This window comes from Centroberyx gerrardi, chromosome 4, assembly GCF_048128805.1.
Source record: "Centroberyx gerrardi isolate f3 chromosome 4, fCenGer3.hap1.cur.20231027, whole genome shotgun sequence".
Lineage (NCBI taxonomy): Eukaryota > Metazoa > Chordata > Actinopteri > Beryciformes > Berycidae > Centroberyx > Centroberyx gerrardi.
In genome coordinates, this window is record NC_136000.1 from 30,127,963 (window position 1) to 30,199,422 (window position 71,460).

General features: G+C 41.5%; 4 protein-coding genes across 6 annotated transcripts in view; 1 reads left to right on the forward strand and 3 right to left on the reverse strand.

The window, feature by feature from the left end:
- The first annotated feature begins 7,018 nt into the window (after positions 1-7,018).
- On the forward strand, positions 7,019-31,476 carry LOC139916508 (globoside alpha-1,3-N-acetylgalactosaminyltransferase 1-like). The gene is made up of 10 exons (XM_078283267.1): positions 7,019-7,112; positions 8,858-8,941; positions 9,248-9,280; positions 13,649-13,672; positions 14,738-14,767; positions 24,256-24,390; positions 25,483-25,615; positions 26,513-26,708; positions 28,751-28,970; positions 30,275-31,476. Exons 1-10 carry the CDS (start codon positions 7,105-7,107, stop codon positions 30,411-30,413), a joined length of 1,002 nt encoding a protein of 333 aa, XP_078139393.1. The 5' UTR covers positions 7,019-7,104; the 3' UTR covers positions 30,414-31,476.
- Positions 31,477-31,804: 328 nt separating this feature from the next.
- cetp (cholesteryl ester transfer protein, plasma) lies at positions 31,805-41,305 on the reverse strand. Its single transcript, XM_071905416.2, has 17 exons — positions 41,161-41,305; positions 40,720-40,834; positions 40,459-40,590; positions 39,086-39,156; positions 38,828-38,915; positions 38,663-38,732; positions 38,207-38,267; positions 38,013-38,104; positions 37,394-37,493; positions 36,582-36,661; positions 36,094-36,144; positions 35,786-35,935; positions 34,746-34,813; positions 33,798-33,840; positions 33,027-33,099; positions 32,197-32,282; positions 31,805-32,081 (listed from the first exon to the last, which is right to left on the reverse strand). The coding sequence occupies exons 1-17, from the start codon at positions 41,303-41,305 to the stop codon at positions 32,004-32,006; spliced, it is 1,503 nt and encodes a 500-aa protein (XP_071761517.1). The 3' UTR covers positions 31,805-32,003.
- Positions 41,306-43,793: 2,488 nt separating this feature from the next.
- herpud1 (homocysteine-inducible, endoplasmic reticulum stress-inducible, ubiquitin-like domain member 1) lies at positions 43,794-60,105 on the reverse strand. 2 transcript variants are annotated; one of them, XR_013504368.1, is made up of 9 exons: positions 59,781-60,105; positions 57,756-57,833; positions 56,522-56,599; positions 55,159-55,382; positions 54,231-54,341; positions 51,513-51,884; positions 46,818-46,938; positions 44,073-46,713; positions 43,794-44,024 (listed from the first exon to the last, which is right to left on the reverse strand). XR_013504368.1 is itself a non-coding variant. In XM_071905415.2 (8 exons), exons 1-8 carry the CDS (start codon positions 59,931-59,933, stop codon positions 46,519-46,521), a joined length of 1,332 nt encoding a protein of 443 aa, XP_071761516.2. In that variant the 5' UTR covers positions 59,934-60,105; the 3' UTR covers positions 43,794-46,518. The 2 variants fall into 2 exon arrangements, 1 of the variants encoding a protein (XP_071761516.2); XM_071905415.2 differs by having other exon boundaries at positions 43,794-46,713.
- Positions 60,106-63,299: 3,194 nt separating this feature from the next.
- Positions 63,300-71,460, reverse strand: part of slc12a3 (solute carrier family 12 member 3) — a 23,897-nt gene continuing 15,736 nt past the window's right edge. Inside the window, exons 12-26 of one of the 2 annotated variants that reach the window (XM_078283275.1) lie at positions 69,842-69,965; positions 69,510-69,611; positions 69,059-69,214; positions 68,786-68,885; positions 67,427-67,538; positions 66,996-67,133; positions 66,737-66,843; positions 66,471-66,553; positions 66,147-66,214; positions 65,875-65,968; positions 65,636-65,747; positions 64,972-65,058; positions 64,510-64,648; positions 64,246-64,313; positions 63,300-63,441 (exon numbers count right to left, since the gene is read on the reverse strand). In XM_078283275.1, coding sequence (XP_078139401.1) covers positions 63,300-63,441; positions 64,246-64,313; positions 64,510-64,648; positions 64,972-65,058; positions 65,636-65,747; positions 65,875-65,968; positions 66,147-66,214; positions 66,471-66,553; positions 66,737-66,843; positions 66,996-67,133; positions 67,427-67,538; positions 68,786-68,885; positions 69,059-69,214; positions 69,510-69,611; positions 69,842-69,965 — 1,632 coding nt within the window. Of the gene's footprint in view, positions 63,442-64,245; positions 64,314-64,509; positions 64,649-64,971; positions 65,059-65,635; positions 65,748-65,874; positions 65,977-66,136; positions 66,215-66,470; positions 66,554-66,736; positions 66,844-66,995; positions 67,134-67,426; positions 67,539-68,785; positions 68,886-69,058; positions 69,215-69,509; positions 69,612-69,841; positions 69,966-71,460 lie in introns of both variants that reach the window. The other variant, XM_078283274.1, reaches the window with a different exon arrangement.

A 71,460-nucleotide genomic window follows, 5' to 3' on the forward strand; every position in this document is an offset into this window, starting at 1 on the left:
CATCCATCACAAATCCCTTTGATATTGCTTGCAAGTTCAATGAGTTCTTTTTGAATGTGGGAGTCTCCATTTCCAAAAAGATTGGTAATACCAATGATAGTCCAACTGATTATATAAGAGGTTGCATCCCATCTGTTTGTTATTTTGAACCTCCTGACAACAAAGAGATAAGTGATATTATAATGGAGCTAAAAAATTCTGCTCCGGGTCATGATGAAATTAGTGCATCCCTTGTCAAGGAGGTAACAAGCTCAGTTATGAAACCATTAATACATATTTTTGCAGTGTCCATGGAAACTGGTATTGTTCCTTCTGATCTCAAACTTGCAAAGGTCATTCCACTTTTTAAATCAGGTGATCCAGGATCTTTTACAAATTACCGTCCTATTTCAGTTCTTCCATGCTTTTCCAAAATTTTGGAGAAACTAGTATATAAACGCATTCGTAAACATTTGAACATGTATAAAATAATGTATAAACACCAGTATGGATTCCGCAAAAATCATTTGGCCTATATGGCCCTTTTACAACTAGTGGACAAGATTCATACTGCCTTAGAAAAGAAAGAGTTTGCATGTGGTATTTTCCTGGATCTCTCTAAAGCGTTTGATGCTGTTGATCATGACATTTTGCTTGCAAAATTGTATAGATATGGATTTCATGGCCATGTCTTGAAGTGGCTTAGTAATTATGTTTATAATAGAGAGCAATATGTTAACATCAATGGTACAGAGTCTAAGAGAGCTATGATACAGTGTGGGGTACCACAAAGTTCCATTTTAGGACCCTTACTATTCCTTATCTACATAAACGATCTTGCAGCAGTGTCAAACACTATATTTCCAATATTATTCGCAGATGATACTAATCTACTTATCTCGAATAAAAATTTGACAGTACTCATCAATGAAGTAAACAATGGCCATCTCGCATATTCAAAATGGTTTCAGACAAATAAATTGGCATTAAATGTGAAAAAATCTAATTTTATGGTATTTGCAGGGAAGATGAATTATAATTCGGAACTAGTGAAATTGTATATTGACGGTGAAGAAATGATCAAAGTTACATCAACAAGATTTCTAGGGATCTTAATTGATGAGAAACTCATATCAGTTTTGTTTGCAACAAGGTTACAAAATCTCTGGGGATTATTAGAAAAATTAGTGCTTTATTACATTCTTCTTGTCTTCTAACATTATATTACAGCCTAATATACCCATACCTTACTTACTGTAATATTGTATGGGCAAGCACTTTCCCCACATATCTTCATAAAATTCTACTGCTGCAGAAACGTTTTGTCAGAATAGCAACTTTCTCCAAGTCATGTGCTGCAACCTCTCCACTTTTCTTGAAATGTAATGTATTGGCTATTTCTGATATTAACATTCTTCAAATATGTACCTTTATTTTTAAAGTGAAGTACATGGGTACAGACTTGCCAGAAAGCTTTAAAAAGTTTTTTATTTGTAATTCTCAAGTTCATTTTCATACAACTAGACAAATCAATAACCTTTACCTACCAATGTATCGTACATCTCGAGGACAGTACTCGTTAAAATACCGTGGAGTCCAATTATGGAATACGAACTTGTACTTATTGACTGATTCTTTGTCTTTGTCTATATACAAAATGAGACTCAAAAGTGCTTTGATGTCAAAAAGATTTTGTATTGAATAATCTTGATTTTTGTTTTTAACCTTTTTTGCCGTTGTTTATAGCAGCCTATATTAATTTAAATTTTACAATGTGATTAGGCATGTAAAAGATATGCATGTTAATTGATATTTTATTTTGTATCGTTATTTTTTTATTTTATTTATATATATATTTTTTCTCTCTTTTAGGTGAGGTTTTTAGATAAGCCCGTAGTGGGTTTCTACCTCACCTGCACATGTAACTTTATTTCTATTTACTCTCTCTGTCTGACTTTTCTTTTAAAAAAATGTGCAAATAAACTAAAACTAAAACTAAACTAGTCCTCCTCCTCCTCCTTCTGCTCCCACTTCTACTCCTCCAAGTACTCCTCGTCAAGTAATCCTCCTACTCTTTCTACTCCTTCAACTACACTTGCCACAATGCAGTGCACCCTAGTAACCACCTAGCAACCTCTATGGCTTTATAGATGAGTGCATATATGTTGCTGATTTTGGCATGGGAGATCTGAATCTGTGATTTTCCGCATGCTGAATAGTGCTTCATAGATGTACTTTTAACTTCTGCTGCTTTTAAAGATACAGTTCATAGCTAGATCTAGCTAACACTTCTGATAGCAAGGGCTGATTCACACCAGAAGCCGAATTTGATGATCAATCAACCAATGTCTTCATTGTTGGTTATATGTGCAGTGATGTCAGTTTTAAAAGCAACACAGTCATCACTGTGAGATGATGAACGTTATATCTATTTTTCCCACGGCGCAGCCAAGGGCATCACGAGGCAAATTCAGGTCAGGCAGTCAGGTAACGCTTAGTGAAATGATGCACTTCATCAGATGGCCTCTAGAGGGCGACTTTGACTGTGAGATGCAGTGTTTCCCATACAGAGGCACAAATTCAAAAGTTGGTCTCTGCATATAAATGGATCTAAATCGATCTCTGATGCGCCTGATGTCGCATCACGTTATGTCTGCAATTTGGAGATGTACAGACAGCAGACCAGCAGCATTGAACTCAATCCACAGAGTCTCCCGGTGTGAAAATAAAAGTGAAACTTAACATTCCACAGTTAGTAACAGTGATTTGCAGACAGTAACTCGTCTTCACTGCCCTACAAACTTTAACAGTAGGTGACGTTACCTTGTGGTACTAAGTAATGTTAGTGGAATTAGGTAATTTTTTTTTTTTTTGATTTATTTTTGGCATTTTTATGCTTTATTAGACAGAGATAGTGAGAGAGACAGGAAGGTATGGGAGAAAGAGGGGAGGACATGCAGCAAATGACCGCGGGCCGGATTCGAACCCGGGTCGCTACGAGAAAGACTGAGCCTTATGGTACGTGCTCTACACGGTGAGCCACCGGAGCGCCCCCGGAATTAGGTAATTTAACCGTGTCACAGTGCTTCAGTGCATAGAACTGAACACACACGCTGTGGGTCTGTACAGGATCTGTGCTTGTTTATATATCAACCACAGCCTCACAGCCTTCCCTCACTTTCTGGAATTTTGCAGCAAGTACGTGCAAGTTGCAACAGTACTGGAGATGGTGAAGGCACAGTTTTCTTTTTTTATCGAGTTTGGATTTATTTCGAGCATGGACTAGGCTGTATGTGCTCTATGCTGTGAAAGTGTGGTTTCTCGCACATCAAGTGTACAGCATAATTTTGAAACACCTACCAGATGTCACTCGTGGTGAGAAATATCCCAGAACATGAGCTTCAGAGAATGTAATGTGACGGCCTCTGGTCCTGTTGGCTGCTAGGTCAGTCTTTGTGTATGTGTTGTCTTGCAGGTTCCTAGTAGGTGGAGTCGGGTTATTGGCGCAACTGGGAACACCTGGGCTCGGTGTTTCCCAGTAGCCTATATAAGAGTGCGCCACCACCAGTTCCATGTGAAAGACTCCTGGGAGACGGACGTGCTCCAGGAAGACTTTCTCCACGTTCTTTGTTATTATTTGTTTTCCTCACTCCACAACAGCACCACACTACTCTTTCCACGCATGCATACACTCACACCACTGACTTCACTGATTATCGCATCCCATACCATTTTGAGTATTTTCAGTTGGCTTATGTTAGTTTGATAAATAAATAATTTATGTTGCTTTAACTTCTCGTGCCTCTCCCATTATTTGCCATGGCCTCCGAGCCGGTCATGACAAATTGGGGGCTCGTCCAGGTATTTGGATGCAGAAGTCAAATACATGCTAGAGCACAAAATCGCCGAGCCGACATCATCCAGTTGGGCATCGCCGTGTCTTCTTGTCCCTAAATCTGATAACACTCCCAGATTCTGCTCTAATTTTCGCAAGGTCAACAGTTTTATAAAACCAGATGCATTCCCACTTCCGCGGATGGATGATTGCATCAATCAGGTTGGATCTGCGAAATCTGTGAGTAAATTCGATCTGTTAAAGGGATATTGGCAAGTCCCGTTGTTCCAAAGAGCGCGTGAGATTGCTGCGTTCATCACTCCATTTGGTCTCTACTCCTATAAAGTGATGCCTTTTGGCCTGCGGAACGCCGTTCCAATGCCTTATGAATAAAGTGGTTGGTGACCTCGAAGGCTGTGCTGTCTATTTGGACGATGTGGTTATCTATAGTGACAGTTGGGAGAGTCATGTCTTGCACATTCGCTCACTGTTTGAACGCTTGGCGGATGCGCATCTGACTATTAACCTTGCTAAATGTGACTTTGCTGTACTGTACTGGCTGTGGAACAGTATCCTCCACCCACAACAAAAAAAAAAACTCATGTGTGCTGTCACACAGATAAATAATGACAATATATAGGCTACTGGTGGAAAATGTAGGCGTACCATTATTTGATTACATAGCATATTACAGTCACACTGCCGAAAGCACTTGAGTGAGCATAACACTAAAAATAACTAAGCAGTTAAATGATAAACAGCAACAAAGTATAATGTATTTAAAAAACATGGCAGCCCATGACCTTTCTAGTGGTAATAGAAAAAAATGCACCAAAATGCTGACATCTCTATGGTTTAAAAGCCTGTGACTGTAATAGCACAACTAGGGCCTAAACAACTAGGGTCTACACAAAATCACCAAGTGGTGTACGCACTGTCCAGTGGCAGGGGAGAAATAACAGAACACGACCAGTTCCCTTGCTGGGGGGAAATGATAGGACTGTTGGGCCTGTAAAGAACAAGGACACACAGCGTCACAGATGCAAAGCAGTCTACACAGTTCAGCAGTATTGCAGAGTGGAGGCGAGCGAATGATCCTGGTTCAGTGTGTTGTCTGTAGACATTGCTATGCCTCCTAACGGCCACTAGGGGTCAGATAGGCTAACTGTGAGGATGTCAGTGAGTCAGTGAGGTACTTTACAGGTCCATGAGTTGCTGATTCGCATCTAAAAAATTGTTAAAAATAGACTTTATACTGATTAGTTACTTGTGTCTTGCCTCGTTTGAAGTATCCCTACAGTAATCAAACACCTCTTAATAAATAACCCCAGTGTCTGATAGTTAAAGCATAGGATAGTCTCTCTCTCATCTCTCTCTCTCTCATTGGTGGATACATAGGTCAAAGGCACACTCTCTTTCTCTTGCTTGTACACTCAATTTTTCACTTTCGTTTGTTGGAATATTAACTGCAATAAATGTTTTTTTGACCTACTAAGTGAAGCGATGAAGCAAGAGGTACCAGGGCTTACCAGGGTCATTACAGTAAGGTGCCATTATGTTTTAGTAGGTTGTATTTACTGTCCTTTTCAAACAACAGCTTTTTTATTTATTTGTCAGGGAGATATCATCAAATGGAAGCATGTATGGTAATGTGTTTTTTTTAATTTTTGTATTAATAAATGTGAAAGTACACATTTCATACTTATGTCTCTTTTGTCCAAATCCCTATTTATAAGCAAAATAACTCAATATCATTAGATTGCCAAGACTACAAATGTGGACAAATAACAAATTCATGCTTCAATTAGAATAATCACTGAAAAGACAGATAAAGAATTTGATGAAGGTAAGAGGGATAAGACTGTAATTAAAGGACTCCAGCCTCTGTAAATGCAATTTGGGACAATGTACTTTAACAACTCACTGATGTGTTCATGTGTTGCTTTTCATACATCTTTGACACATATATTGAACACAAAACAGAAGTCTAAATAAGCTCAAAGAAGTGCCTGGCTTTCTGCCTCTGTCTATATTACTTTTGCCAATTTTATGTTTTTGCCCCAGTTAGTTTGTCTGTCCTGCCAGCAGAATATGTCAAAATCTTATGATTTCCATGAAATTTGGTGGACAGACAGGCCTAAGGTCAATTTTACCCATCTACAGAATATTGCCTCAAAATGTTGCCTGTGTAGCAAGCTTTGAAGAGAGTCTTATGATCAAGCCCATCTCCCACAAAATGGTTGTATCTGTAATGTTTCTCATTATCCCATTCATCAGAATTGAATATTCAAACATCACAGATGACACTTCTAATTCAGTTTCCATAATTCCTCTACAGATTTGGTATAATTCACAGATTGCTCCATTACTTGGAAGACAAAAATGGGGCTGAGACACCCAGCTTCCACCCACAGCCCTCCAGAATACCCCAGAAATCCACAGGGGGGCTCAATAGTATTTGTCAACGAGGTGAGAATTTTGTCAGGGACAGCCTGAAGATGGCAAAAATCGTACAGTGTGACCCGCGCTTTGCAGTCTTGGAAGAATGTTTGTTATGAATGCAGTTGTTCTTGCGTTGGGTAGGGCTGTGCCAAATCTCTGTGAACTATGATCTTATTATATTTTGCATATGTCAAGTGTTTCTTAACAGCTTGAATGGATAAAGCCTGTTAATAATTAACTGTTACTTAACTATTAACTATCCAACTATTTTGCAACTCAGGGATTCTTAACAATTGGGACAAAAGAGGTTTTAGATTTGTTACATTTTTAAATTCATAGCTTCCAAAACCTAAATCCCTCCTATAGATAGAATCCCTTAGATAGATCAAGCCGTTAGCGATCAAAAACAGTTATGTGTGATCAGGCTGTAGGAGCATTGCATGAGAACACATAAGCCTACCAGCCACTGAATATTTGCATTGTGCCATTCGAGCTTGCCCAGAATATAATGTAAAGAGAATCTTTCCAGTTTTAAGCTTTGTTTTCAGCACAATTGACCAAGCTAGTATTTACCAGTGGCGGCAGTAAATAAATAGCATCGAGGCACATCATATCAAAAGTAAACATTGTAAAACCAGTGAGGCTCAGTTTACCCTGAGAACAGGCAGCCTCACGCTGTAGTAATTTGGACAAAGGTGGGAGGGAGAAGGAGGAGTCAGTTGACGGTTGAGACAGAGAGAAAAAGAAACAGTTGGAGCAAATTTCAAAACCTCTGACGAAAATGAGAGCATCTTATCTGTAAAGGAGGAAATGGGAGTAGGTGGCTAATTTATGAGAATCGGTTGCGTATGGCAAGGTGAGTCCAAATTGTTTCTTATAGTTTTCATTTTTGCCTTCATTTGATAGTTTATAGTAAAGGGAGACACGAAAGATCAAAGGAAAGAGGAGGAAATGACACGCAACAAAGGTCCCAGACCAGATGTGAATCCAGGACGTTACAGGGACAGGGTAAAGGGTACAGACACTATGCACTATCATTTTATAATGTTATATTTATTCATATTACCTGTCCTATTACCTTTCCTGTATTATTTTTATTACCTTTCCTGTACTTTCTTGGCATTGTTCCACCAATTGCTGCTGTGGCACACAAATTTCATCCAGGGGATCAATAAAGTGCATTCTTACCTTATCTTAATATCTTTTCTTCCATCTTGTTGTTCTTATTGTTTTAATGGAAGACAGAGATCAAGAAATTCCAAGGGATTCTAATTTGAAAGCTTGGTGACCTACGTCTAATAATTTACCATACTGACCGAATAATATCTAGTCAGTCACCAGTCATTGCTCTACTTTGTCCCCAGAAATGTATTTGATGTAAGCAGGTTTGGATGTTTTGGAGACAAATGATATTAGATGCAGAGACTTTGCCATAGCTGAGGGTTTAGTGAATCGACTAAACTGGGCTAAAGGTGATTCTAAGGCCATCTGGGCCATCCTGACCGTCGGCACAGATTATCCTGTAGTGTGAACAGGCTCCAGAGACTGGAGACTCTGGCTCTTTTGCATGACAAGATTTGTTTGACAAGACATGTTTCATTTGGTCTGTCCAGTCTGAACATGTTTGATTTGGTCGGTCTTGTCTGGTAGGGCATGTGCAGTGTGAAGCTGTTAATTTCAATAGGATTGATTAATATGCCAGACTCGGGACTGCACTCATGTTACCTGAGTGTTGAGCAGTTTTGCACATCTCAGATTAACAAGGATGTGAGCATGTGAGTTTGGAGCAAATTGTGGATGTTAAAGTTTCACTTTTGTTTTCACAACAGGAGGCTCTGTCAGATTGAATGCAAAACTGGTCTGCTGGTCTGTGCATCACCAAATGACAGACATGACATGATGTGCACATCAGGCGCATTAGAGATCAGTTTAGATCAATTTTTATACGTTGATCAACTTTTGATTTTGTGGTGGTGCGCCACAAATGAGCCTATGTATGGGAAACACTGAACAGTCTGGTAGTGTGAGCTAGGCTTTACTGGCTGGTTGCACGGTGGGGATTACGTGTCCCTGCAGGCTGCTGGTCAGGACAACTTTTACGCAAATTCAAAAAGACTCGCAGCACTGCGGCAGCTCCCAATATTTTGTTTACTTTATTCTACATTTAAAAAAATACAACGTTTCGAGCCCTCACGGGCTCTTCGTCAGGTAGGTTTTGCAATGAATCAGACAGGTTCAGGTGTTCCTCATTTACAGAGTGGATATAGGTCCCACCCATAGGTGTGGTCATGGAAAAACCAATGAAATCTCTATAAAGAAAGAAAAAATATGAAAAAATAACCCGGAAATCCTGATTAACCAGGACAACTATTACCACATCTCCTTTGCATTTTCAAATCTTCTGCCAGCTAACCCATCTCAATTTCTAAGTTTCAGGGTGCAGTGGGACTGTTGCTGTTTTTGCCTTTATTTGACAGTTCAAAATAGAGAGAGACAGGAAAGACTGGGTAAGAGAGAGAGTGAGGGGTTAGACCACTGAGCCACCAGGACACCTTTTGGAAGGACTTTGAACACTGGCATCATTTCTTCCATTTCTTCCAGGGTTGTTGAATGGACAGTGATGATGCAGCTGAACTTCCATAGGAAACCGATTCTACTCCTATTTATTGTAGCCGTCGGCGTGAGGTGAGTAGGGCATGACAAAGACTGGCATCTACAAGAGTTGTGATGGTGTAAGATAAATTGCTGTAGTCATTGTTTGGTGTGGCTCCATTTCGTACATTTACGTACTGACTGATCACACAGCAAAAATATCTCAATTTAGCTATACTTCACCTCTAATAAAGCTCATTATTTGCTATTTTCACCATGGTATTCATGCTATTTCCTTAGTTTAGACTGTAATTACATATAATGCTCTAAATATTCCTCTTTTAAATGGTGTGGATCCTGTTGAATTTTCATTCCTCTCCTCTCCTCTCCTCTCCCTAGGTTTCTGTGGTTTTTGGGCTGCCAGTTAATCAGGTAAACTAGATCAGGGGTTCCCAACCTTTATTGTGCCATGGACTGGCGCATACATAAAACAAACAATCGCTGACCGCATCGTAGCAAAAAAAAAAAGTGCATTTTAAAAAGTAGGCTATTATTATTGTTTTACAACGGTTTTAGTTGCATATATTTACTCACCAGCAGGTGGCAACAAAGGCTAATTTTATGTAAATAACAGCCTATTTCAACGGTTCAGAATTAGACATTTCTTCGTCACTAAAGACATTACTTCAATACGCAACTCACACAGTGATTTCAGCCTATCATTTCTAAAAGTAAATGTAGAGATCAAGCTAGCTTTACAAATATTAATGAGCATCAACTTACTGATATTCGTGTCAGTGAGACCCCTGGGCTTGCTTGCCGGCCACAAGAACATCGGGGCGTGATGGTTGACAATGAGACGCGCAGGGTATTCCTCACATCGAGTCTGCTTCTAAGTCTGTTCTTAGTGGCAGTAATTTCCTACCATGCTAGCTAGTTTTTCCCCAAAAAGTTCACGGCAGATGTCTTTTGCAGCGGGCAGAATTAACTCCTCTCCGATTGTAAAGGGCTTTTTAGCTTTGGCAATTCGGTGAGCAACGAGATATGAAGCCCATGTTGCAGCGACGTTTGTTTGCTGAAATGGTCCATGGAGGTTTGCTGAGGCCCACTCATCTCTGCCTGTACACTGCACTGTGCTGTGCAGTTCGGAACCGGAACTAATGAACATTCAAAACTCCACCGATCACAGGGCTGCCGCTGCTCAAAGAAACTACATAATTTCGATTTTTTTTATGTTTTGGATGAAATAACATGACTGGTGTAGGTGCGAAAATTAAACACTTTTTGAATTTTTTTTTTTATGATAAAGAAAATTATAATTCCGCGGCCTAGGGGTTGGGAACCCCTGAGCTAGACGACATGTTCTGTTGTCACTATATTTTGGTAGAGTATAGATTAGTTAGGCTTATATACGTACATGAGGCATACTCTTTAGTGGCTATTAGTTTATTAGCTACACCAAGCTAGTACAGGGTAGCACAGCCTTTTGCCACCAGAACAGCGTAGATTCCTCAAGGAGCTGGAAAGGTTCCACAGATGTGCCAGTTCCTGCATATTTCTTTAAGGCGGCACATTCATGGTACAAACATCCCGTTCTACCGGATCCCAAAGGCGTTCTATTGAGTTGCGACTGTGTGGGGCACTGCAATAAACAAACCATTTTAGGAGTTCGCTGGAGCGACTGCTTAAAGACGAGATGAAATGAAAAATGCCTTTTTAACCCTTTTAGATCACATCCCCGGTCATACTGTGCACCTATTTAACAATATATGCCAAGGGTTAGGGTTAGGGTTAGGGTTAAATACCAAAAATCAATTTCATTGTATTCTTATATCAAAATTCAATCATGTTTTCTTCCTGTAAAACAAAATATGCCGTGTGCTTACGTAAGCATGCCCGTAACTAATTTCAACCAATAATATCATGACATCCACCCATCAATCAATCTTCAACTTTTAGCGCACAGAGCTAAGAGGCTAAGATTCATTAGTTAGCTAGCTAGCAACAGCATGGTACTTCGGTGTGTCTTCGGGTGTTATGACACACCCACTTTTCAACGTTCAAATCAAATTCCTCCCAACGTTATGTCCCGCCTGTCTTTCCTGTTTCACTCGGAAATACGTCACGATACGGAAGTTAGATACTCTCGAAATGCCGTTTCATCTCGACTTTAATAGTATACTAGTATAGCTTACAGACACAGAGTGGGTCTGAGAAAGTAAGCGACACAGAGTAATGGAACAGGGAACTCATTTATACAGTGCTCAGAGGTGCTTATAGAATACTGGCTGAGCCATCTCATGTCCTCCACTCTGAGCATGAGCTTCTGCCCTCTGGCAGACAATACAGAGTGCCCAAAGGTAGACTCAATTGTTTTAAAAATTCATTTGTCCCGTCCTCAGATAACATCTTAAATAGGAGGGGGATAGTATGAGGCAATCTGGACTGTGCAATATAGCTTCATTCTTAGGTAGAACTGTGCAATAACTGGAACGTGTGGGTGTATGCAATATGTAGATGATGCCTACTGATTACTCGTAGTACTATGCTAATTATAAACAAGTTGTTCCGGCTGGTTAATTTGATTCCTACTCACTGGCTTTATTTCAGGATCAAACACAAGGCAGAGTCCAGTTTATAAAGTTTAGAATATGTATTGAATGTTGAATAAAGGCAGGAGGTTACAACACAGGCAAATTGATGAATTATTGTCCACAGATCACAAAGGTAACAAACAGATGAAGATTGGCGTGTTTGATGACTGATGTGTGGTTTCTGAAAGACGGGCATTAAATGGCACTCTGGCTAACACCACTTGTGTTGGAAACACCACACATACACCGCAAAAGAAAAGAAGTGATCAATTAACACTACAGGAAAGCATGCAATAAGGAGGGAGCCGCTATACTGAACACCACCCCAGAGCGAGTACGGCCGCAACCACTCTAGAAAAAGCAAACACTTACAACTGTTAACAGATAGGAAATCAGAGCCGTGGGATCACTCCGAAACCGTTGTGATCACCACGCTTTACAGGCATGAATATTTAAGACAAATGATAAATATTTAAGACATTTGATAAAAAAAAAAAACAACCAACAAGGCAAAGCAGGAGTGGCAGATGTCCTACAAAATACAAAAAGTTTGTTAGTTGCTCTGTTGAGAGCACATCCACACACTGTACACCAAGTGGGATGAACTAATGTGGAGGTTACTTCAGTGGACACAAACACATTTGCTGTGTCTCCTATCAACCATGGATCTCCCAGCAACCTATTGTGGCGGGTCTATGGTGGAAGGCCAAATGCAGCAGTACTGGAACCTCTGAAACATCAATGTAACAATCACTAAAATTAGCAGTGAAACAGTTGTAGGAAACAAAGGCTACACAGTAAAACATACCTCTCAATAAGGGGCATCAGAGCACAACACCCAGGGCAAAAGGGGAGTTCTTCACACTAATCTTTCATGGTAAAAGACTATGCTAATATGCTAATGTTAATTTTGCCTATTGTTATGATCTATAAGTTCCTCTAACAGTTTAAAGATGCAATTCAGGCCTAACAGATCATTTTTGTCCTCCTATTGTCCCGTTTTCCTCATGACTAAACATATTGCCATATTGCTGCTTGCAGCTACATTTCCTCTTGTAGGCCTACTCATGTGACAGGAGTTGTGTAATGAGTCGTGCCTCTACTATAACTCTCAGCACATTCACCACTGAGGCATTTCTGGAAACTCTAGACTGCAGTTCACTCGCGTATTGATGTTAATGGTTACATGGTACATTAGATTTGCATAGTTAAAGTCCCACTGAAACGGAAGTTAGAGCGTCTTTAGCTTCTGTACTGTGACGTATTTCCCAGTGAAACGAAATATTTGAGCAGTGTACAGTTACAAGAGGGATTTAAATCAAATCCTTCGCATTTGATTGGACCGCTAAACAGTGGGCGGGGCTTAGAGTTTAGCTACAGAGAGAAACCGAGCTACAGAGGACTGTTGGCTCCACACACACCTCCCTCACCTGTTGTTAGATCAGGAGGAGGACAAGGTAGAGATGAATGAATTAGACCTCAGCGACATTGTTTTGGAAATGAAAACAAAGTTTTTGCCCACTGATATCCAAACACACATCTCTTCCTATCTCTCTCCATATTGCTCTGTCAGCTATGACCCTTAAACGGTGAAGTGCGGTTTTATATGACCGGTGTGGCTAGCTAGAGGTTGAAGAATGATTGATGGGTGGATGTCATGATATTATTGGTTGAAATTGGTTGGTTCATGCTTACGTAAGCACACGGCATATTTTGTTTTACAGGAAGAAAACTTGATTGGATTTTGATGTAAGAATACAAAGAAATGTATTTTTTGTATTTTTTTTGGCATATATTGTTAAATAGGTGCACAATATGACCCGGGATGTGATCTAAAAGGGTTAAAAATGCATTTTTCATTTCATCTCGACTTTAAGTCAGGGAGTGCCCCATATAGTACATAAAAGCAGAACTAAACAGGTGGAGCTGGGGGAGGGGGAGGGTGAACAAAAGCTGCAAGACTCATGACAGCATAACAGCAACGGCAGCAGCAGCCTGAACAGTCATTTTAAAGGCTTGACATTAGGGAGTGCGTTTGACGATTGCTTCACTTGTGGATGCTTGCTGAGTTAGTCTGATCAGCTGAAGCCTTCCTGAATTCCTCTGAGTTGCAACAGTTTGGTGAAATGGCTGGAATAGTGTCAATAGTGGAAAGAAACATTGTAAGTCACTGCTACTTATGTTTTTTTCCCTTTCTTTCTACTAGATCCTCCCACTTCACTAATGGAGGGTGAGTATATATGAAAGGACCTTGACCCCACAGGCTGTTGGTTCACTTCCTATACCAAACAGTTGAAATCTGGATTGTGAACTGGCAACAATCCAGATTTCAGTGCTGGCAACCAGAACTGGCAACCAGAGAACTCAGTCAGTCAATCTACTTACCCAACACTTTCTCTTTTGATTGATTTGTTGATTTATTTCGATCATGTAGGCCTACCGTTACACAAACAAACAAATAAACGAAATTTGCATATAAAATGAAATATACAAGTTTGTTAATTTTATACTAGTGATAATAATAATAAAAATAATAATTATAATAATGATACATTATTATAATACAGAAAGAGTAGGTAGACGTGCACAGTTATAAATTCCTACCCCTCTTTTTTTCTGGCTTATATAAAATAGCCTAATTGCCACGATCACCTCTCTAAAAAAAGAAGAAAAAAAAATCAATACATGTGTGAGTGTAAGATACATCTTTACATACATAAATACATTTGTAAATTATTTACACTCGTAAATACAAAACAACCTGAATGTTACTCTTTAAGTTTGTATTGTCTGACTTTTTTTTTATATTTGTTCTTAAACTGAGTTACATTTGAACAACATTTGAATTCATCCTTGAGAGAATTCTACAATCTTACCCCACATACTGAAATACACGCGCATATTGATTTCTGAAGGTATTTTTCTTTCTTTAGTCGTAGGCACCTAATATTGTTGAAAACAACTTCTGTAAATTGTCTGGAAGCAGACCATTTCTTGCTTTATACATAACCAATAATGTTTTAAGTTCTCTTCCTCTGAGAATTTGAATAATTTGATTAAAGTCATGATTAAATACTTCATATAGCCCATACATTGACAAAACTGATATCTCATACCCATACCTTACTCAGATTGACAATGACTCAGTGCTTCATAACAGGGTTCAATGCTCAAACCCCAGAATGGCTTTTGCATTGTAGTGGACATAAAACATAAAAAAATATGAGATTCAAAACTCCTGGGAAGCATAAATTGATGACATTCATAGATTCTCTGATGGTGTTGCCCTATACAGGAGGTTCAAGCAGCCCAGCATCCTGGTGGGGTGAGTCTTTTTCTCTCTGTAGAGTTTTTGTGGTTTTGAAATAATTTTTTAACCTTGTTAAATCATTTTCTGTGTCATAATGTCCACCTATTTAACAATAAATGCTGTAGCAGCCAATAATGTAATAACTACCGTTAATGTAATAACTGCCAATAACGTAATAATTTTTCAGTTCTTAATGTAATAAAAGTCGATAATGTAATAACTTACCAATAATGTAATAAAATTTCTGAACCAATAACGTAATAACTTTTTGCGCATAATGTAATAAGTTATTAGATTATTGACTGGTTACTACATTATTAGCTGGGTTAAAAAGAAAATCATTAAAAATGTAATAATTGTAGCCGATAATGTAATAATATACTTATATCACTATGTTTAAGTTTTATTTATTATCATATCATATAAGTGTCAGACTTCCATAACACTTACCCTTACTGTTGCTTCTTTCAAATAGCTGCTCAAAAACCTGACCAATCCTGACCCCTGAATCTTAGTCCTAACTCTGAGAAAACACACACACACACACACGCGCACACACACACACACACACACACACACACACACACACACACACACACACACACACACACACCTACTCTCTCTCTCTAGGAATTAAGACTATTTATTTGTTTGTGTAACTTGATGGTTAGACTTATCTCCAGCCCTGCCTTCTACTCCTTAACCATTTGAGTACCAATTGAAGTGGGAGCACACATGTTTGCAAACACAGACAATTACTCTTATGTTGTATAATATGAAATCTATACCTCTTTGAAGATGCTGTGTTCTCAAATAAAAAAGACCACCACTTCTTTCCATGAAAAATTTAATCTTTAATCAAGTGTATTTAAATAACTTCAACCAAACTGGCACTATTATCCCTTGTGCTGAACTTTCAACCTCTTAATGCAAAATTGTAAACTGTAAAATATAGTATATAACATGACCTACAAAGATAAGTTTGGTAACACATCTTTCAGTTTTATAATGATAATAAAGGACGGTTTACAGTCCCTTTTTTAAAGAACTAAACATTCTCTTGATACTGTACTGTACATTTGAGAAAATGGAGGTAAGGTGCTGGAGGTAAAGTTCAATCTCAAATGGAAAGTAACTTCCACTCATTTACAAATATAAAAAAGAACTCGAGAGAATCAAAATGAAATTATCTGCTGACCGAAAAAAACAAAAACAAAACACCAACAAAAAAATGGTCATTAATTCTTCCAGTAGATGTCCTTAACTTTGAACTGTCCGAAGGCTATGTAACTGGGCAGAATCCAGGCTTTCATCCATCGTTTGTCCTTACTAAATAACTCTTTTATGTGTGCTGAGACCACTGCTGCGTCCAGCAGCCTTGTGTAGCTTCATAACACTAATGGAACAGTCATTCTCTTTGTCCAGTTTCAAACTCTCTGCAAGTGCCTCTCTTATGTACAGGTTGGGATGATATAGTCTAGATAGTTCACGGAATAAGAGTGAGACTCTATTGAATGTCCCCAGCACTGACATATCTAGATTGAGAGATAACTCAATAATTTTTGATAAGATTTCTGATGGTAGGTATTGAGCTCCAGGCTCATTGCCAGGATCCACTACCATGTCAACCAAAGGGTTAGCCATAGACTGAACTTCAGGGTTAGCCAGAGGCCCAGGTTCAGGGTGAGCCAGAGGGCAATAATGTCGGCCGAGGGCGCAGACGCCCCCGCGGGTCTCTGAGGGTTAATTAGAATGATCTCACAAATTTGTATATCCTCTTGCACTAAATATATAAGAAATGTTAATCTATGTGCATGAATCTCAACTAAATAAACTATATTTACTAAATTAAATAAAATCACTAATTACCTTTCAACATGAGTGATAAGGAAGACAGAAGTTTGCAGACAAAGGAAGAAAGCCTTTTTATTTATTTATTTTTATTTTTTTTATTTTTTATTGGTGAAATAGCATTACAAAAAAAAAAAAGAGTGACATAGAAGATAAACAAGACAGACATAATGGACAGACATACAGACAATAACATAAAGCAGTTATTGTTAGGAATGGTTGTCTTCTTGGACCCAAATGCAGACACAGACAAAATGTAAAAGGAAAAGCGATTTATTGGAGGTTGGAATTAGAAGTGGTGAGATGAAGGCAGGCAGCCGGAGTAGGGAAGATGATCGGAGCTGGGCTGACCGGCGAGCTGACGAGCTGGTGGGTTAGCCGGCGAGCGAGACGGCTGGCTGGAGCTCGGGTTGGAGTGTAACGAGCTGGCGGACAGGCAGAAAAGCTGGGTGGCTGGCAGATGTGGCGTGGGCAGGTGGAGAGACTCATGGAGGAAATCCTGGGCACAGGAGAGACACGATCAACATTAACAGAACTTGATACACAAGGTAAGTCCAGACATAAAGTGCAGAGCGACCGAGAGTGTGTCTACCACGGAGTTGGTGGAACAATCTGGCGACCACTGGTAGGTACGCCGGGGTTGATATACAGGAGGTGATGAGTGATGAGGTTCAGGTGTGTCGGCAACTCAGGAGCCCAGGAGCTGGGAAGGAGAGGGAGCCACGCCCACGCCACACACGACAGACACAGACAAACACAGAAAGACAAACCAGGGAGGCGGAGACACACAGGGGGCAGGGAACAACGAGAAACACAAGGAAAACTAGAGTCATGGCAAGAGCCATGACAGTACCCCCCCCTCAACGGTCGCCTCCAGGCGACCCACCAGGCCTATCCGGATGCTCCCGATAGAAATCACGGATGAGAGAAGGATCCAGAATGTCCCGCTTGGGAACCCAAGAACGCTCCTCAGGACCATATCCCTCCCAGTCCACCAAAAACTGGAACCCCCGGCCACGGCGGCGAACATCCAGGAGTCGATGCACAGTGTAAACTGGATGGTCGTCGATCATCCGGGGAGGTGGAGGGGGAGCGGTGGGAGGCGATAAGGGACTGGAAGAGACAGGCTTCAGAAGGGAGACATGAAACGTGGGATGGACCCTCATGGAGGCAGGCAACTTAAGGCGCACAGCAGATGGATTGACGATCCCTTCAATTTCAAATGGACCCACAAAACGGGGCGCCAATTTGCGAGACTCTGTCAGCAGAGGCAAATCCCGAGAGGAAAGCCATACCTTTTGTCCCGGCTGGTATGCAGGCGCAGGAGTCCGGTGGCGATCGGCAAAGCGCTGGTTACGGGCAGCAGAGCGGAGAAGGGCGGCACGAGTCGCCTTCCAAATGCGACGACACCGCTGGAGATGGGCCTGCACGGACGGCACCGCCACCTCCTCTTCCTGAGCGGGAAAAAGAGGAGGTTGGAAACCCAGAGAGACTTGGAAAGGGGTCATACCTGTGGCGGAGCTGGTGAGGGAATTGTGAGCGTATTCGACCCAGGGTAGGAGTGAACTCCAGCTGGACGGGTTGCGCACTGTGACACACCGAAGAGCTGCTTCCAAATCCTGATTTGCCCGCTCCGTCTGGCCGTTCGTTTGGGGGTGGTAACCAGAGGAAAGACTGCGAGTGGCACCCAGCGCCTGGCAAAAACTTTTCCACACTTGAGAGATGAACTGTGGTCCTCTGTCGGAGACAATGTCTAGTGGAATACCATGAAGCCGGAACACATGATTAACCATAAGATCAGCTGTCTCAGTGGCAGAGGAGAGTTTAGGAAGGGGAACAAAATGGACAGACTTCGAAAACCGATCAACAATGGTAAGTATGGTAGTGTTACCAGATGATGGAGGTAAGCCGGTGACGAAATCCACCGCAATATGGGACCAAGGACGGCTGGGAACGGGTAGAGGTCGCAGTAATCCAGCTGGAGGAAGATGAGAAGATTTACTGCGGGCACAAACAGAGCAGGCTGACACAAAACCCCTGGTATCCTTCTCCATAGAGGGCCACCAAAATCGCCGCTTGATGAAGGACAGCGAGCGATGGAGACCGGGGTGGCAGGAGAGCTTCGAGGCGTGTCCCCACTGGAGAACCTGGGACCTGGCGGATTCAGGCACAAACAGACGGTTAGGAGGACCATTACCTGGATCTGGCTGGGTGCGTTGCGCTTCTCGAACTACATCCTCCACTTCCCACGTAACTGCAGCAACCACACAGGAAGAGGGAAGGATGGGTTCCGGCTCAGAGGTTGATTTCTCGAGTGCAGACTGGCGAGAGAGAGCATCAGGCTTAACGTTCCGAGAACCAGGGCGATAGGTGAGGGTGAAACTGAAACGGCCAAGGAACAATGCCCACCGAGCTTGACGAGAGTTCAGTCGTTTGGCAGAACGGAGATAGGAGAGGTTTTTATGATCAGTCCAAACGATGAAGGGATGTTCGGAGCCCTCCAGCCAGTGTCTCCACTCCTCCAAAGCCAGAACCACAGCCAGTAGCTCTCGATTACCCACATCATAGTTGCTCTCTGCAGGGGAGAGACGTCGGGAGAAAAATGCACAGGGATGTAGTTTCATGTCGTCGGCCGCACGCTGAGAAAGCACAGCCCCCACTCCCGGGTCAGAAGCATCCACCTCTACCACAAACTGCCTAGAGGGATCTGGGTGAATCAGAACCGGGGCGGAGGTAAAGAGTCTCTTGAGGTGGTTAAACGCGGTATCAGCCTCAGGGGTCCAAGAGAAGCTAGAAACAGGAGAGGTTAGCCGGGTTAGGGGAGCTGCAACTCTGCTGTAGTCTTTGATAAAACGCCGGTAGAAGTTAGCAAACCCCAGGAATCGCTGGAGTTGTTTCCGGGTAGTAGGTCTAGCCCACTCCGACACTGCCTGGATCTTGGCCGGGTCCGTCTTCACCTGTCCCCGCTCAATGATGTAACCCAGGAAACTCACAGAAGACTTATGAAACTCACACTTCTCGGCTTTCACAAACAGTTTGTTCTCAAGTAAACGACGGAGCACTAACCGCACATGCTGGGTATGTTCCTCCATGTCCCGAGAAAAGATCAGAATGTCATCCAGGTAAACGAAGATGAAGCGGTTCAACATGTCTCGGAGGACGTCGTTAACGAGAGCCTGGAAGACGGCGGGAGCGTTGGTTAAACCGAAGGGCATCACCAGGTACTCGAAGTGTCCCAGGGGAGTGTTAAACGCCGTCTTCCACTCGTCTCCCTCTCGAATCCGAATAAGGTGGTAAGCGTTCCGGAGATCCAGCTTGGAGAAAACGGTAGCCTGTTGTAGGGGCACAAAAGCAGAGTCAATGAGAGGAAGAGGATACTTGTTCTTTACCGTTATATCATTTAGACCACGGAAATCAATACAAGGACGCAGGGTAAGATCCTTCTTGGCCACGAAGAAAAACCCCGCTCCTACGGGAGAAGAGGAAGGACGAACAAGTCCGGCGGCCAGGGAGTCGTGGATGTACTTCTCCATGGCCTCCCGCTCAGGACGAGACAGGGTGTAGAGACGACTAGAGGGCAGAGGAGCTCCGGGTAGCAGATCGATGGCACAATCATACGGCCGATGAGGAGGTAAGGCGAGGGCTCGCTGTTTACTGAATACCTCTCCCAAATCATGGTACTCAGCAGGCACGGAGGAGAGATCAGGAGGCTCGGGAGAGGGAGAAACGGCGGACTCCCCAGGTGCCAGAGCAGATTGGAGGCAATGAGAATGACAGAAGACACTCCAACTAACCACCGTCCCCGTAGACCAGTCTATATGCGGGTTATGCAACTCTAACCAGGGCCGACCCAGAACCACAGGAGCGAGAGGAGAGGAGATCAGGTGGAGCTGAATGGACTCCCTGTGGTTTCCTGAAATGAGGAGGTTGAGGGGTACGGAACGGTGGGTGACCCGAGCCAGAAGCCTGCCATCCAGTGCATTTGCCTCCAGCGTGGAAGAAAGGGCCTCGGTGGAAATGCCAGCTTGGGAAACCAGATTGGCATCAATGAAATTCGCATCAGCGCCGGAATCAACTAGAGCAAGCACCGGGATGGAATCTTCCTTCCAGAGCAGGGAAGCATGGAACTGCATACGAGTGCGGGGAGTTGAAGAGATGGTGGTATGGCTCATCAGTACCCCCACAGTCACTGACGAGCCTCCTCTTTTGGCCGAAGCGGACATGCTGCCAGAAAGTGACCGTCCTGGCCACAGTAGATGCAGGCGCCGGTCCTCATCCGTCGCTGACGCTCCGCTGGGGAAAGACGGGTTCGACCCACCTGCATGGGCTCGTCCACGGCGACTACAGACGACTGACTGGCAGTAACCCCGAGGGAGACTGACTGGTTAGAGCTGCTACGAGAGGGGATTCTAGGGGTGCAACTAGGAGAGGAAACGGAAAAACGGCTAGCTTTCTCCCTGCGGCGCTCTCTAAGGCGGTTGTCAAGCCTAATCGAGAGGGAAATGAGGGAGTCCAAACTAGTCGTCTCATTCCTAGCCGCTAGCTCATCCTTAAGGCTCTCACTGAGACCGTTGAGAAAAACTCCCTGTAAAGACTCCTCATTCCACCCACTCTCTACCGCTAGAATTCTGAACTCTACTGCATATTCTGCTACTGACAGAGAATTTTGACGGAGAGAAAGGAGCCGTTTTGAGGCTTCCTTGCCTCGAACGGGATGATCGAAAACCTTCTTCATCTCTGTTACAAATCTGTCATATGAACTACAAATCTCAGACTGACTCTCCCAAACAGCTGTGGCCCAAAGAGAAGCTTGACCACTCAAAAGCCCAATGACATAGGCTATACGGGACTTATCTGAGATATACGTGGAGGGTTGTTGTTCAAACACAAGGGAACATTGCAGGAGGAATCGACGGCAAGTTCCCAGATCTCCTGTGTAGCGTTCAGGCGTCGGGACGAAAGGTTCTCTAGGAAGCGGAGCCGGAATGGCTGGCGGCGGAGGAGGTGAAGGACCAGCAGAGGATAGACCTGCAGTCCCGGTCAGGGGAGCCAAAAACTGCGCGGCAACTTGGTCCATTTGTCCAGTCAGCTGGGACACACTGGAGGTAAGTGACCGCAGGGTCTCTATCACGTCCCGGAGGGTCTGGTCGTGTTGGCCCACGAGTGCGCCCTGGTTAGCGATAGCCTGGCGAAGGGTGTCAGTGTCTGCTGGGTCCATTCTTGGCCAGATTGTTCTGTTAGGAATGGTTGTCTTCTTGGACCCAAATGCAGACACAGACAAAATGTAAAAGGAAAAGCGATTTATTGGAGGTTGGAATTAGAAGTGGTGAGATGAAGGCAGGCAGCCGGAGTAGGGAAGATGATCGGAGCTGGGCTGACCGGCGAGCTGACGAGCTGGTGGGTTAGCCGGCGAGCGAGACGGCTGGCTGGAGCTCGGGTTGGAGTGTAACGAGCTGGCGGACAGGCAGAAAAGCTGGGTGGCTGGCAGATGTGGCGTGGGCAGGTGGAGAGACTCATGGAGGAAATCCTGGGCACAGGAGAGACACGATCAACATTAACAGAACTTGATACACAAGGTAAGTCCAGACATAAAGTGCAGAGCGACCGAGAGTGTGTCTACCACGGAGTTGGTGGAACAATCTGGCGACCACTGGTAGGTACGCCGGGGTTGATATACAGGAGGTGATGAGTGATGAGGTTCAGGTGTATCGGCAACTCAGGAGCCCAGGAGCTGGGAAGGAGAGGGAGCCACGCCCACGCCACACACGACAGACACAGACAAACACAGAAAGACAAACCAGGGAGGCGGAGACACACAGGGGGCAGGGAACAACGAGAAACACAAGGAAAACTAGAGTCATGGCAAGAGCCATGACAGTTATGATGATGTATGTGATGATATGATAAGAGTCCGGGGGCGGAGATTACAGGTTGGCATGTGTGGCGGAGAGAGAGAAAAAGAGGTAGTGTTGATGTTATAGTGAAAATAACTATATGATGTAACAGCAATATCATTATAATAACAATAATATAATAATATGATAATAATATAATATTACTATCACTATCATCATTATATACAATACAATATAATATAATATAATAATGACCATTATAATAATTAACATAACAATTATACAGCAATGAGGAGAGAGGCCAGACCGGGGCACCGGAAAGGCGAGCGAGAGGCCCCCCACCCAGCCCTCCAGCAACACAACCGGAAGCCCCAGCGGGAGACAGGCGGCGCGGGTCAGGGAAGGACCCAAACCCCCTCCCTCTTTTTTTTTTCTTTCCTTTTTGTTAGTTTAGTTTAAGTTTTTAGTTTTGGAGAGATCTTGCTTTGAGCCACGCCCAGGCCCAGAGGAGGGCGCTGGCCCAATGCAGGTTTTGTGCCTTGTCCTGCCTTGGACCACTCCCAGACCGTTTGGCAGGGAGTCTGTCCGCTGAGGAGTGACAGGAAAGGAAAGTGAAAGGAAGAAAGCCTAATGTCAGAGTCATATGACTGGATAACTTGTCAATCAACGGCCATCTAGTGGTCAATTATGGGGACTGCCAAAGAAAATACACGTCTTCAAGAATAAACTATAGATATCATTTGCTTCGGTTTTAGACTCTTTGTTGAGCTTGTCATGACTGTATTCAAATAGCCAGGGATGTAAATAGGGCAAGGATTCTGATTTGGTAATTCATTTTCATGTAACCTTTCAGGAGTCAGGTTTGGTATAAATACAGAGAGAGAGTGCTGAATAGCTATAATATTGTGGTTGAAACAGTTTGCTTGAAAAAGTGATTTAAATATGTTTAATTAAAGATGACATTTTTCATGAAAAGAAATGGTGGTCTTTGTATTCGAGGACAAAGCATCTTCAAAGAGGTATAGATTTCATATTATACAACATGAGAGTAATTGTCTGTGTTTGCAAACATGTGTGCTCGCACTTCATTTGGTATTCAAATGGTTAAGGAGTAGAAGGCAGGGCTGGAGATAAGTCTAACCATCAAGTACCACAAACAAATAAATAGTCATAATTCCTAGTGTGTGTGTGTGTGAGTGTGTGTGTGTGTGTGTGTGGGGTCAGGTTTTTGAGCAGCTATTTGAAAGAGGCAACAGTAAGGGTAAGTGTCATGGAAGTATGACACTTTATAGCCAATAAATAAAACTTAAATAAAGTGATATAAGTACATTATTACATTATCGGCTCCAGTTATTACATTTTCATGATTTTTTTTTAACCCAGCTAATAATGTAATAACCAGCCAATAATGTAATAACTTATTACATTATGCGCAAAAAGTTATTACGTTATTGGTTCAGAAAATGTATTACATTATTGGCCAGTTATTACATTATTGACTTTTACTACATTAAGAACGGAAAAATTATTACGTTATTGGCAGTTATTACATTAACGGTAGTTATTACATTATTGGCTGCTACAAATGCCAACATTTTTTACAAAACTTGGGTTTTCTTGTATTTTTATATCAATATCCCATTACTTTTACTTCCTGGAAAATGGTGTATCTTTAGTGGTTACTTCATGGTGTACCAGTAGGTGTAAATAAAAATTCCCACCACAATAGCATCACAGATTTTGGATATTCATTCGTGTGTGTGTGTGTGTGTGTGTGTGTGTGTGTGTGTGTTTTAGACGTACTGATGTGGTGACAGTTACCCCCTGGTTGGCTCCTATTGTTTGGGAAATGACCTTTGATCCCCTGTTGATGGACAGCATCTATCAGCCACTAAATATCACCATAGCCACCACTGTCTTTGCCGTCGGAAAGTACGTATTCTACTTTTTATTTCAAAAACATACAGTTGCAAATGTAGTCAATGCATGAAGTGGACCTAGTACATTTTATTTTTTCAAGTAGGTACCTATATCTGTTCTTTGTAAGATTCTGTTGGAGAGATCTTTGACTTTCAGAAAAATAACAGTTCATCTCAAACAATTGTTTTATGCAAATTATTGGCACATTAATCCTAACATGTCAGCCTTCTTATGGATACATATGCAATAGTTTGAAAGTGATCAAAACAAATTTAAAGAGTAACTAAACCCCAAACCCAAATCTGTGGTGAAGCCTGACATCGAATGGTGAAAAGTAGGGTACTGAACTGGCCATCTGCTATTGGCTGATCTTTGGTGCCAGGTGATGCCACCACCTGTTATACTCCACTGCTGTACAACTGTTATCCAACTGTTATACACCACTCTATAGAAGGTGACATCACCTGGCACCAAAGACCAGCCAATAGCAGATTGTAAGTGCAGTACCCAACTTTTCACCATTAGATGTCAGGCTTAACCACAGATTTGGGTTTGGGGTTTAGTCACTCTTTAATTAAAATTATTAATTAAATTAATTAAAATCTCACAAATGTATTCAATCATACTATTTAAAAAAAAAAATAATTCAATAGATTTTGAAGTATAGTCATTGCATTTTAATTGAGAAGCTCAACATTTTAGCACATCCACTCTTTCAGGACAGAATGTCAGAATAAACTTATGTTGTAAGAAGTCCTTAATCACTTAATAATGTTCACACAAGCTTTCTAAAGTTTGAGATGTTTCTGAATTTCCAAGTGGGCAAAGAGACCTAGTTAGCTTAGCTGCCTGCTGCATACAGCTAACCTATTGTAGCATAAACCGGCTAAGACGTAACCTGAAGTTAAAGCTCGCAGGATGATTATTTTCAGTAGTGTATGACAGTAAACTGACAGTTTTTATAACCCATTAACCCATTCCACACCTGCTAGCAGCAATGTCTGAGACAACATTGGCAACACCTTTCCCTAAAAAGAAGCTGCATCTTAAACTTTCCAGCTCAGGGACATTTTTCCTCTCCACTAACAGTCCACCTCCTGCCAGGTATACTAATTTCCTGCGGAACTTCCTGGTGACAGCAGAGCAGCACTTCTTCGTTGGTCTCAGAGTTCATTACTACGTCTTTACCGACCGGCCAAATGAGGTGCCCTCAGTCAACATGACCCATGGCAGACAGGTAAAATTTGTAACCCTCTAAATCAATATTTGCAGACAGACACATTTTAACCCAAATGCAGTGAAGTTATAAAGTGCTAACCAGACTTGAGCCATATAGTATTTGCAAGAGGAGCAATAAGAGTTTTTGCAAACACTCTTGTCCTTTTTAGACAAATTTGCTGCACAGAAGGTGGGTTTTTTGCGACATAGGACAATAGCCTGCAGTGCATACCCAGAAGGTTTAGACAATCACAGTAAAGTATATTTAAGTTGATTTATTATAATTTTCTTATACTTCTCTGTAATTGAATAGTCCACCTGTTACTAAGTGGTTTTCACACAGCACTTAGCCCTGGGATAAGAAACGATTCACACAGGCAAATTCCAAAGTGGGATAACCCCGACTTTAGCCCAGGGCTAGCTGGCCCTGCTCTGGAGCAGGGTTAACCCCAACTTTTCAGGGTTATCCCCAGAAAGTTGTTTAAAACCAGGGTTATCTGTTGGTTGTGTGAACAGGGTTAAAACACTTTTGCGTCTCCTTCACAACGTTGCTAAGCAACGATGCATGGCATTCCTAGGCTCAAGTGTGTTTTATTACCATAGAATATTCAGACATGTAAGCCCTGGGCTAACAAGAATGCTGTGTGAATCGTTAGCCCTGGGCTAAGAGTTAGCCACCAAAAAAAACATGCTAAGACTTTGCAGCTACTCTTTGACACAGGTCTGACTTGAACTTTATCTCTATCCGGAGATATTTTTTTACAAGAATCTAGTGTTGCATCCAGCTAGTTCGGTTAGAAATGAGGGTAAAAAAAAACATATGTTACAAGGCTCTCTTGTTCTGAAATGACAAATCTGATTTCCTATCTCTTAGACTGGTTACGTTTTTTGGTTAAAATGTTTCTCCTCCTCCTAGTTAACAGTGCTCCCGCTGCCCAGATCTCACCGTTGGGAGCAGATTTCAACCCGCAGGATGGAACTCATCCAGACCATAATAGAAACTGACCTCTGTAACCATGCCGACTACATCTTCTGTTTGGATGTGGACTCCATGTTCCTCGGTCGCTGGGGAACAGAGACTCTAGAGCGACTGGTTGCCGTAATACATCCAGGTTATTACTGACCCATACATGGAGAGAGTTTGGCTATAGGTCAGAACAGAGCCATACATACATACATAGAGTTTGGATATAATGCACTGAGGATATTACAGAGTTTTTACCAAATGATACTATGGCAGTGGCACTAGATTTCTAGACAGGCCCTCATTTGACCAACACGGTGTCATCAAATTTTGTGAAATGAGCATGAAACTCTGAAACCCAGATTACATGTTGTGGACACAAATAATGTGAAGTTCCTCCACCACAAACGGATTATGTGACAACAGCAGGAATTGGACATGACATTTTCACCTGATTGTCACATGAAAAGGTTAGGCAACTGAAACAGTGGTTAAAGTTAAGTGGTTTAAGATTTTGGTCATAGTTCACTTGCAGTTGAAAATTTATTTGCATGAGTTGGAATTTGAATGCGGGTAGCCAGAGTCAAAGGCAAATGTTTACACCCATCCACTGCACTAGTTCAATGTCAGAGTGCTACCTGTTTCTAGTCATGTCTCCTTCATGTTGTCCTTTAGTGATGGGAAAACATATTTCTCTCACTTTTCGTGTACAGACTACATTTATATTTTAAGACATCATGCTCATCTCATGAAATTTCGGGAAACCAGGCTCCCTTAGACCATAGAAAAATGTAATGTGTGGTCCACCCATTTTCCACATGTACATGCATTTTGAATTTTGTTATTCCCACGGATAATTGGCCAAACATAGACAATGTGATGTCACGTCAAGATATTTCCAACAGCTACAATTTTCAGTTATCTAAAACATCAACAGTAATTGTTCAAAGAGAAAGGGCTTCTTTCTAGAGCCGCCATTTTGCACCAACATTCAACAATCATAGAGGGAGAAATCCATCGTAGAAGAGGCAGAGAGACCGGTTTCTCCACCAACAACAGCCTCATTGTTCATGAACTCACAGTCAGCTAGCTAGCTGTATTTATACAGTATATGTACATACTGTATATATACACCCACCTTTGATTGAATGCAACAAGTTCAGGCATGCTCTCTGGGGGTTGTCAAAAGGCATTCTGGGAAAAGTAGGAAACCACTAACCGACGTAGAGAGCCTGTCCTCCCCCAAATAACGATCCCATAGGTCGTTTGTACAAGCAGCTTATTACGACCTATAGTTACGTTTTAAAGTTAAGCGACCTCTAGCGGTCGTGTAAATAACGACAATGTGCTACGTTGGTCTGTGTCCACGTCACGTGACTGTCACGTTTCTCTCAACATTGAAATAACACGGTGGAAAGTAAGGATGTTGTGGTTGGGGATGGCGGATGGGCGTATACGTTTGCCTTCGATGTCGGCGACCCGGATTCGATTCCCAGCATTTCCAAATCTAACCCTAACCAAACCATTTTCCTAACCTTAACCAAGTTGTTTTAGTTGCCTAACCATAACCATAACCCAAGTTGTTTTCATTTCACGTATTTTTGTGAGATCACGTTGGAAACGCTCCTGTGGGTCGTTTTCATTTCACGTAATTTTACGCTCTTGTGGGTCGTTTTCATTTCACGTATTTTTGTGAGATCACGCTGGAAACGCTGATGTGGGTCGTATTAGAGGGTAGGAACAAACGACCTATGTGGTCGTATGGGTTGGAGGACTTGTTGGACGTAGAAGTAGAGGAGGCAAGTTGAGGGAAAGTGCAACACTTGATCACAAAATAACTCCTAGAATGCATTGAACATGACAGATTGCTGATGTCTAGCAATTTGGGGTGCACCGATCGATTGGCCACTGATCATAATACATAAACATAAACGTTGTAAATATATCATTGGTGATTGATTGGCTGATCACTGTTTTAACTGCCCGTTCAAAAAAAAAAAGTAAAAAAATTGGCAATAAGAATTGGCCCCAGAAACCTGTTTGGTAATATAACAGTGTAAGAGTATCCAAGCGTGGAGTTTTCCTTTAAGTCTAGCCTCACTCAGGTAGCAGTCTACTATCATTAAACATGGGTCTAATTGGACGTAGTCATACTTGCACAAAAAACCCTCTGTTTTTCTATGACTCCAGGTTACTACACTGCCAAACGAGCTGCATTTCCCTACGAGCACCATCCTCTATCGAAGGCCTACATGGCCCCAGGACAGGGGGACTTCTACTACAGTGGGGGGGCGTTTGGAGGGCGGCTGAAGGATGTCCATACCCTAGCCAAGACCTGCAGAGAAAACTATGAGGCTGATGCTGCCCAGGGAGTCAAGGCCGTGCGGCAAGAAGAGAGCTATCTAAACAGGTAAGGAGAAGCGTGGAGGGAGATAGAGGGAGGGAAAGATGGAGAGGCAAAGAGGAAGGTTCTTCTCGATTTGAGAAGGGATAAAATTGGATGTATTCAAGTGGGGCAGCAATAGAGAAGAGCGCCCCATCCCAATTCTGGTGTCGGCTATGGTCACTGGCAGGAAATCTTGTCCAAATGTTTGTGGATCAAAAACTGGAAAATGCATGTTTTATGAGCATCTTTAAAAGAAAAGAAAAAATACAAGGTATCAAAGTACCTCAAATGAAGATATTTCCACCTTTTGTCAAAAATGTTAGGTATGTTAGATATTTCTGAGTACTTAAAGTAAGTTAAGTACTTAAAGGATAAGTTTGGTGATTTTGGACCTATATATAATTTGTCTCTTACATACCTGTAGTACTTGGACACGCAGAGAATATTGGCTCTAGAATCAGCTGTCGCCTCTTGCTGCTAACAATGAGTCCAAATAGGGTTTGTCAGAATATTTCCAAAAATGCCGTTTGTAGGCTCCACAGGAGAGTAGAGAGTAAACATGACATAATTCCTCTGTTACACACACTTTCACTAATCAGGAAATCACTGAGCTATTTTTCTCTGCTGCAGCACAGACTGCTGTGGGTGATATTGCGTTACTGGCGGCATGATCTAGTTTTGCGGATGGTCATGTCAGATTGTAAACAATTACATCAAGGTGGGTAGATTTTGGTGGAAGACTATCCACCACGTGAAAATAAAGACATCAGTTGGTCTCCATATCGTTTTCACAGACTAGCTTTTTTTGGAGATATTTTGACAAACTCTGTTTAGACTCTTTGTTAGCAGCAAGAGGAAACTCATCGTTTCAACCAACAGCTGACTCTGAAGTCAATATTGTCTGCGTGTCCAAGTACGACAGGTATGTAAGAGACATATTATATATACTGTAGGTCCAAAATCACCAAACTTATCCTTTAAAATTCAAACAGTTACTTCCTGCTGCCATTTGGGGCCGCCAATATGCAAAAATTGCATAGTTGCTTTACCCAGTCCAGTGATAAGAAAAGGTGCAGACATGGCTGATGGGAGTTAGAGAATCACAAATGCTGACATAGCATCTTGTCTGAGTGCAAGTAAAGACAGAAAGGTCGGGAAAACAACAAACGCAAGGCTTATAGAACCACCAACAAATACAATGTCTGACATCTCATCTATCTGTAGCCAGAGGCACAGAAAGGTTAGGGAACAGCAAATGGTGTTTTGCTATGAGAGGATTTTGTGGTAAAAGAACTACAAACATGTCCGTGTGTTGTATATCCTTCCAGGTATTTCCTGACCAACAAGCCCACTAAGCTGCTTTCTCCTGAGTACCAGTGGTCCCACACCAAGACCAAGCCCTGGGTCATCCGGCTCTTTCACTTCCAAAACACCTACACTGATAAATACGTCACACATGGCCACTGATACAGTCTGACCAGGTTCAACTGTGGGTGCCATGTTGACAATATCAGTGATAATATCAGTGTCATGTTGGCCCAATCACAGGTAAAGGAACTAGACGGATTTTATGGAGAGAGAATGCATTTATGGTTATGAGGGACATCGCTGTGTCCGAAAGGTCCACTAGCTGATGCAGCACGTATTGATCGATAATAATAATAGGCCGCTTTACCATATTGAATACTCCACTATATGGTGCAATACCTGCTGCAGTAGCAGTAATAGTCACTTTACTGAAAACTAATACAGAGTTTTTGATGGATTGAGCACTGCACCTGATGGCTTTTGTACAATGTTATCCAATTTAAAAAATACACTCATACACACCAGGGTTTCCTCCTAGAATTGTTTCAACCACACATGCACACACACATACGCACGCGCACACACACACACACACACACACACACACACACACAGAAAGACCAATATAATAGCCAATAGGACCCTTGGTAGCACTGATATGTCTTTTTATGTCTATGCTGGCCTTATTTATGTTTGGATATGCTTGAATGCCAACGTCTGTATATCTTTCACACACCAAACGAATTCTGTTTATAATGTACACAGTTTACATTTTTGCATTGTTTGTTGTGCCTGTGTTTTTTTTATGTAATATTGTGCCTGTTTTTTTATGTAATGTTGTTTGTTAGCCATTAGGACAAATAACGCTGAAACTTGAACTTAATGCTTAAATTGTCTGTATATGCTCTTACTAAGAATTATTTCTGGGTTTGTAGTTTGATATCGCTTTATGGTTTTCAACAACTGAACGTGAAGCTGATGGATTTGGAAGGTACATGCTACATCACATACAAGACCAGAGCACGCTGGAATAAAAGGGTTAATTACACTTTAGGGTTAGTCTACAGCAGAATATGTACAACCCATCTAACCAAAAAACAATACATCCAACCCATGATGACATAATGGAAAGATAATTGTTTTTGAATTTTTCCCCAAAGGCCTCTTAGCAACCTGATTATCATTATTTTTCTTTATTTATTGATTTACATTTGCACTAAAAAATCCACCAGCATGTTATATTTTCATCCTCTGCTTTAAAAAAAACGAAACAAAAATAAAACCTAAAATTTCAGTCACACAACGTTATTAGAAATCTGATTTTTGCTGAGCTGATCATTTCATTAACATAACATACAGTCAGCGCTGTCTATAAACAACTGCTTAGCTAGTTCTGCCTTTTTGTTAGAAAGGTGTAAAAAGAAATACAATTTTAAACTGACAAACCTCCAAGGGTATATTATCTCTTTCCAAATGTAGTGCCATGCACTTGAAATGAAGACATATCTGTGACGAGCTAGCCCGCATCCTTGTTATATTCATACACAAAAACAATAGGTAGCCAAGGAATATTATTGGTCAAAAACACATTCAAACCTTGCTGATAATATGCAACCAAAGGCCTGCTTTGTATGCCTCATCCCTAGCCGCATCACTGCTCTATCCATAATCAAAGTGAAGGGTGTTATTGCGATATGAGCAACACTTCAAGGAAACAGTTTTGGCCCGAGATGCTGAAGGCTTGCCCAGTTACTCCAGTGTCTTCCTGAGGAACTCCACCAGGAGGTGATGAGGGAAACCAAAGTCCATCTGAATCACCACAAAGCCCTACAGTGGGAAGAGAGAGCACGGGAGAGAGAGAAGCAATTTGAATATGTACACAGGGGCACTTTGAGAGAGACAGAGCAACAAAATAAGAGAGAAAGAGCAGCAGCCTACTCACATCCCCGGGAAGCACTTCTGGGTTAAAGATGTCAAACAAGTTGACTCCCTGTTTGTCCAGCAGCCTGGTTAGTTCTGGCTGCAGAACTAGAAAACACACCACAAAACTATTATGACAGGCATGACAGGGAAAAAATGACTAGATTTGCTGAAAGTGGAACCATTCCCATGGGAAGTTGGATAAATTAGCAGCCCAGAAAAAATATTTTGGAGAGGATCCACTATTAAGCAGGAGGCCTCTCTTTTTTTTTAAGATGTAGCAACAATATATATAGCATTAATTGTGATGCCTTGGTATAATTACCGTAAAACAAATGAGACCATGGTGGAGACGATTGGTAGCCTCTATCTCACGCCGGTGGTATTGTTAGTGCTAGTGTTTCTCAAAATTAAAACTACATTTCCCATAAGCCCTGTTGCTTCCTGTCCCCCTCCCCCTCCCTGAAGAGGATCAACATGTCGGAAGTGATTTTTCCATCAACCACCATCTGCTGCCAGAAACTCTGAAAGCTTTAGCTCCATTTGGCGTTTGCTCTGGAAGAACAGCACCCTCTACCTGTTTTGTGCTGTAAAGCATTCCAGCAGATTTCCCTCCAAATCCAACCCAATGGCACACAATGTAAAATGCAGTGTAGAGGCCATAGAGTCTTCTCAGTGACGGTCTAATTTGTTTACAGTAATTATACTAATGTCTCATAATCAGTGCGGTAATGATTTATCGATGAACATATTCGAGGAGAGGACTTTGTGAGCTTGGGGGCAAAAGCGTTGAGGCTTAAGACTGAAGTTGCACCTTATGCGTATTTCTTTGCATATCTCTGTCAGTCTTACCGTTTAGGACCTTAGGGATGCCGATCTTCTCCACAGCCTCTCTTATATACTCTCTCTGCGCCGCATCCAGCTGCTGGGAACAGAGTAAGAGGACAGTGAACAAAAGAAGTTGAATCATAGATTGAAACATACTGTACATGCATGTATTCAGTATCAGCATCGTTTCCCAAGAGCAAATACACAAAAAGCAATTTCTATATTTTTTGGTGGAAATCTAGAGCCTTTCATTTTGTCTTTTTACTGACATTGTAAGTATTTCACAATCCAGGGACCAAGCCAAACCAGTGATAAGGCATGGGTATCACTGGGAAAATCAGCTGTTTTTTCCATCTGGAGATGCAACATTATTGCAGGACACTGACAATATTAAAGCTCAAAAAATCAATCCAAAGTTTCTCCTAAACAGCAGTGAGCAGCTGGACTCACCAACATTACATCTTCTCCTCTCTCAACTCTTTGATATCTTTGGTGTAAAGCATCACAGAGCAGCCGGGTTGGTAAACATGAACATGCTGTGTGCAGTTTACTGACATCACCTTACAGGATTTCTGGGTATTGAAGTTAACATTTTTCAACAGTTACCTCTCACTGCCATCAGGGGCCGCCAACATGCAAAATTGCCTAGTTACCCAGCTTTTAAACTAATAATGTATAAAGTATACTGTTTGTGTGAGTGGCTTGTGCAGCGCGGCATCCTTGCCAATACAGAGAACTTGGTGAGATCGAATCAATTGAAAAAAAAAAAAAAATCAATGGGAAAGAAGATCTTACCTGTTGGTTACCTGATGACAGTTCTGCCTGGAGTATAGAGATCCTAGAGAGGGAACAAACCATGAGAATAACCTGGTTTGCAAGACACGGACAAAGACTTGATGTGGTTGGATACACAAAACTACACATGCAATGACATGCTAATAGCTTCTAAATAGTGATAGTGAAGTGATTTTACAGAATTAGAATGAGTCCTAGGACGTTAACAGTGATCAAACAGTAGCCAATGGAATTATGGTGGATAGAAAGACACCACTATTATTCATTCAGTATATAAAATAGAGATTGGCACCCTGATGAAGGCATCCGTGCCACAACACGTTGTGTTTTTTAATCCCTGCAAGATGCATAAAAATAAAGGCTTTTTAACTTTTGAATGAGAGAGTTGCCTTGGATTTTTTCGGTGCTTTACCACGGATAAAAAACATAAAACAGCAAAAGCAGTAAAACAAGAGAAGAACTAGAAAAAAGTTATGTACTATTTGGCGATATGCCACGCCCACCACCACGCCCCCTTTTGGCCAATCGATATAAAAAGTTAATCAGTTCTTCCTTGGCCCATAACCAACCTTCATACCAAGTTTTGTGCAAATCCGTGCCCAACTTTTTGAGGTATCCTGCTAACAGGTGGACGGACGGACAAACATACAGGGCGAAAACATTACCTCCTTGGCGGAGGTAATAAATATAAAGGCAAGGCAAGAGTCAAAAAAGAGAGGGCATAAACAATAATCAAAGGTCAGTACATTAAAATAAGTCTATAAAAGGAAGGTTTTTAAAAGATGATAGAAGGTCTGTGATATGGGTTGGTGCCGTGCCGTAAAGGGATCAGTAAAAAAGCAAATTTCAGTTTTAGTTTGTTGTCTTTTTCTGTGTTACTCTCACACCGCAGTAATAGTCTGCATTCCTATGGCTGTGAGTGCTAAGTGTACAGGAGAGTGGTCTTACTCTGAGGTGTTACCCTGGAGGAAGAGTTTCTTGTCAGCGTAGGAAGCTGTGACCACCACCTCCAACTCCTAGACAGCAAGGAAAAACAGTTAGAAAACATCAATCTCCCCTGAGCTCCACCTACTGGATCATGTGGTGTTTGCAGACACAAATGACATTAATGACATAAAAAGTCTCCCTGACAGACATTACCATGTCCACCTACTACAAAATAAGGAAAAACACAAGAACCATTGTTTTGTTTTCACATGTACACACCTCTACAGATTGTGGACAATTTGTTCAAATTCAACAAAGGCGATAAGTGCATAAATTGCTGCTTCCTCAGACATTTTCCCCACAATCCTCCATTTAAAGGGGAGTCTAGGAATTCAAATGTTCCTCTATTTATATGGCCTACACATATGATAAAAGATGTTTAATGAAGACATTGTTAAAAATAGATTTTGTTTGAGAGGTTAAATTTAAAGTAATTGCAATTTTCAAAATCCTTCCTTTTTTACAGGCTGACTCCAGTAAACGCATCACACTGGACTTGCTCCTGATTGGCTCTCCTCAGTAATGAATTACGAAAATCCTCCCAATCATACGAGTTTGAAGCATTTCAACGGACACGCCGCCACTAAACGAGTCTGCCTCATTCCAACTAGATGAGCTGGATTTAGTCAACAAATTTAATAAACATCCCTTTTTAACTGAACTGCATTTATTTGCAAAACAGCATGAAGAGTATTATTCTTCATGAACTTATTCTTATCCTAAACCATAGTATATTTGAAAACAAAATCATAAAAATGTTATAATCTGGGCATGGTATTCATGTTAATGTTGCATTTTCTCCTCATTAATCAAACATCTGATGACTGAGAAGCAAGGCATTTCATTGGGTGATGCTGGACATCTGTCAAACAATCAGGTCGTTTTCATTCTCTTACGGATCCTCTTCTTAGACAACACGGCAAAATGAACTTCATTTTCTAGGCCACAGAGGAAAGCATGAAATTAAATTAAATTCAGCATCAACTCTTCTGCTGTCTGACCATTTGGAAGAAGAGTGCAGGTGTGTATGGACTTCCACAGTGCAGCTGCCCAGAGGCCTGCGCCCTGATGCTGGTGCCCAGGGGAGAGGTCTTTAGGTGGGGAGCAGATGAACTCCACACCCTCAGCTCTGGAGAACCGGACTCCAGACACTGGTACACACACACACACACACACACACACACACACACAGACACATGCTTAGTTAGGCCATATGGTCTCATATTCCGACAGAGGTATGTGTGTGTGTGTGTGTGTGTGTGTGTGTGTGTGTGTGTGTATTCAGGGATGAGGAGGTTTGCCATATTACCTGGCTTATGAATTCAGGCATGGCACTGGAGAGATCTGTCTTGAAAAGTTCCTGAAATCACATTCATCAACATAATGTAAAGCGGGAATGAGCTTAAATGATTGTATCCATCCGCTGACTGTTAAACAGATGTACACAGTATCTTTCATGTCTGCAGTATCTTCTCTCTTTTAAATAAAGTTACTACTGTCTTTGTGTTTCTCGTCTCCCAGAATATAGCAGATGTATCATTTTCTCCCACATGCGGAGCCTTTAATATATAGGAATACTTCTGCCATAGCAATCAATAAGGTGCCAGCAATCTCCAATGCATAATGATACCAAATTACTGATATCAACTTATGATGCCAGGCAACAAACACAACCTACATGAAGTGTGGCATCCTTAAGTAATGTCAAACATCATTAGACAATACTAAAACCATGTGTGACTTTATAAGCAACCCTGCTTGAATGTTGTACAAGCTATTTGGAGATGACATACTTACAATGATCTCTGCTCCAGAGATGTTGAGTTGGAAGCGGCCATCTTGGTGGGCAGCAGTAACCATGGGGTTAAAGACCTGGTCTGAGGTTAAAACACAGGTTAAAGCTGCACTAGGCAAGAGTGTTATATAAAAATACACCAGTCTTATGAGCCTAAATCATAAAGTGGGGCTGCAACAGAGAAGAGTGTCCCATCCCCACTATTCACCCTATTTGCCTAAATAAGATTCTGGTGTCGAGTTTGGACACGAGCGGGAAATCTTATCGGCACACAGGAAGTGATGTCAACAAAATTGTGTCCTAAACAGCTCCCTCCAGAGAAAGCTGGACCAGTGACAGCTGAACCTGCTGCAAAAAGATGTTTTTTTCACCATTTCCAGCTCTACCAGCCACTAAGAAGAATACGTTTAGGTCCGAGGAGTGTGCAGTTTACTGCCATCACGTTACATGATTTCTGGGTAATGAAGTCCTTAAATCTTTCAAAAATTCAAAGAGTTATTGCTCAAAGTTATGCCAAAGTTCATTGTTAGCTATAGACTTTAGGGAAAATGTGTGCAGAAGCAACAATTTACCAGCTTATCAACTACTTTGTAGCTAAATGCTAACTTTGTATACAAAAATGGCCCACTAGTTTAGATGGTACAGAAGTCAAAATTGCCTGCAACGTGTACATGTGGGTCTACAAGTAGCTTTAACAGCATTTACTCCTCTCTTTCTCCTCTCTTTCCTGTCAGAATTCGCTGTAAAAAGTTGCACTTTCGACTTCAAAAAAAAAAACAGAAAGAAAACAAACAGGAAATGTCTGACTGCTGACCTGAGATCCAGAAGTACAGCATCCTGTCTTCAGTTAGCTGACTGGGGTGGAAAACAGATTCATTGATGACCGCAGAAATGTTGTTGTAGTTGGTCAGGCCCTGGATGATTTGTGGAAATAACAAGAGAAAGAAGTCAACTAAGTGAAGAAGAGAGAGCAGCTCCATAATCCAAGGGTCTTCTATAGCAAGGGGGTTCCCAACTCTCTGGGCTTTTAACCCCTTAAAACAAAGTCAATCTTGAACTTTGGCATAGTCGGAATCCTTTTTCATCAATTGGATTTGTACCCAAAGGTTCATTGTGAGAAGAATAAAATCGGTTTCGCACAAAGAGGGAGATTTCTCACGTTTATTAGACAATTCAAAGTAGAGAGAGACAGGAAAGACTGGGAGAGAGAAGGGAAGGACATGCGACAAAGGTCCCAGGCCGGATTCCAACCGAGGACGTCATGGGTATAAGGTACACACCTTAGACCACTGAGCCACCAGGACACCCCATAAAAGCCCATAAGATTTTGAAGTCATGAAAAAATATGTTGGTCCCCAGGAAAAAACACAAAAATCCACTGCAGGAGATGAATTTCATTATATATGATGCAGGGAAGCACAGTCTCACCATACCTTGTGGTATGATTCTATATAGTTGACAGTAATGACAGGAGCAGCAGTTACACCGATATCCATACTGATGTCTCCATCACTCAGGAACTGCTCTGGAAACACACACACACACACACACATAAATGTTGACAAGTGTGTTCTCTCTCTCTCTCTCTCTATCTCTCTCTCTCTCACACACACACACACACACGCACCTGCTGTTTCTTGTATAAAGTCAGCCAGTATATTTGCCACCTTGTTGATCTCATTACAAATCTGCAGTAGAGAATAGAAACATTATTACCGTTAGCTTTTCTGTGACATAAAAAAAACTTTTAAACTTTTTTTGACCCCACCCAATTTTTTGTCATGTTATGTGTATATTTTGAAAATCCAAATCAAATTTGAATATGAATGCCAGGACTTAATGATATTTAGCAATAAGGGGTAAACACATGCGAGTGGAGTCTGTTTATAGCAGTTACTTCACAAGAACAGTAGGGGGCAGAGTTGGCCCACGGTTCGTTAGTATTACTTTTCACTTCAATCGCACAATTTACCCCCCCCCCCCCCCCCCCACACACACACACACACACACACACACACTTAAAACATACACATTACTTGTCTCTCTCTCTCTCTCTCTCTCTCTCTCTCTCTCTCGTCCTCACCTGTCCCTTGATGACCAGCTTGACTGTGAAGATGATGAAGTCGGTGAAGAGCTTCTTCAGCCAGTTTGGTCTGGACAACAACAAACACATGCCAAGAGAGTCAGCTGCTGTGTCAAACTGTCAAACAGAGTTCAAGTAGAGCGGGGGTTATGCTTTGTAACTTACTCTCTGTCTCCCTGCAGCAGGAGCCGAAGCTTGTGAAAGTTCAGGTAACAGTCTGAGGTGTCTGCTGCCACCATCCCCTTACCACAATCTGACAGGGAGAGAGAGAGAGAGAGAGAGAGAGAGAGAATAGATGTGAGGGCAGAGATGAGGACAGATGTGAAGAGCTGAGTTAATGCAATGTTAGAGAAGATATTTATTATCTAACCCTAACCACAGGAGTTCAGTCCCTGGGTAGTCAGTACAAAAGAAAGTACTTACAAAGTCTAGGGTTGATTCCAAGATCAATCTGAGACTCAATCTCAAAGTCGATTGAATGTGCAACGTTGACTCTAGATGAGAGAGAAAAAGACAGAGGCAGTTGTTATACATTTAAACTAGCAATCCACAACAAATCAAATTTCAAATAAATGTCTGTTTTGCTATTCTCTATCATCGATTTATATAATCCAATAGTGATTCAACCTATATCCAGTTCATGAAAGCTTTTCCATTTGCTGTTCTAAACACCCGGTCTAAAAAGACTGCAAACTCAAACTGCATCAACAGAAAATCCAAGGAAAAAGACGTCACAGTACTGGACACACTGTTTGATTGACAGGTGATCTCTGGGAAGAGCAGTGCAGAAACACCACAGCATTGGGCGCTGAGCACCAAAGATGGAGTACATAATCCAAGAAAATGAGGAACTGGTGGATTACCACTTTAACTCTTATTTTAAGAGTCGTTACAGAGGGGGAAGGGTTTACATACAGTTACCTAACACCTGGGGCTGTTAACTACTGCCCCCAGGTGGGTCGTATCACTATAAAACACTTTTACACCACTAGTCTGATTATTATATGATGGCAATAGCAATGACAGTAGAAGTGCGTGGACAAAACCTCATGAAAATGATGTAAATCAAAACGTGTCCTACCACATCTGTTTAAAAAGGAAGTGAGAACATTGCTTTGGAACAAACTGAGAAATGGCCTGTATTAATACAGTTTAGCTGGTGCCATGTATACTCTATGATCTTTTGATTGTGTTTTACTGTGTGTTGTGTTGTACGTCAAGTTATTGTTATTTTGTCTTCCAACAAGAGCCAGAATGGAAATAAGTATTTAAAGTAACCGTTTCTTGTGCTATCCTCTGGGGTCAAATTCTGTATATAATTGTTTATTTATCATGTATTTTTCTATTTATCAAATCAAATCAAACCAAACCAAACCAAACCAAACCACATGTCCTGGTATAATTCTTTATACATAGTTGAGCCTGTTGTTTGTTCATACAATGCAGTTTCTGAACTGGTCAGCAGGCTGTTTCAAGCCACAGCAATTGGTCATCTCATTAGCCTGTTCTTGAGTGTGGAAATTACTGGGTGTGATTATTGGGTTTGGGGTTGAACTGAAACCCTGGACCGGCTGGGACAATCTGGGTGGGGGAAGTGAACGAGTAATAATCTCTTTCCTCTCCCTCAACAACTACTGTTGAGATGCTGTTGAGCAAGACACTGAACCCCAAACTGCTCCAGTGGAGCTGCTCAGTAGCCACCAGTAGTAGACTGTGGTTGTACTGGGCAGCGCCCAGTGTGAATGTGTGCAACTGGATGAATGTGAAGCAGGGTGTTGCTGGTCACACAGACTCACAGCCAGCTGCCGTATCCATACTGGATGGTCCCTCTGAAGATTGCGGACACGTTGCTGATCTCCATGGCGATGCCTTCACCTGGACGGAGCTCAAACTCACTCTGTCCAATCGACAGGTTGTGGATCTCCAGACTGGGAGGGGCAAAGGCAAAAACGTTAAGCAGAACAGTTACTGGTAGAAGTCAATGTGTTTGTGTGTCCATCCATGCTTGTGTGTGTATGTGTGTGTGTGTGTGTGTGTGTGTGCGTGCATCCACTCACTTGTCCAGGCCGTATTTGACTTTGCCTATAAAGAGCAGTGACTTCTCTCCCTTCATGCTCGGGTACCTGGCATGCTGGAACGCCGCCTCGATCACTTTAGTGGTTTTCTCATTCACTGGCAAACAACAGAGAAAAACGTGTGTACAATATGTGGGCAGACACGCCTCCACACCTATTTGCATGCAGGCAGGCATGGAGATACACACAAAACTACTCAACCAAACAAACATTAACTCAGGTACAAGAAAACACACACACAAGTACCCAGGCCAGCACACACACACACTTCCAACACTTCTTCAGTAAATTTAAAGAGAAAACCTTTGACTGAATGAATGAATCAAACGAATGGATGGACAGATAATTGAACCGATGAACAAACAAATAAAAGCAAATTCTTGGAAGGAAGCATGAAAAGAAAGGGTCCAAAATCCCACTCACAGACAACAGCAGCAGGGTAGGTGAGCCTGCAGACAGCTCCGGTGTACCGGTAGGCCGAGACAGGGTCCTCCAGGCAGCCTCGGGACATCCCAAACAGAGATAGGAACAGCAGCAGGACCAGTGGTGGGAAAACGTCACGAGGCATTGCACACCTGGATATCCTACCTCTTCTAGAACTGAGGTTTTTAAGACTCTAAGGCGGACGCTACGCACTACGTCTGTCCACTAAATCTTACCTTACACTCTAGAGATGAACGTTCTTGAAAAGCTAAACACACAAGGCAGGAAGAAAGAGCATGAACCCTTTGACTTTACTCTGTAGACTTTTTTGTCCTAATAGACAAGGCTGTGTTTACTGCACTACCTAGAGCTTTTCAACTCCAGTTTTCTAATGACTCACTGTGGGACACGCTGTGGACTAGAGTTACACAGAGTTAATCAATGGACTCAGTATTTGCTCTGGACTGTGAACAATATCTCGAACTACTCTCACTTCACCTCCAGAGACTTTTGAAATGCTCTTCCCTTGGTTTCTGTAGTTGTACGTTTGTGCACTCCTGCAGAATATCAGTCTCTTCTAGTAATGTACAAGGCAGAGAACTCTATATTAACACCTATTCTCACACAAAAACACACTTTTGTGTCATAGCAGGCACTATGGATTACAACTATCTGCCCAGCAAATCTACCCTCCACCCAATCAGAGATGGACAACTTGCATGAACCACAAAATCTCCAGGCAAAGGAAAGCACAAACAGTCTGACTCAACCTCACACAGGGTCCCCTTAAAGTAAACTGGCCAAAGTACACTATACCAACGTTTCCTATGCTGTGGGCGCTACAAAACCGCAGGTAGAAACACAGACTCTAAACTGCTCAGATCGATACCGGGTACGGAAATGAACTGTGGAACTAGATTCTTGTTGACAGTGGATTTCAATTAAGAAATGACTCATGGTACACTATAAAAACCAGCAAGCAGGAATACAAGCAGATACTTCATACACCGCTGAACGGATGCTACACAGAGTAAAGAAAGTAAACCAACAAAGTGAACTAGACTAACTCTTATTCCAAACCGTAGGTGGCTTAAAAATGTAGGGACACAGATACTACAAGCAGTCTTCAATACATACCACATACGGAACCGTTTCAAGCGATCAGAAACACACTAGATCCCTCCACTAAACAGACTGAATGATCAGTGCATATCTATTCCATCTTTCTGACTATGGCTAGATTCTAACAAAGCGTCAACTTGACGACTTTTGAGCACTTTCACTGCCTTTAACGCCAGAGAAACACCACTTTGTACCGATCCGGGCCAACTTTCTATTGAACAAAGACTCTTTTACAAACGCCCGGCCCCACGGGGAAACTAGATACGGAAGTTGACTTTAACTTGAACTATTCATTCCCTAATAGTGATTCCCTTCGAATCGAGTCAATGTGTCTGTTCTGCTCCAAGCCTCTTAGCGAACTGAGTTTGGTTTGGCCTGAGCTTAAGCGATAGGGGGATGGAAAGAAAAGGGGGAGGTACAGGTAAGGGACAGAGAGAGATCAGAGACGAGGACAAATGGGGTCGTTTCAATACACTGGTCTAGTTTAGGGCTCTAGCTTACGGTGTGTGTGTGTGTGTGTGTGTGTGTGTGTGTGTGTGTGTATACATACCCAGGGGCACCACTCTAGTGATAGCACTGGTGGAGGTTATGGCATGTTATTAGGTTATTGCAGGGCAGTAAATATAGTTACATGTGTAGACAGGAATAGGACACAATCTATAGTTAACTCACACACACACACACACACACACACAGAGAGAGTTAAGCTTCCGAGAAAACCTTTACCAACTCATTATGAACCAAAGTAGCCCCTTCAAAGTAAAGAAAACTATAGTCTGTGAAAATACTCACATTACTCTCAAGCACATACATGCGCAGCTGCAAACCAAACCATGGACACACTCAAGATAACATGCTTGCAGAGCAAAATATCATCATGCTCAATTACCATTTAATTTTACTATCACTATTTCATGTGGAATGAACAAGAGTACATGCTCCAGTATGATTTCTGATTCTTCCTCTACTCTTACATTATATTATTTTATATTCTCCCTTTTTAGACTCCAGCAGTCGCAGAGGGGAGAATCTCATGGTGCATTGCAGAGTGGTCTGGGTTTAGATATTCCACTGAATACAGGTCAGAGGGAATCTCAAAGACACTTCTATCCTTGTGACTTGGGACTGAAACATGCAGCAAAATCCTCCAAAGTGAGAACATTTTGTTGGTCCATTTTAGGAGGGCAAGGGTTAGAATTGAATTTGGGTGCAGTTAAAGGCAGAACTGGGGTAAGACATTTAGTTGGGAATACATGCAAGTCAACGGAAGAATCTCGCAAGTATGGTAGCGTACAAGCGTGTGTGTGTATGTGGCACAGTGTACTGCAGTGCAACAAGAGTGCTACATGTGTTACTATGGGTCACATGACCTATAGTAACCGCATGCATTTAAACATGGGGTCAAAAAACTTTACTTTTCCTGAATGCACCTTGACTCGAATTGGTAGATGCACGGTCCTCACTAACCACATCTACAACAAACCAAGAAAATAAGAAACACAAACATCAAATCCTTTAAATTTAAGTACATTTATTGCATCCATTATTGCAAGTCTCCCTCAAAACACTCTCCATACTATGGCATCCATCAAGAAGCCACTTTAACAGAATAAAGACAGAAACAATAAAATAAGCACAGCAAAATCAACGTTCCAAGATTAAGATTTCAGATTACACTCTGTGTATAATGTCACAAGTTACTGCTATTCCCCAAGGGAGTCCCAAAGTCATACTTTGGATGACTTTGAAATTGAGACCCGACTCGTATTGCAGCAACTTGATTTAATGACTTGTAAATGTATTGTGAAAACATGGTTACTCATATTTTGGTCACACTCCTTTAGATACAGCTGTAGGGGAGGAAGCGAAGGGGTGGGGGGGTGGGGGGTGTGTGTAAAACATGATTCTCTTCTCTGATTGGACACGTTAACAGTGAGTATGTCAAAATGTCACCCAGAATGGTAGTTATGTGTTTTGGGGACTTGTGGTTTCCCACCATTGGGTGTCACCCACACCAAAATAACATTCGACAGGCATTCCCAGGGTGCAAAGGAATCATTCAAAGGCTTTCTTCTAAACAGATATCTTATTGACATTCAAATAGCTTAAAACTAAACTTGACCTTTCACCTGATTAGTTATATTGGGACTTTGGACTTGACCTGAAACGTGGACCCTATGATGTTGTGACAAGCATGACTCGGTCCCACCGCTGCAAAACAACTATGAATCTTTTAAGCATCGAATATTGTTATATTCTAAATTTTCACATGAAAAGCAGAAGCTTGCATAATAAGACACATTCTGTAAAGTGCTGTGTGTACATACAATATAATATATTTACAAATCTTTTGATTCTTTACGATGCCAACGTTATTATTTTACAGAATATATACACAACAATTTGGCAGAAAGAAGCAGTCAAGTTTGTATTTGGTCACAATCATCATCATATGAAATGTAGTGAAGCTCAATAATGGGAAAATCCACCCCGAAGCAGAATTCAAGTTATTAGGTTATTCCTACAAGGACCTCACACTGCAGTTTAATTTCCATACTGTGGATCATGATTCAATTTGATTTCAAGTGGATTTTAACACAATAACAAAATTGATTTCTTGCTAGTGAGTGTGGCATAAATGATTGAAATTCGCCAATTTGTTTGATTGATGCAAACGCTACAATGTGTCATCTGTGTATTCTGAAATGATTTAGGGGACAAAATGTTTTAATAGAGGCTATCACACATCTGATGACATCATTTCTATTTTGTTCTGCTGTTTGTGAATTGGAGTCCCACTCACGGTTGCTTGCTGCTAGCATGGCAGCAGTTCACAGTTTGCTACGGTGACTCCATCAGGAGCAGAGTCTTTGGTATAACTTAAAAAAAAAAAAAAAAACATCATCTGCCCTACTTCTACTGCTGTAAAGTAACACAGGCTACAAGTCTGCATATTTTGAGTAGATGAATAAAATCCAAAACTGGAACATTAAAATTAAAATGTGTTGGTATATGGATTTATTTATTTTTTTAACCAACCCTATTGTGCCATGTTCAGAAATACTTACTATACATGTCAGAACAGAGCCATAACAGGTGAATTCTGTTTCAGGGTGGATTTTGACTTCAACTGCCTGGGGCTCATAAACTCATCAAGTTTCGAGTGTTGATCTGGACCATCTTCTTCATTATGAAAACGCAGAAGAGCTGGATTTGACTCCTTCTGAGGGATTAGAGGGCCCATACGCACAAGAAGAATGACTGAGGCTCACTAGTCATGTATGTGACCATGCAGGCCTGATTAAGATAACACACACTGTACCAGAAGGGCCTGTATGTCATGAACAGTCAAGAGGAAATTCCAGCACAGACATCAAGAGGTATATTTTTACCCTCTGAAAAGAAGCTCTCGGCTGCCACCTGCTGTCGTTCACTGGATAAGGACAAGATCCAAGTACCTGTGCTGTCAGGAGAGCCAGACAAACTTCCTCATCAGGTTTTTAAAATGATGAAAAACCTTACGTTAAAAACCACTAACCTCTAAAATTACAGATAGTAGCCACTGGCCGTGGACAATATTGAATGAGAGTGCAAGTTTGTTTGGTCAATTGAAAAATCAAAGTTTGGTCAGATGCAGAGCTGGAACAGCTTTTTCCATTTAACAGTTTCACCAATTCCACTAAAAAGTATCCACTTGGGCTTTCTGAAATAGAACAGACAAGCTTACAAACCAAAGTCTGAATCTACCATTGATTAGCTGTTGGCTGGTGCTAACTTCTAACCTTTGTTGGTTGTTTGATCAGTCCTATAGTCAAACCTTTGTCTGGATCCAGTCCAAATTTCTAGGTGATTCAAGGGTCTGGCGCTGCTTTTTTTTGCTGGTGTTACAACTTTCAGTTGGTTCTTTCACAGTCAAAGGACCTGGGTGCAGCAAGACCTCATATTGTCCAGCGCTACTGTCCAAGATTCTGTTTGGATAGGGAGGATCCAATCACTGTTAAATACAATCCAAACAATGCTTTCTAATTTAGGAAACTATTCTTGAGTTGGCAGCTTCAGACATCATCCTTAAGTCGGGTTATTTTCTGACTGGATAGGGAAGACCATGCCACTGTTAACACTCCTAAACTCTTCAAGCAGGACTGAAAACTCCTCCAGAAATTGTAGTTCCACACTGAATAATGAAGTGAAGCGAAAGTCAGCTAAACGTGTCTCTCAATCTTCTGTCTTAGGTGTTCAGTTGGCCATACCCTGAGGTACCTCAGGTATGAGCGAGGAGAAGAAGGTTTTGAAGAACACCCAGGCCGTCCACATGACTGACACCCTGTGAGGAGGCACTAGGACTGCTGTCATTGGCCCTTGTCCGTCAGATCCGTCCCCTGCAGCAGCAGGTTCCTCCCTCCCTCCCTCTCCGTCAACAAGCTCTACCGCCTGGAGAGACAGGAGAGAAAAAGAGATGATTTGACAACAGTGGTTTTTAAAACATTTTTCTTGGGATCAACAAGCAATGGAGTGAAAAATTCAAGTATTCTTACTGGGGTCGGGTCTGGGTTCCTGTCCTGGTCCTGCTGGTTGTGCTGGACCTCAGGAGGCTGCTGAGGGTTGGGTCCTTGGACCAGCACTCTCCTTCTGAAGGGAAACCAACCAGCGGTGTGTCTGCGGAGGAGGAGAGAGGAAGAGAGAAGAGTTTAATATGAACGCAAAAGACGTTTCTCTTTGGTTCTGGTGAATTCTGCAAATATCTGATTCAATCACCGAAGGTCCACCACACATAAAGAGGCCATAATCTATATTTTTAGAGGTCACGACTGTAACTAAAAGAGAAGTGAGCAACCTGCTTTGCATAAAGCTTCATCAGAGTTTGGCATATTGGTATTGGTAGTGTATATTGGTATTAACTAGTTTGCCCCCCAAAAACAGTTTCTTGGCACAGGAGAGACGTCTGAAACTTCAGAGAGTTTGAAAGTCTGAAAAAGCCCAAGATGTCTGTTCTGAAAGGGGTTAGTAAGTCCATATTCCAAAAACAAAAATCTACAGCCCCAAGACGGCGTACTTCAATCTAAACACAGACGCGCATCTAACCGTCTTGCACTGCATGTACTCTGCAGTATTCCCCACTGACGAATAAAATCGAGCGAGTTCTACTTAGCCATTGAGATGTTCTTCAAAGAAAAACCCAGAATTGCCTTTTGGTGCAACACTTGTGTGAAAGGCAGACTTGCCCATGCTGAGAACAGACCATTTGAGTTCACTGTGATGGGTCGACTTCGACTACAGAACACAAGCCCTGTGGACACTGCTCCTGTTACATAGTTCACACGCTTAAAAGTACAGCCATCTTAGTCTAAATCACAAAGTGGGGCTGCAACAAAGAAGAGCATCCCATTCCCGCTAATTGAGATGCCCTATTTCGCTCCATTTGCTGGAATTCTGATATGAGATCTCCATATTGGTAAATTTGTTTATATCGGTTACAAATTTGTATCTGCCCCTGTCATGTGCCGCCCCTCCCTCCAAAGCTACAAAGCACACAAGTATTTGCATTTTCTCCCATGCAAAATGAAAAAAAATGTATCCACTCGACATGCGGTGCCTTAAATTTGCATGTGTTGTATAGCCACATTTGCTGTTCCATGGCCTTTGTACACATGTGACTGAGCTTGGATAAATAGTTCCCTATTTGGGAGAGAGGAAATAAAGGAAGGAGGGACTGGGAAAGAAAAAGGGAGGAAGATAGAGGCAGACCTCTACCGCTTTTGTTTCTAAACATTAACCTTCTAACTTTTGCTGAGTGAGTAATCATTGGTGAAATGCATACAGATGGCCATGTGTTATCAAAGGGGTGGGCTATGTCCTTGAGACACACGCCCACACAGAAACACTACATTCTCCCTTCACTTGCTGTCTCGAAGTCACCCTTCTTTCACTGTCTTTCATAAATTTGCATATACTTGAGCATGCGCACACACACCTGTAGTTCTCTTAGAAGTAATAGACTCTCTTCAATCCGGTTCTCCGATTCATTCTGCTTTCCTTTCGCTTTTTCTTCACACTTACACATACAGTCACATATACTTTGAACCTAATTCTTGCTGGAGGAATGGAATGTGTGTGTGTGTGTGTGTGTGTGTGTTAGTGTATAGTTCAGGGCCATGGGAGGGTTATGTAACAAAGTGTGAGACTGGGACATGTGGAGGAAAAGAACAACATGGCCTCAACTGATGATAACACAACAGCCATGATATGGTAACAGACTATCAAATGGACTCTCTGTACTGCTGCCAACTTTGACCCATTTTCACCACTTCCAATAGAGCCATGGCTTAAGTAGGCAAGTAAGTAAGTAAGTATGGGTGATAATATTACCATATGATATATAAAAAATGTCTGAACTGCAACAATGATGCAAGGTTGAAATAACAGAATGTAGAATATATTATCAGTGTTTTCTATAACTAAGTTCTGTGTGTCCATGACCATAAAATTGTTACTCCTTCCTGGTTTGTTAATGTTGATTTGCAATGAATGTGTGAAACAAGTTCTTTCAATCTTTACCTTTCTTGGGGACAAAAGCTTACTAGCTTTAAGTAAATTCAAACAGCTTAAATTTCCTTAAAAGTTTCCTTAATCAAAGTATCGTGAAGTAAGTTTAAAAAACATTCGGTTAGGTTTTTGAACGAATGCATGACAGCAGTGGTTTGTTTCATCTGAATGCAACAGCTTAACATTTTTTACAGGATTAAACCAGAGGATCATTTGAATATGAGCTAGTAAAAAGGAAGCGAGTAACCGCACCCTCCCACAGTACACAGATGTAAAGTCAGACAAACAAGCCAAGATGGCTGATAGATAAAGAACAAGACTAGGTCAAAACCTAGTATATGGCTGGACCGTGTATGGGTGTGCCACGTGCCACGGCCGACCAATGGTGTAACTAACTCCGCTGTAGACTGTTACTATACAGAAGAATAGTCCATACATCCATACTGATCTCCGTTCCAGCACATCCCGTCTCCTCTCTCCGTCGCTGTCCTCTCCACCGCGCCCACGGCCCGCATTGATCCTCCCGATCTAAGCGCCAGTCGCTCTGGTACCCATCGGTGCCGAAAACGCCGTTCGCCGGACACATGCATCGGCGTCGGGACCCCCGCCGAAATCTCGGCCGGATCACCGGGAACAAATCGGCGCCCAGCAATCGGCACTGGCCGGAACTGTGTCCCTGGGAAACTCCAGGAAGCGTCGGCAGTAAACCCTCGACGCGCCGAAACCTCCATGCTTGTCTGTGTCTCTCTCTCCGCCGACAGAACAGAGGGCTGTCAGGTGGACTGAGCTCACGCATATGCATCGAAATAAATGGCGATATGATATAATTGTATAGATTCTACTTTAGCTTCAGCTCACATGCATGATATTGGTCAGCCTGCTTACTGTGTGGGAGAAACGGGCTCCCGATCTCAGCGGAGAAACAAGATGGCGGGGAAAACGTAACTTAAATTTCTGGCTCTGTGATCCTATGATGTGCCACGTGCCACGGCCAACCAATGGTGTAACTTCATCAGTCAGTCAGTCAGTCAGTCAGTGAGTGAGTGACAGACATTCGCGTTTATAGGGCTGGCCCCGCTGTTGCGGTCCAGCCAAAAACTCAAGATATACTCAGATATACAACCTAAGATGGCTGATCCAATATAGTGTTTGGTCTGATGGTTTCACGTTCGTATGTTCCAGTAACTAGAACAGTTTCACAGCTACTGTGGTAAATACCAGTGACATCTATCTACAGAGAAGTAGGAAATTAGTGAGGCTCCAATAGTTCCCTAAACCTTCTGACTGAACGTTTAATTACATAGATTTTAACAACAACATATCTTATTTGCCAATAAGCAGCAGACTAGACAGTAGACTATTGATTAATATTGGTAGCATCAAAAATGATTTACAGTTAGTAATAACCAAATAACTAGAGGCTTAAAATAGTTCCAGACCATTCAACTCTGTAAGCAACAGGGTCATAGTCTAGAGACACATGGTGGCCTGAGCCACAGTTTAAAAAGCCAGAGTTTGGAAATCGGCACCAGTCACCAACCACATGGTCAGACGTTTGTCTACTGTACCAAATACTAGGCAGGTAACCAGTCACTGTCTGGAAGTTCTTTCTTATTCTAAAAATCTATTTGGCTGGAAAATTTGTGACATTTAATAAATGTTGCAATCAGCGACTGTCACCATTAGGCAACGTAAATTAGCTTTTCACTTTGAAGGCATACATTAAGGTCAGCTGCTTTCACTTGTTTGTTCTAATATGAATCTCTGGTAGGACAGGTTTCATGGGTACACATCCTCAAGGCTGGGCTGTATGCCAGCAGCTGCTTTGTTTGTTTATTATGAGACAAGGAGGAAGGAAAGTTAATCCCTGCACATATTTAGTGTTCTACTATGCAAACCATTAAAATCTAATTTCTCGTCTTCCTTGTTTGTAAAAGGCAAAGCCGACCGTGAAAAAAACAATGAACTACTTTAATTTGTTGATTTGGTCACACTGGAGGTCAAATGAATAGATACGTTCTAACAATGAAGGTTATCAAGGTTGCTAACAGAATGACTCCAATGTTTTTTTGTTTAGATTTCATAAAGAAACGCATACATCTTTAAAGTTTATAGCACAGACAGGAGGCTTTAGCGGGTTACTCTCCTTCTCCCTGCAACTACTTCTACAGGTTTTAATGTAAATTAAAATGTGTTCTGTCAACTTGCCTGGTTAAATACATAACGCTTATGTACATGGACTTATGTACATAACTAGCAGGCTGCTCATCACCAAGGCAAAGTAGGGTCTAGGGACTAGACTTTTCCTGTTTTCCACGTTTTCTGTGTCTTCTTTAAATTGGCCTTTATTTAGAAAGACTGTAAATGGAGTGTATAATATATTTTATTATGTTCTGTTCTTTTATGTAACTATGTATGTTTATATACATGTATATGCATATATGACTATACCTGCATTTGCGTATATCAGTCAGACTTTGTCTACCTTTTTTGTTCATAACTGGGCTGTGATCTCCATTCTAGTTAATATACTTTGTGCTACAGTTGTTATGTTTACAGTATTTCTCTTCTCTTTTCCCGATGTCTCTACATGTTTATGTTTCTGTGTCAGTTCTGTGTGTTTTGTGTTGTATTGTTATTTTTGTCTATTAAAAAAAAATAAAAATAAAAATAAAAAAAGTACTTACAGGTACATGAGGAGGAGGGTGCTCATCACCAGGACAAACCGACTCAGGCTGGAGTTGAAGTACACGATCATGAGCAAAACGGCCAGTCGCGCGGCGGAGTACATCCAGTCCAGCCAATCGCGCTCCACGTCCTCCTCGTCCTCCATTACGGGCCCGCCCTGCGCATTCATCCGCATGTTCTGATTGACCGCCCCAGGGTTGATGAAAGCGGCATCCTGTGCTGGGTTTTGATTGGCTGGCAGGTTGTCGATGGGGTTCTGATTGGGTAAGGGCGCTGCGACAGGCGCTTGATGGGCGGGAACGGGAGGGTACGGGCCAATGGTTGTAGCCGGTGCCAGGGAGGTGGTACCTGCTGCCGCCAAAGCTGCATGGCTATTGGTGGAAAATAAGACAGAAAGAGGCAAGATTTCAGACTGAGATCAAGAGAGGTATAAGTATTATCAGCAGACAATTCACGCAATAAGCCAGTATTTTCTTAACGAATTAGTCCAACCAAAACTGGCTTTAAGGGCCGTAGTCGGTTTTCAATATTGTGGGTCCCAAATTTCTGCCTCAGGTTGAAGCCCTGCAATAAATTGAACACTAATCTCATAATAAACATCTGGCAAAAATAAGTAAACAATTCGTTTCCACTGTTATCCAGACTGCAAACTAAATAACAGATTCATATTCATGTCAGTGAATCAGTCCATTCCTTGATATTGGATTTTGATCAGTCCAACCACAGATGCCAGTGAATTTTGACATATGAAAAAAAAAAAAAAAAAAAAAAAACTTTTTTTTTATTTTATTACAGGCAAAAATACACATAACACACACGACAATATGACATGACAATATATCCTCACAAAAAAGAAAAAAAAAAAAAAATTGGATAAATACATAAATAAATAAATAAAAAAAATAACAATAAATAAAAATAAACAATAAATAAATAAAAATAATAATAATAGGATCCCTTCAGTAATTCAAATAATTAGATTGACAGTACCAGTGCATTTTGAAACTGAAATATACATATGACAGGTAGTGTATTTAGAGTTTTATATAGTCCTACTCTTCACTAGAGCAAATTTTTTCCCATTTCATATTGTGTTGTGCTACTTTGTAATGGTTTGTAGCAATTATTTTTTCCAAAAGGAATTGGCTTCGCACTGTATTTTTTAAGAAACTTAGATTCAAATTAGTTCTTGATTGAGCTTTAAATATAAATATTTTACCTAACAGAATAATTGTATTTATTATCTGGGGACAGTTTTCATCCAGAACCCCCAACATAATGTTTAAAGGTGTAAATTTAAAATAAATATTGAGTGGCCTTAGCCAATTTTGGATATCGGTCCACAAACTTGCAACATATGGACAATAGAAAAACAAATGCAACTGGTCTTCCTCTTCCTCATTACAGAATCTACATAATGATGATTGTTCAATATTAAACATGTGAAGTTGTTTTTTAGTAGCAGTAATTTTGTAGAATATCTTCAATTGAAAGATTCTGGAGTAGGAATCAATTGTTGTTTTGTAAATAGTTCTGAAAAATTGTTTCCAAGGTATCAAAATATTAAATTCATCTTCCCAAAAGGAACAGACTGTATGTGGGAAGGCAGTAAGGCCTCTGCTCTGTAAAATGAAATTATAAATTATTTTATTTATCTTTGTTTTGGATAGCCATTTCTGACACCTTGTAATAGGTGCACAAACCTGCTGTCTGTATCCACTCTTTTTTAGTTTCCGTTTCCAGTTAATTGGGATAACTGAAATCAACTGATTGAAATTAAAAATATCACATATCTGACCATACATACAGCAAAATTGATGGTATGAAAGGAAATCACCCGTGTTATCTAGTATATCATTTATAAAAATGATTCCATTTCTCTGAAGTGTTTCCCATAAAAAGGGCTTCCCATCTATTAACAGTTCTGAGTTCATCCATATTACCTGATTTTGGATATCTTCTGGGGTATGTGGGGGGTAATACTGGAAACTCAACCAAGCCTTCAATGCATCCTTAAAAAAGGGTGAGAGATTCGCTAATATTCCTTTAAATAGCCATTCAAAGTGGTGAGATTTTAATTGAAAAAAGGGAAACAATTTGCTGTCAAAGAATTAGTACACAGAAGACAAGTTTTGACTTGTTCTCCAGAGACTGTTATGGTAAATTTTATTAATCCAAGATGCTTTTAGGGATAAATTCATAGCTGCAATATTTTTTAGATTTAATACACCATTTTCATGTGAATTATATATATATTGCCTTTTAATCTTGTCAGGTTTATTATTCCAAAGGAACTTAAAAATGTTTTGTTCAAAACATTTAAAGAAGGATGCCTCTGGGGAGGGAAGTGCCATTAAGAGATAAATGAACTGAGGAATTACGAGAGTATTAATCAATGTAATCTTTCCTTGTAACGACAGAATTTTCCCTCTCCAAGGTTGTAAAACATTTTTAATTTTCTCAATTTTTCGTTCGTAATTTATCTTAACTAGATCTTTTAGATTATCTGGAATATGAATTCTCAAAACATCTACCGAGCCGTTACTCCACTTGACTGGAGCTGGGCACCGTAGGTCAAAATCTGTACCTCTCACTGGTCCTATTCTCATAATAGTGCATTTATCAAAGTTTGGCTTTAATCCAGATAAAAAAAACAACTTACACCTATTGAGAAATAAACTGTTTAAACTTTCCAATGTCTATAATTGACAACTTACTATTGCATGTAATACTGTCTAGCATAGACGTGCTGGAGCCACAGCAGTTGTTGAGGGCTGTAGAGAGAGTAGGTGGGGAAGGCTGGCTGGGCAATCTCCGGTGCACCAGGCCTACAGGGAAAGATGGAGGGAGGGACAGGAGAAGAAAAACAAACATGGAAAGGAGAAAAATGAAGAAAGAGATACAAAGAAAACAATGAAACCGTTATCCTACTCTTATTATTTACTTGCATTTCATTGGCTACATTCACACTGAAGGTCCGACTCCAAATTGCTGCTCACATCTGACGTTCATATCTATTCTAGGATGTAACCTGTATCTGATACCAATATGAACTGCCAGCGGTGTCAAAAAAACATGCAAAGTACCAAAAAGACGTCACATCCGCTTTGTTTTTTTTTTATCTACACTTCTCTCGCTCTCTAGCGAACAGAAGAGACTCCAAAATTCAACAACTTTGACTCAAAATTGTTTTGAACACCATTTTCTTATGTGGCTTCAGATTTTGACTAAATTAATGCATCTTCCTGTGTGCAAATAAGGTCGGCTATTTAGCTTTCTTTCCATTGTTGTGTCTCAATTTTCTCCATGCCATCATTGGCTGAGCCAAGCTGCTGTTGCGCAAAATATACAAAAGTCTCAGGTGAATGACATAAGATTTACTTATTGTCATAGCAACACTGACAAAATCCAATTTGATTGTCCAAATACAAGTTGCATGTAGGTCGCATGCCTCGGTATCCAATTTTGTACCGCATATCAATGTTGTCCAGATCGGAATTGAAAAAAAAATGCTACTCCATGCAGGTTTTTGCTACTCTCACTAATTAGACATCTGATCCATGTCACATGAGGGAAAAAATAAATAAGCTCCAAATATTTTTACGATGAAACAGATAAATTATTTTTTTTTCTTTTTTGACTTACATTGGAGTGCCAGGCCATGCAGGCGATCCTGGAGCAGGTGCTGGGGTCTGTGTGGGAACTGGGGCAGCAGTTGAAGCTTGAGAGGCCTGCCTTCTCTGCCTCAGCTCCGGTGTGGTGGGGACAGACGGGGACACGCTGGGACCCTGGACTCTGGAAGAGGAGCTGGTACTCGGGGAAGCGGGGTTCAGGCTGGAGTTTGTGCTGGGTGTGGCACTAGGTGTGGTCTGAGGACAGAAAAAGAACGGTGTAAACTGCAATGTTTTTCTTATCATTTGAGCAAGGTATCTATCACAGCAAGAAACACTGTAATAAGGTAGTAGTGTATAATATCTGTAGGGAAGTGTTTTATTGACTAGGATGGACAACCACTTGGCAGTTTCTCCACAGCATGAGAGTAGGGAAACAGCAGGACTTTTGAAAGTGAAGTGAAACTTTAGCAAGCTATCTTTAGCTGTATTATGATCTCATATCTGTAGCTGAGGACTGAAAGATGTAAAACAGCTCCACTCCTTGGGGGATGGTAATGAGGGAGGAAGTGAAGAAGTGCACCTGTCCGTGTCCTAGCCAGGCACACTACCTCCTGGCCCGACACGTTAGAGGGAGCTGGATATTGTCCAGGCTTCCATGGGTCTGTTGTCAGCTTAACACTCTTTAATAAGGTTTTTGCCTTTGCTATAGCTCCAATGAAACCGCTGTGATCTGAATTTATTAAAAACTTGCACTGTTCAAAAATAAATGAACTTGAGTTTCATGTATTGAATGACTGGTTGATGAGATGCATGCAGACCACAGCCTGCTTCCATAACAGGGTATTTGCAGGTTTCAGAAAGCCAAAATTAAGACTAATGAAAGTTCTAAAACTATAAATAGGCAAAATGAGAAAAAAACATAACAGAAAATCAAGGGCCATGAAGTCCAAGAGTTTTTAGTAATGCAGATACAATGAAAAAAGCAAGCATAGTGATATGTATATATTTAATTATCGTTTTATCTGTGACCTGACAACTTTCACTACTTATTTTGCACTTCTTTACACAGACAACCACAGCCAGACAGCAAAGTGGAAACAAGGATGAGCTAAAGCAATGGTCAAGGTAGCATATTTTCATTTCCATTTTTTTTTAACTCACATCTTATTACAGAGCAAGCAATCAATGTGTTGAAAAAGACTTTGGGTACTTTTGGGTTTCATTGTTGGGAGTTTAAATTGGCCCTATAGGACTGTAATGTAGCTCTAGTGAAGCAATTGATGAGATTTTTGGTCAGATGGGAAAATAGGGTTCAGGTCAAATATAGCTGGAGTTATGCTTTACGGCTTCAATACCCATTCCCAGCACTTTGATAATGGTTCTGATATACTCACCTTAGGTCTAGCTCCCAGGGGTCCATGGGGCGAGGTCCTGAAAGCACACACCAGGTGCAGTGTGGGAATGGAGTCCGTCTGAGGCAGCAGAGATAAAGGGCTGATTAGAAAGGCTTACGTGGCACAACACACTGATACATTCAGGACCTTAGTACTAAAGGACAAAAAAACACTTAACCTTATAGCATTCTTAGCTGAGCTAGCCTCTCCCAAAGCTTTAAAAAAAAAAAAAAAAAAAAAGACAGAATCAAGACTTCATGGAGCTGTTTCATTGACAGTGAACCCAAGCCTGACATGGAGAACAGAGGGATTCTGTGTCCTCGTTTCTCACGCCAACAAACGGCAGGTCAAACTGACACCCAAATGTATTTGCCAATAAATTTGAATGGGATTATGCAACAACCGCATAAAACCCTCTCTATATCCTCTTTTATATTCACAATAGAGCAATACCGAACAGAATCAGACAGTGCTAGTAGTAGCAGCAGTATTTTCAGCCGAATCAAAAACAACAGGTGCTTCTTTGGCCCGATCTCCTCTTTGTGGACTCCGTATGTCTTTCAGTGCCTGAGTTGGCTTACGGCTCGTGCTATCTTCTCTCCGGCAACATGAGCCTCTATTGGGATTCACAGACAAAACCCATGAACCAAACACATGAAATATTATACCGGTCCTCTCTTGTATGCAGCTTTTGTAGACCACGACAACCCGTGTATAGGCCGTGACAATCTTTTAGCGGGCCAAGACAGACCTAAACAACAGTCTTGGTCCACATATTGTTCCATACATTATCAGATAAAGGTTGGTTTGAGACAAGCTGGCTACATTCTGTTTGACACCAAAACCTGATGTATACGGTTAATGCTTTAGATCGCTGAAAATGTTTTCTGCTATCAAACTCCATTGTAGCTGCTGGAAATATCTGGATGTGATGCCATGCCTGCATTTGGCCAGTTATCCACAGGAGCAAGAAAAATATATACCATCAACAATAAAAGAAATGCAAGGTACAATGCAATGAAACCTAAGTGTCAACACCGTGGCTGAACTTCAACCACTGAAGGAGGAAACATACCGACAACAAAACTTTCATTCAGGGTTTTGACTAGGAGGAATGTCTATTTTGCAGCAAGTAGACATTAAAATTCACTGAATTTGTTTTAGTGTTTATAAGTAAATCCAGATAGACAGCATGCCAACATAACACACTCACACACACACACACACACATTACCTGTCTGAAAAGATCCCTAATGTGCAGATGGTCAGGCAACAGTTTACCAGCATAGATCAGTCTCTGGTCACTCACCGCCTGGAGAAAAGAGGAGACAAATAGGTTTGAGTAAAAATAAAACTGTTGGGATGAAGTCACTTTCAGGGTTCGATTCCCGCCTGTGTCGCTGTTGGCACTGGGGGTATGTTCTCCCCATGCCTTCGGTGCCTAGTGCCCAGGTGGGCTATCTCGTAAAAAGGGCCTTTCTGTGTGGAGTTTGCATGTTCTGCCCGTGCTCACTTGGGGGGTTTCCTCCATATAACATCGATAAGAACCCCCACTAAAAACATGCAAGAAGATCATCGCCTGACCAGCGATGGACATAAAAAGAAGTTGGTCCCCGGGCGCTGTAAATAGCTGCCCACCGCTCCTGGCCTGCCCCGCGGAGGAAGGACGGGCCAAGATGGGAAAATGTGGAGGATAAATTTCACAGCGCCTTTGAAAGCATGTGTGTGTGTGTGCCGGCCACCGTGCACGTGTGTGCATGCATTGTAGATGGTTGCATGTGACCAAATAAAGACGGGGTTTGTCCGTCCTGTTTCCTGTTTCCTGTTCAGTCAGCTCCAGCATGACCAACTGGCTTCATGTTTCAGACAGCTGTATCAAATAGGCTCCCGATTGACTGCCTGTTGCATTGCTCTATAGCGGTAGCGTCTAAACTTCTGTTTCTCCGCTGTCTGGATGTTAACTAGCCCAAGTAGTAGAAACTTAATGCTATGGACCCTTTTCGCAGCAGCCATTTTGGACTGTCATAGCAGGGTGTGTCACAGGTGTAACTAATAACGCTAATGATGGTTCTATTCTATTTAGGTGTGCCACAGCCATTCCAATGAGCCAGCATGCACAATACCAGGGCCCAAGTGGAACCATCGTTAATGTTATTAGTTACACCTGTGTTTACCCTGCTATGACACGTCAAAATGGCTGCTGAGGATGAAGACAGAAAAAAGTGAGAGTTTTAAATCCAAACTTTCATTTTCCTCCTCTTTACTGAATGTTTCAATGTTTTTTTTTTTAGTTTATCAGCACTTGGCAGGTGAGCCAAAAAGTTCATTTCAGATACTGCCTGACTCGGCAAAAGAGGTTGGAGAAGACATGGTAGACTGACTGTATCATTAATTGTGAACTTTATACACCGAGGCTTGGAGTGTCAGAGCTTGTCAGAGATGTTACAGTCTACCGCCTGCTCCCTCCTTCATACACCTTCCTGCTGCATCCCCACCACAGTTCCTCCACTGCTGATCTGTCCTCTGTCACCAGCCATAACTACAGCTCCTGAACTGCAGCCCAAATGGACGCTGTGCCCTTCAGGGTGCAGTCAAATCCCTTGCCAAGGCTTATTCTCTGTGATGGATGGTGAAACTTGGCAGCCGGCTTTCCATTACATTTTACAAAGAAGACTTAAGACATTTGGCTGACACTCTGATTGAGGGAGACTTAGAACCAGTGCAACAACTTTCCCCTCCTGCAACACCAAACAGCTGGATCTTGCTGGCTTCAAGTACATCCGTGCTCAATGTTGAGCTTGTCAAAGCCCTAGAGGATTCGGTTATGTTGCATGCAGCCCCCTTGTTTCACACATATACATGCTCCACTGATTGAAGAACTTAAATTAGGAATGCCAAGTTACTGTAAGGAGGAGTCCCCAAACTTTTTCATGTCAACACCATCTGACAAGTTGTTACATATGACAAAGTACAGAATTATGACTGACTTTTCTGTCAGCCTGTTTCTGAGAGGGGAAATCATAATGAAACTTTAGGTATTCCTCTTCTGCTTTCCTTGGTAGTCACTTGATAGTCTATTTGCCAGCTCACACAGACAGCAAAACACTTAACGTTACAAGGCAATGGCTGACAGCTATTAGGCTAGCAGGCTTCTTTACACAGTCAGCTGGCTTGACATTCCGTAACGTAGCCCGGAGTTAGCTAGCACGTTAGCTAGTAGTTACGCTAACGTTAGCCAGCTATCCCACACACAACTCACCGGTTTGGTAAGGTAGACAGTCGACAAATGTGTTTTTAGATCCTTGACAGTCCAGTTCAGATCGACCCCTTCGACGGTTTGGTCCTCCTGAGCCTGGTTGGGCGTTTTTACCACAAGAGTGATAGTCTTTTGTTGAAAACCACCCGGATCCATTTTCACCCTGTCTCTTTCTCTCTAGTTTTAACCTCTCGCTACAAATTTAATCGTCTAAATAAGTACACAGTCGTTGCGGTGTTATTATTTATCAGAGACAAGAAGATACGACGCAAACTGTCTGTTTAAAGGGAAACTAATGGGACTCAGCTAGTAGGTGGAAGTGTCTAACTGGCTGTCATACGGGACTCAGCGTCAATTTACCAAGGAGGAATGTTGTTTCCAAACACACGGTGGCCTCTCCTGATTGGCTGCCGACCGCTCGTGCTCAGACGTGGAGGCTTGGGGAAACATTCTCCTTTGAGCATGCGCGACAAATATTTACAACAGCACCGAAGATCGTCTATTTCTGACACCAATGGCTAGTGCCATCTTTGAAGTCCTTTGGATAATTGGATGTGTCCAAATAATGTCTAAACATAACAACAAGGCTAGAAAAAGATTAGTTATGGTGTGGGTGTAGGTCCATTTACAGTTTTTTACAATCACTTTGGCACTAATTTCAGAACCTTGATGTCAAAACTCTAGACACAAAACTCACAACCGATGATCAAAATGTACATTTTTCTAACACTTCTTCCAATTGCTTGGATACAATACACATAAACCTAAGATCATTTGTTCATTGAACTAAAATCACCTGTTCAAAATGACACAACTTAACATCAAAGTATTACCATTTCAAAATGCAATTCACACATTACATCTGAGATGACTGTCTATTCATTTCATTACAATGATCCAACTATCAATTGATACAACTGCTCAAAATGATAAGTAACTGTTGCATTACTCTTAATGCATAGTTTTATGGAAACTGACGAACAATATTCCATGTTTAGATCATGAAAGTTTCAGGATAACGAGATGCATTAACACCAATTACCATGGAACATGAACCAATTGGACTACATTATCTATGGATGTAATATTTCATCATCATTCTTTATCAGACACTGTTTCTATGGTCCCATGTATCACTTTTCCAGACCATGTTTTCAGATTTGACATTACTGTATGTATGCAGGCCCTTGTAATGCAATGACATCACAGCAGACCAGTGTCAGGCCTGGATTTGCCATGCCCTTCCCAAGATGTTTGGCTAATGAAAACATCCATTGTGATGTGGATGAGAACCTGTGGCCAAATCCACAAGACAGGGTTGATGGAAATATAGAAGTACAGTAATCAATCCTTTGTTTTGCTTTTTACAGTAAGCCAGGTGAGGAACACTGCAGTTGACGTTTTACAGTACTGTAGTTTTTTTCTTTTTTGTAGCTAATTATTTTTGCTTTGATTCAAAGAAACCTATGTTGTGATTTTACAGTATTGTATTTCATCAATAAATTTCAGATTTTGTTCAATGATTCCACTGTGTCTGTAGTATTCTCTCTACTAGTCCTTTTACAGTGATGTATTTACGTGTAGTACCATAATGAAACATGTATCATATATTTTGTACTACAATATTTAATGATTGTACGAACAACTAAACAGTGAAACTATCGGTATCTTGTGTGTGGGTGATCTAAATTAATGTTCCTATGGTATTTCATGATAAATGAGTTATTTGAACCAATGATTCTGCAAGTGCAAGGTTTCTTTAAAGATATGAATGCACAATGCAATGTTTTGAACATTGGACAGCCTGTGTGACACGTGATGACCGTTTTGAGTTTTGTGTCTAGAGTTTTGAAAAATGACATCAAGGTTCTGAAATTGGTGCCAAAGTGATTGTAAAAAGCTGTAGTAACGTTATAAGTAGCCTAACATTGAAGTGTCTGATAATGTGAATTTGTTTCCAAATGTAGATTACTGTGACTTTATAGCTCTAGTCTCTACTCCAAAACATTCTGAGTAGCTTGAGAAGAGTCAGCTCAGTTAACCTGAACAAACTGTTAGCTAGCTAACTAGCCAGCAAGCTAATTAAGTAAAGCAACTAATATTTATATACAGCTACTAGCCACTACTAATGCTAGCTGCTATGTAACATTAGCTATTATGCAAATCAGATGTGTTAACAAGACAGCAATGGCTGGCCAGATACTATGGTTAGCCAGCCAACTGACATTTGTGGTTCCTGGAAATAGGGGCAGAGTGAGAGCTCTTCATTTATTCCTCCTCTCAAATAATACTCCTTTTTCAGTCCCCAGACTTATTTAAAGCAGTTAAATTGCAACAGGTCTTCATGTTACATACTTACTGTTCAATGCAAACAAGAAGCAAATTTTTTTTTTTTTTTTTTTTTCAGAAATTAGATGTACACCAGGGATGAGAACTGTAAAAAAATGATTGCACAAAATTAAAATGTTTTTTTCAAAAGGATAGGTGGTAGCCCAAGTGCATGGAAGGCTAAGGGACACTTTTATAGACTGGATGCTCTATAATATTGTTTCCTCAAGACATTTCTTTGGGATAAGTGCAAACCAGTGTTTCATATTCATGCAGCCGCCACGGCACAAAAACAGCCAAATTGCTTGAGAAAATGTTACCTAGTTAGACCGTAAGCTCAATTTCCTCCAAAGAACAGATATAATTGCAACCTGTTTTAGAGCCAAAAGTGGGACCAAAACAGTGATTACATTATATTTATTTTATAGACTGGTGTTTGACATGTTCCTACTCACTATGCCACCCTGCTGCCCAAAAAGACACAAGAAAGATATAACAAATGGAATCAATCAGATGTTTATTATGAAAGAAAAGAATAATCGAAATAGAAATTTGCAATCAAAAGATGTACATGTATCTTCCATATGTCTTCATCTTCTCTCACAATTAACTATGTATCACTGTCAGCAATACTATACAATACATATACTGTAGATTTGTGATTGGTGGGGCAGGGTGTGTGTGTTGCATAAATAACATGGACTCTTAAAGCTTGATTCAAAGTTCTTAAGTTCAAGGCATCATACTTTCTTGCAGTTTTCTTTAACTTGTCTTGCATAATCTGAAATGTGTTGTTAATAAAAATAACTATATTTAACTCATATACCTTGTTACTGCCCCAATATGTGTGCTGTAGTTTTAAGGAAACAGGAAATATTATGTGCACATAATTAGGTGACAATGTAGTCAGAAAACATGAACAAATAATTAATTGCAATCACAATAAACAAGGGATCAAAGATCAAATCTGTACTGGATAACGATTCCTACATAAGGTCACTTCTACAGTATTTACAAAATGTGGAAAAATCATTAAAAGATGCTGAAATAGTGGGGAAAAAACATATTAAATTACATGAAACATGCATGCCTAATGGACATAAAGGCAAAGTACTAAGCCCAGACAAAATTGTCAGGAGTATATTGAGTCATAAATGTGATCCACTATCTCTAAATGAGACTTGATGACACAATTCATTGGCAGTAGAAGGTGAGAACGTTTTCCTGGTTCCCTCTGACCAATAGGACTGGAGGTCTCAGGTCATGTGACAGGAAGTCCAGCCAGGCCAGGTAGAGAGTACTGGGACACACACCTCTCCTCCCCACTGGCATGGTGCTGTCAGGACACACATGCACACACACACACACACACACACACACGCGCAGACACGTATAGTCACAGACAGGATATACAGACATACAGAGTCACACCAGAGGCGATTTCATGAGTTGTTGAAAAAGTTTAATATTATACAATGGTTCCAACACAAGAACCAATCACATTCTGACAAAAATCCAGTTCTCAAATTCTCTCGGTCATTAGATTTTTCTGCCTAGTTCCACTTTGTGTTTGAATGGAAAATGGAAGAGAGAATCCATGATGCAATGTTATGCTACACACCATGTTGGTTTTTATACCCTATTGTCACTCCAAAAATAATAATTTGTTCGGGAAGATATTCCATTCGACGTTATTTTTTTGTTTACAGCATGTAGCTAGCTAGCCTACCCAATTCCGTTGCATCCAAATAGCTGTAGCCACAAGCTAGCTAGCTCACTAGAGTAAAGCATGATTTCAAGATTATATTTCCGGACATATGATTATGGATTTTATTTGGGTACCATGAAATGAATAAATACAAAATGGGTCTACGTAAACAAATAATGTTGAACAAACCGAGAATTTGTTCCAATTCTTGACTCATTCGGTGAAACGCCCCCTAGTGGCGACTTTTGATAGAGCGAAGCGACGCAAAACTGATTGTGTTTGGTCTGCATATACTATCTACATGCAGACACTATATACTATCTTGCTGCAAGGGATAAGGACATGCCATGTATTTCCAAGGCCTTCCCTGCTATTCTGCACTGTCTACTATCTCATAGGGACTTCCATAAACTAAAGAGAAGAAACACTTACATAACAATCAAGGCAGCTTCTCTGGAGTAGTCCTGCAGAACCTCATTTAGACGGATCTGACGGAGAGACTGAATTACACAAAGAAAGTGTACGATTTTAGGAAGTTGGAAATATTTGAGAGAGAGAGAAACAGAAAGAAAAGGGTGGGAGGGAGAAGTGTTGGTCGTATTTCTTTCTTCCGAACGCTAGAAGTGCTGTATGCAAATGTGTGCATTTGAGCATGCATTAGCGTGCGTGTGTGTATGTGTATCCTGTATAAGTGACCTTGGCTCTGTTCCTCTCCAGATCCTGGTCAGTGATCATCCAGGGCTGCTCCTGTCCTCTTTGTGGCCCAGAATCAGAGCCCTCCTTGGGGTTGGTCTCCAGTCTGAAGGGGTCCAGCATATTCTCAAACTGATGAACACTGGAGCGCACAGAGACACATGGGGATAAATGGGTATTGCTGAAAGTCAGTAATAATGTAAGTCAAGTTTGTGTTTATTTGTTTTATGTATATTCTGATGAGTTAATGTTTTCCATGAAATTTGGTAGACAGATACAAAACAATTGATCAATTTTTAGCCATAACTATGAAACTAACGGACATAGAGACTTGATTCCAAATCCTAAGGGTATATTTACAGGGTCAACAAATAAATTTAACTTAAAATTGAAGTGATAGGAATGATGTCTTTGTATGTATCAGCAATTTGGTTCTTTCTCACAAACAAGTTTTGGCGGCCTTACTTCCCAGGCTGCGGTTTCAGGTAGATGTCGGGAAGAACTTGGACATCATGGAAACCAAGACGGAACTTCCTGATCAGTGCCAACACCCTGGAAAGAGAAGGTAAAGATGTGATGTTTGAGTCATAAAGTTATAATATAACAGAGCCTCACCCAGTTAAAACACTCTGACTGTACACCACACACAAGAAATTAGGTAGCAATAACAATGTGATACTCCATAGGGAAATTCTCTTTTCTTTTGCCCCCTCCACAGGGAGGTCAGAGGTTGACAAGGTTATCCATAATAAAAAAAGCCACAGCATTAAGATCACTGATTATTTAATCACTGATACATCTGATCAGTTCATCACTCATCCATCTGATTGTATCATTACTCTGATTGTATCATCACTGATCTGATGATTGTGTGAGCCGTGGTGTTTAGGAGATTTGTGATGCAACTATGAAGCCTCCATGGTGACTTTGGAATATGAATGATGCCATAGGAGTGTAGCAGTACGCCTAGGTAGTGTCTTCATCTGAGAGAGAAAGGAAACAAGAAAGCAAGGAAGCAAGGAAAGAAGGACGTCTATCGCTCCGCAGTGGGGGAGGTTGGTGCAGACAACATGAACACTAGGAACAAAGGAGCGAATGACTGAATGAATTAAAGGTTCAAAGCGCTCACTCCTCTCTCTGCTGCTCCTTGCTGTTTGTTTCTCCTCCCACAAACACTCTGACCTTACACCTGGCCCAGCGCTTCCTCCGAGTCAGCAGGTAGGGCAGCAGCAGGGTCAGACCTGGTGAAACACACACACACACACACACACACACACACACACACTTGAAGGTGGAAGCCGGATCCACATTGAGGGAGGCAGGTAGCAGATAGATTGATAGAATAGATGGATGGACAGATGATCAGACCTCCATCATCCGATAGCCAGTATACATCGATGGTCTTCTTTCCTTGTTTATTCTGAAACACAGTACCAGGCTGAGGCTCTGTTGCCATGGAGACGTGGTCAGCTGTGAACAAGTTTATAAACCACAAAAAAATATATATTTTTATTGCCCATGATGGAAAATTGGTCTAAGTTTACTTGAGATGTTTAACTGGCTGTAGATGGAAGTTGCCACAATACATAAAATACATGAATCCTAATCTCATGATCATGCATATACATACATGTAGTGATGGTTTGAACATGGGCAGGGGCAGAGATAGTGTTCACACTCTCCGGTCCTCCATCAAAGCCTGGGTTGACTGGAACAAATAAATAGGAATATTTTCTGTACATGGACTTGTATGGTGTAGATACTTGCAGTGGGTAATTTTAACAAGGATTAATGGGAATAGAAATGCTCTTGTGAATGCAAAATGTGCAATGCATCCTCCTTGTTCACAACAGATTTGTTAATTTTGAAGAAACTGGCTGATATATAGTAGAAGTAGCAGTAGTCAGTTTGTTGATTCTGGGAAATTAATTGACTGTGAATTTACTCTGTTATAATGCTCTCACCATGGGATTGAGATGGACTAGAGAGATCCAGTCCCTCCTTCATCCTCAGCACACACACCCCATACTGTAGGTCGAATGCATCACTGAAACACACACACGTCTGCATGAATATATGTGCACGCACACATACGCACAACCACACACTTTGTGCTGTCTGGTATTGCAGGATCATCTAATGCAATGTGTTCTCTGTTGTGCAAGTTGCATTATGTCTCAAACATACATACACACAAAATATGAAGTGAATTTAATCCCACTGTACTCACTGCAGTGTTCCTATGTAGTTGTGTGCAGCCTGAAGTGTGTCTCTGCGCCAGTCTTTCTTGAAGCCCATCAGCAGAACATTAGGCCTGATACGACCCAAACCTGCCCCCTGGTGGACAGTAAACAACATCACAACAAGACGAGAGTATGAGGAGAGGAGAGGAGAAGTCATAAGGCTTGATAACACTCAATTTACCCTGCCTCCTGAAAGAGAATAGAATAGAATAGAATAGAATAGAATAGAATAGGTCAAACTCTGACCTGTAGCAGCATGTTAACTCCAGATCGTAGGTCTGTAGCCACCACTCCTCGATAGAATGACTTGACCCTCCGCTGGTTCAGCCAGGTAACATGACTGTTGCTGCTCGCCGTCTCCATTGCAGATGGGGAGGAGTCACCCTGAGAAATACAGGGAACAGAGGAAAATGATTTTATTGTCCTACTGAAAAGGCTCTAACAGCTGAGACATGTCAGTTTTAGCAAAACTAAACTATCTCCTTTTTCAAATTTGTTCTCCAGTCTTGTAAGACTGTGATTTTGCTGATTCAATGATAGACCAAATGTCATCTTTACTCTGTGACTTTTTCCAGGCAGTAGTGAGAGTTGTGTGAGAGTAGTGTATATGTGTGTGTGTGTGTGTGTGTGTGTGTGTGTGTGTGTGTGTGTGTGTGTGCATGTTGAGCTGAACTCACAGTGACCACATTGCCACACATCATGAGGCTGAGGCCCTTGGTGAAGGAGTTGACGAAATCCACCAGAGCTGGCCGACTGCTGGGAGGACCCGTTAGCACCAAGCACTGGGGTCTGCAAGTAACGTAAAGTAATGTAAAGTATCGTAAAGTAATGCAAAGTAAAGCAATGTAACACAAAGTAACGTAAAGTAACGCAACAGAACGTAAAGTAACACAATGCTTAATGTAACGTGGCGTAATGTAACGTAGCACTAGCGTAATGTAACATAGTGTAGCGTAACGCAACGTAACACAAAGTAACACAAAGTAACGCAGCGTAACGCAACATAACGGAGCGCAACACAATGTAATGCAGCGTAACATAGCATAGTGTAACGTAACACAACTTAGCGTAACACAATTTACCGTAACGTAGCATAACGTAACGTAGAGTAATGTAATGTAAAGCCTCACAAAAGTTTCATGATTCCCCCTAATGGCCACTGTAAAGTAAAGTCAAGTCAAATCGAGTCAAGTAAGTTCATAGTTATCAAACCTAATGTAGCTGGTGTACATGTAGGGTCACCTGGGTGAGGGTGTCTGATGTTGAAAGACATAAAACACCCAGTGATCCCAGATTACATTGGTGATGATGTGTAAAGTAGATGTATGTATAAACCAGTTTGAACACAATCTTTCTACTGTGAAGAAATGTAGAAAAGAAAGCCACTGTGCCTGAAAGAGTGCTGGATATGGTGAGGCTTTTCGAGAAATCTAGGCACTCTTGGACCAACAGACCTTCACCACTCTTTCAGGTACAGTGGCTTTCTTTTCCACCCACTTTCATTCTACTTTCGAAACTGTTAAAGAATGCATGAAGTTGTAATGAAAGAATGAAAGAGGGGAGTCCAATGACCTGTAGTATTTTTATTCTTTATTTTAGACAGTAGCAAAGTAGCAAGGAAGATGGAGGTGAGAAAGTTCCGGTGGCATTTACTGTCTTTATTGCCTATTTTGGTCTTTGTCTCGAATACGACTCGATTTGCTTTGGTCTCGGTCTTGACTTGGTCTCGACCCCCTTTGGACCTGTCTTGACTCAAACTCGACTCGACCTGGTCTCGGAATTGACTTGGACTCTTGACTACAGCCCTGTCCTACAATGAATGTAAGTTACTAAGCTAGCTACCTTTTTTTCTGATGAAGCCCACTCACCTCTAGCGCTACTGAAAAGTGTGCAGCCCATGTTGACCGGGTCTCTCCAGCCACCCGCTTTACCCAAATTCTCTTTCAAAAAGTCAGTAAAATCCCTCATTATGTGTGTGATGCACTGCGTAAGGTGAATCGGTAAGGATTCTAGTCTGTCCTGAGCCTAACCCTCACCGGTAGTTCTTGATGTGGTCCTCCACTAGGTTGAGGCCTACACAGTAGGACAGGGCCATGTTGTAGGAGCCTGCCTGCACTGATGAGCCCCAGTTCACGGCTAATGACAGAACAAAGCAGCACAGTTAGTAGCAGTAAAGACGGTTAGCTGGCTTATTGCGGTCTATGCAGTAAAAAGGGCAATCATGGTGTAGGAGCTATGGAACTGCATTTCATAGCTGGAGATGGAAGCAATGTTTAATTGGTACTGTGTGTGTGTGTGTGTGTGTATACCAGGCCTCTTATAGAGTGCGTATCCCAGAAGGAACAGGACAATGCCAATGGCGATGAGGGCTGCCCACCAGGTCAGAAGGAACATGATTACCACAGAAACCACAGCGCCTAGCAACGATGCCCACTTATTGTAGAACCTGAAGGATGGGCGCCAACCTGTAGGGATATACACACACACACACATGCACGCACACACATATACACACACGTACACGGATGCAAATGCCCACACTCACTCTGTATCAACCATGCCTTATGTTTTCCCATAACGGTTGGATTTTAATTTCAACATTTGATTTGGTGATTCTTGCATTTATGCAATCATCCATCCATCCATACATGTATTTTTCCACTCAATCATGTAATGTATTTATCATCCATCCATCTACCCACTAATCCCATCCATCTATCCATCCATTAAACCAACATGTGTCGTCTCTGAGCCTTCTACCTGGTGAGTTGGTGATAGAGGCGTGGAAGCAGCTGAAGTTGATGAGAGCGTAGGAACAGAGGAAGAAGTTGGAGATGATGGGAGCGATGGTGTTCAGCTCCGCTGGTGGAGAGGAAAGGAGGACAAAGACAAGAAAGACAAAAAGGACAGAGTATAATTTAAGACAGAGAGAGGGTTCAACTGTGATTTAATGCAGTTGAAAACTAAAAACAAATTATGTGTTATGTATCTTTGTCAGCTACAAAAGGCAAAGACTTGCAAAGGAGGAGATGAGTTCTATCCATGTCGTTGCAATTCCTACTGGTCACCTATAGGGGTCAGCGATTACTCACCAATCAGGATGAAGCAGACAGCGATGATGTACGTCAGGATGTAGCCTCTGAGCGGTTCGTCGTTCTTCCCATAACCTTTCCCAAAGAAGCCGATGAGAGGATAGAGGTTGTCCTTACACAGACACTACAAGATGAAGGGAGAGAAAATGACGAGAGAGAAAGAATATCTGCTGCAACATGTTCTTTTATTTCTTATAGGTTGTCTTTAGGTACCGGGGGATGGACAAGATGTAAGGTTTCAGCGATAAATCAAAGAATGTGTGTGCGTGTGTGTGTGTGTGTGTGTGTTCTTGTATTTCTATACTTAAAGGGTAACTTCGGTATTTTTCAACCTGGACCCTATTTTCCCATCTTTTTGTGTCTAAGTGACTAAAGGGGACAACAATTTTTGAAATTGGTCCAGTATTGAGCGAGATCGCTTCAGCTGGCAGCCGTGAAACGGGCTGCAATGTACCCTACCCTATGTACCCCCTAAGGACCCTACAGAGAAATGAAACGTTTTTCTTTACCTTTTGCTTGATCCGGTCTGTGTGTAACCAAGTCTCGCTCAAGTCTCACAAGAGTTGAGTTGTTGCAGGAAGTTACACACAGACCGGATCAAGTGAAAGGTAAAGACAAAAACGTTTCATTTCTCTGTAGGGTCCTTTCCATAATGTTGTCAGACACTTATAATAACAATCTGAGCCTGTCAGTGGCAAAAACAAGCACTTTTAGTGGACGTACATTGACGGTGCGATTTGCCCCGTTGGATTACATTGCAGCCCGTTTCACGGCTGCCGGCTGAAGCGATCTCACTCAATACTGGAGCAGTTTCAAAAATTTTTGTCCCCTTTAGTCACTTAGACACAAAAAGATGGGAAAATAGGGTCCAGGTTGAAAAATACCGAAGTTACCCTTTAAGGTGACCCAATATCCTCACAATGGGCCTCATTCACGAAACGTGCGTAAGATCAGATTTGATCTTAAAGTGTACTTACGAACGTTTCCACGAACATTTCAGCATTCATCATTTTTTTTCTTACCTGAATTTGTTCTTTGGTACGATCAAAATCTACGTGTGTTTGGAAACATGCGTGGGGCATTACGCATGAACTGGTTTCTGCTTAAAATGCCTTATTCTTTAAGGGAAATCTATTAAAGCAGTCCCAGACCTCATATCAACAACAAAATGTGTTTCAGGCCATTTGTAAGCCTGGTGATAATAACCATATTAACAAAGCTAGGCCGATATGAACAAATTCATAGGCAATTCTATTCAATTGGAAACATGAGTGATTAAAGTGATTAATTAGTATCGTATATTATCATATTATTATATTATGTATTGATCAATAAAGTTATATCTTATCTTACCACAGGAGCAATAGACTGTGCACATCAAAGCACCGTCTCCAAACGCTTTCCCTATTTAAATCGCAAACAATAACACACCATAAACATTCAATTAATTTGTGACGCCAACCTAAACCTCCTACATGTGGTTTCCCCTGTCCAGGAGGAGCCGCGACTCGGTGCTGCAGAACAGCAGGGTGTCGTGCGTCTTGAGCAGGTGCTGCTGGAGACGCACGGCGCATATAGGACTGAATGGAAGTTAAATTAACCAGACTCTCAAGACTAGT

What these genes read in the sequence shown, in the direction of transcription:
- LOC139916508 (XM_078283267.1), top strand. An exon ending in CAGCCCAGCATCCTGGTGGG is followed by an intron (nt 14,768 to 24,255) that starts GTGAGTCTTTTT and finishes TGTGTGTTTTAG; the next exon opens with ACGTACTGATGTGGTGACAG. An exon ending in ACATGACCCATGGCAGACAG is followed by an intron (nt 25,616 to 26,512) that starts GTAAAATTTGTA and finishes TCCTCCTCCTAG; the next exon opens with TTAACAGTGCTCCCGCTGCC.
- cetp (XM_071905416.2), bottom strand. Translation starts at nt 41,305, where the DNA reads ATGCCTCGTGACGTTTTCCCACCACTGGTCCTGCTGCTGTTCCTATCT. An exon ending in GTCAAATACGGCCTGGACAA is followed by an intron (nt 40,591 to 40,719) that starts GTGAGTGGATGC and finishes TGCCCCTCCCAG; the next exon opens with TCTGGAGATCCACAACCTGT. An exon ending in TGTCATCAGGTAACCAACAG is followed by an intron (nt 33,100 to 33,797) that starts GTAAGATCTTCT and finishes CTCTGTTCCCAG; the next exon opens with CAGCTGGATGCGGCGCAGAG.
- herpud1 (XM_071905415.2), bottom strand. Translation starts at nt 59,933, where the DNA reads ATGGATCCGGGTGGTTTTCAACAAAAGACTATCACTCTTGTGGTAAAA. An exon ending in TTAGGGATCTTTTCAGACAG is followed by an intron (nt 56,600 to 57,755) that starts GTAATGTGTGTG and finishes CTGCTGCCTCAG; the next exon opens with ACGGACTCCATTCCCACACT. An exon ending in CCCTGGGAGCTAGACCTAAG is followed by an intron (nt 55,383 to 56,521) that starts GTGAGTATATCA and finishes TTCTGTCCTCAG; the next exon opens with ACCACACCTAGTGCCACACC.